Source organism: Zalophus californianus, chromosome 1 (genome assembly GCF_009762305.2).
Source record: "Zalophus californianus isolate mZalCal1 chromosome 1, mZalCal1.pri.v2, whole genome shotgun sequence".
Taxonomy (NCBI): Eukaryota; Metazoa; Chordata; class Mammalia; order Carnivora; family Otariidae; genus Zalophus; species Zalophus californianus.
In genome coordinates, this window is record NC_045595.1 from 93,224,488 (window position 1) to 93,296,576 (window position 72,089).

Below are 72,089 nucleotides of genomic sequence, written 5' to 3' on the forward strand. Positions count from 1 at the left end.
GAAACAAACAAAAAATAAGTATTAGAAAAATTGAACTTTGTTAGGTAATTAGATAGTTTGCATTAATGTTGTAAAGCTATTTTAGAATTACTTTCTTTTCAGACAAATAAAATAGGCAATTGTATTTATTTTGTTAGGATTCTAGATTTTTTTGGCATAGAAGAAAAGGAAGTACCATTGTAGAATCAAGGATTTGAGTAGGAATACTGTATTGTTAGAACTGAACTGGGAACATCGATATGAACTCATACTTTTAAAAGAACAAGAATAGCAAACTGAAAACCTCTGTTTTGTCTCTTCGTCTGTTGAAGTGGCCAGGGAGACGTGTCACCCGACAGCGCATCTCAGCACGCTCATTCTGGCCTGTAGTTCTCTTTTCCCACTGAAAGCACTTGGGAGAAATGGCAGATTCCGAAAGTTCAAGATGAAACTGAACAGCTAAACAACAAGAACAGGAAGCAGGAGGAGCCGCTGCCCGGCGCGCAGCTCCCCAGCCCCCTCCTCCTCGGATGTGGCTGGAGCTTGAGGCGCGCAGGGCCGGAGACGCCGCAGACCCCGGACCCAGAGCAGCTCGGAGGCGGTGAATAATAGCTCTTCAAGTCTGCAATAAAAAATGGTCTCCAATAAAACTACATTGCAAAAAATGGGAAAGAAACAAAATGCAAAGAGTAAAGTGGTAGAAGAGGCAGAGCCTGAAGAATTTGTGGTGGAAAAAGTACTGGACCAACGTGTAGTGAATGGGAAGGTGGAGTATTTCCTGAAGTGGAAGGGATTTACAGATGCTGACAATACTTGGGAACCTGAAGAAAATTTAGATTGTCCAGAGTTAATTGAAGCATTTCTTTTTTTTTAATTGTTTATTGTTATGTTAATCACCATATATTACATCATTAGTTTTTGATGTAGTGTTCCATGATTCATTGTTTGTGCATAACACCCAGTGCTCCACGCAGAATGTGCCCTCTTTAATCCCCATCACCAGGCTAACCCATCCCCCCACCCTCTTCCCCTCTAGAACCCTCAGTTTGTTTTTCAGAGTCCATCGTCTCTCATGGTTCGTCTCCCTGTCCGACTTACTCCCCTTCATTCTTCCCCTCCTGCTATCTTCTTTTTTTTTTTCTTAACATATGTTGCATTATTTGTTTCAGAGGTACAGATCTGTGATTCAACAGTCTTGTACAATTCACAGCGCTCACCATAGCACATACCCTCCCCACTGTCTATCACCCAGCCACCCCATCCCTCCCACCCACCACCACTCCAGCAACACTCAGTTTGTTTCCTGAGATTAAGAATTCTCGTATCAGTGAGGTCATATGATACATGTCTTTCTCTGATTGACTTATTTCACTCAGCGTAACACCCTCCAGTTCTATCCATGTCGTTGCAATTGGCAAGATCTCATTCCTTTTGATGGCTGCATAATATTCCATTGTGTATATATACATCTTCTTTATCCATTCATCTGTCGATGGACATCTTGGCTCTTTCCACAGTTTGGCTATTGTGGACATTGCTGCTATAAACACTGGGGTGCACGTACCCCTTCGGATCCCTACATTTGTATCTTTGGGGTAAATACCCAGTAGTGCAATTGCTGGATCATATGGTAGCTCTATTTTAAACTGTTTGAGGAACCTCCATACTATTTTCCAGAGTGGTTGCACCAGCTTGCATTCCCACCAACAGTGTAGGAGGGTTCCCCTTTCTCCGCATCCCTGCCAACATCTGTGGTTTCCTGCCTTGTTAATTTTAGCCATTCTGACTGGTGTGAGGTGGTATCTCATTGAGGTTTTGATTTGGATTTCCCTGATGCTGAGTGATGTTGAGCACTTTTTCATATGTCTGTTGGCCATTTGGAAGTCTTCTTTGGGAAAATGTCTGTTCATGTCTTCTGCCCATTTATTGATTGGATTATTTGTTCTTTGGGTGTTGAGTTTGATGAGTTCTTTATAGATTTTGGATACTAGCCCTTTATCTGATATGTCATTTGCAAATATTTTCTCCCATTCTGTCGGTTGTCTTTTGGTTTTGTGGACTGTTTCTTTTGCTGTGCAAAGGCTTTTTATCTTGATGAAATCCCAATAGTTCATTTTTGCCCTTGCTTCCCTTGCCTTTGGCGATGTTTCTAGGAAGAAGTTGCTGCGGCTGAGGTCAAAGAGGTTGCTACCTATATTCTCCTTTAGGATTTTGATGGACTCCTGTCTCACGTTTAGGTCTTTCAACCATTTGGAGTGTATTTTTGTGTGTGGTGTAAGGAAATGGTCCAGTTTCATTCTTCTGCATGTGGCTGTCCAATTTTCCCAACACCATTTGTTGAAGAGACTGTCTTTTTTCCATTGGACATTCTTTCCTGCTTTGTCAAAGATGAGTTGACCATAGAGTTGAGGGTCCATTTCTGGGCTCTCGATTCTGTTCCATCGATCTATGTGTCTGTTTTTGTGCCAGTACCATACTGTCTTGATGATGACAGCTTTGTAATAGAGCTGGAAGTCCGGAATTGTGATGCTGCCAGCTTTGCTTTTCTTTTTCAATATTCCTCTGGCTATTCGGGGTCTCTTCTGGTTCCATACAAATTTTAGGATTATTTGTTCTATTTCTATGAAAAAAGTGGATGGTGTTTTGATGGGGATTGCATTGAATGTGTAGTTTGCTCTAGGTAGCACTGACATCTTCACAATGTTTGTTCTTCCAATCCATGAGCATGGAACGTTTTTCCATTTCTTTGTGTCTTCCTCAATTTCTTTCATGAGTATTTTATAGTTTTCTGAGTACAGATCCTTTGCCTCTTTGGTTAAATTTACTCCTAGGTATGTTATGGTTTTGGGTGCAGTTGTAAATGGGATCGACTCCTTGATTTGTCTCTTTTCTGTCTTGTTGTTGGTGTATAGGAATGCCACTGATTTCTGTGCATTGATTTTATATCCTGCTACTTTACTGAATTCCTGTATGAGTTCTAGCAGTTTTGGGGTGGAGTCTTTTGGGTTTTCCACATACAGTATCCTATCATCTGCAAAGAGTGAGAGTTTGACTTCCTCTTTGCCGATTTGGATGCCTTTGATTTCTTTTTGTTGTCTGATTGCTGTGGCTAGGACTTCTAATACTATGTTGAATAGCAGTGGTGAGAGTGGACATCCCTGCCACGTTCCTGACCTATCCTGAGAATGATATTCGCTGTAGGTTTTTCATAGATGGCTTTTAAGATCTTGAGGTATGTACCCTCTATCCCTATACTCTGAAGAGTTTTGATCAAGAAAGGATGCTGTACTTTGTCAAATGCTTTTTCTGCATCTATTGAGAGGATCATATGATTCTTGTTCTTTCTTTTGTTAATGTATTGTATCACGTTGATTGATTTGAGGATGTTGAACCAACCTTGCAGCCCAGGGATAAATCCCACTTGGTCGTGGTGAATAATCCTTTTAATGGACTGTTGGATCCTATTGGCTCGTATTTTGGTGAGAATTTTTGCATCCATGTTCATCAAGGATATTGGTCTGTAATTCTCCTTTTTGATGGGGTCTTTGTCTGGTTTGGGGATCAAGGTAATGCTGGCCTCATAAAATGAGTTTGGAAGTTTTCCTTCCATTTCTATTTTTTGGAACAGTTTCAGGAGAATAGGTATTAATTCTTCTTTAAATGTCTGATAGAATTCCCCTGGGAAGCCGTCTGGCCCTGGGCTTTTGTTTGTTGGGAGATTTTTGATGACTGCTTCAATTTCCTTAGTGGTTATAGGTCTGTTCAGGTTTTCTATTTCTTCCTGGTTCAGTTTTGGTAGTTGATACATCTCTAGGAATGCACCCATTTCTTCCAGGTTATCTAATTTGCTGGCATAGAGTTGCTCATAATATGTTCTTATAATTGTTTGTATTTCTTTGGTGTTGGTTGTGATCTCTCCTCTTTCATTCATGATTTTGTTGATTTGGGTCATTTCTCTTTTCTTTTTGATAAGTCTGGCCAGGGTTTATCAATCTTGTTAATTCTTTCAAAGAACCAGCTCCTAGTTTCGTTGATCTGTTCTACTGTTCTTTTGGTTTCTAGTTCATTGATTTCTGCTCTGATCTTTATTATTTCTCTTCTCCTGCTAGGTTTAGGCTTTATTTGCTGTTCTTTCTCCAGCTCCTTTAGGTGTAGGGTTAGGTTGTGTATTTGAGACCTTTCTTGTTTCTTGAGAAAGGCTTGTATTGCTATATACTTTCCTCTCAGGACTGCCTTTGCTGCATCCCAAAGATTTTGAACAGTTGTGTTTTCATTTTCATTGGTTTCCATGAATTTTTTTAATTCTTCTTTAATTTCCTGGTTGACCCATTCATTCTTTAGTAGGATGCTCTTTAGCCTCCATATATTTGAGTTCTTTCTGACTTTCCTCTTGTGATTGAGTTCTAGTTTCAAAGCATTGTGGTCTGAAAATATGCAGGGAATGATCCCAGTCTTTTGGCACCGGTTGAGACCTGATTTGTCACCTAGGATGTGATCAATTCTGGAGAATGTTCCATGGGCACTAGAGAAGAATGTGTATGCCATTGCTTTGGGATGGAATGTTCTGAATACGTCTGTGAAGTCCATTTGGTCCAGTGTGTCATTTAAAGTCTTTATTTCCTTGTTGATCTTTGGCTTAGATGATCTGTCCATTTCAGTCAGGGGGGTGTTAAAGTCCCCCACTATTATTGTATCATTGTCAATGTGTTTCTTCGCTTTTGTTATTAATTGCCTTATATAATTGGCTGCTCTCATATTAGGGGCATAGATATTACAATTGTTAGATCTTTTTGTTGGATAGACCCTTTAAGTAGGATATAGTGTCCTTCTTCATCTCTTATTACAGTCTTTGTTTTAAAATCTAATTTGTCTGATATAAGGATTGCCACCCCAGCTTTCTTTTGGTGTCCATTAGCATGGTAAATGGTTTTCCACCCCCTCACTTTCAATCTGGGGGTGTCTTTGGGTCTAAAATGAGTCTCTTGCAGACAGCATATTGATGGGTCTTGTTTTTTAATCCAATCTGATAGCCTGTGTCTTTTGATTGGGGCATTGAGCCTATTTACATTCAGGGTAACTGTTGAAAGGTATGAATTTAGTGCCATTGTATTTTTATTGCCTGTAAGCTGACTGTGACTGTATATTGTCTGTGTTCCTTTCTGATCTATGCTGCTTTTAGGCTCTCTCTTTGCTTAGAGGACCCCTTTCAATATTTCTTGGAGGGCTGGTTTCGTGTTTGCAAATTCCTTTAGTTTTTGTTTGTCCTGGAAGCTTTTTGCCTCTCCTTCTATTTTCAATGACAGCCTAGCTGGATATAGTATTGTTGGCTGCATATTTTTCTCGTTTAGTGCTCTGAAGATATCATGCCAGTCCTTTCTGGCCTGCCAGGTCTCTGAGGATAGGTTTGTTGTCAATCTAATATTCCTACCATTGTAGGTTACATATCTCTTCTCCTGAGCTGCTTTCAGGATTTTCTCTTTGTCTCTGAGACTCGTAAGTTTTACTGTTAGATGTTGGGGTGTTGACCTATTATTATTGATTTTGAGAGGGGTTCTCTGTGCCTCCTGGATTTTGATGCCTGTTTCCTTCCTCACATTAGGGAAGTTCTCTGCTATTATTTGCTCCAATATACCTTCTGCCCCTCTTTCTTCTTCTTCTGGGATCCCAATTATTCTAATGTTGTTTCATCTTATCGTATCACTTATCTCTCAAATTCTGCCCTCGTGATCCTGTACTTGTTTATCTCTCTTTTTCTCAGCCTCTTTATTTTCCATCATTTGGTCTTCTATATCGCTGATTCTCTCTTCTGCCTCATTTATCCTAGCAGTTAGTGCCCCCATTTTTGATTGCACCTCATTAATAGCCTTTTTGATTTCAACTTGGTTAGATTTTAGTTCTTTTATTTCTCCAGAAAGGGTTTCTCTAATAACTTCCACGCTTTTTTCAAGCCCAGCTAGTATCTTTAAAGTCATGATTCTGAACTCTAGGTCCGACATTGTACTAATGTCCATATTAAGTAGGTCCCTGGCTGACGGTACTACCTGTTGTTCTTTTTGCTGAGGTGATTTTTTTCGTCTTGTCATTTTGTCCAGAGGAGAATAGATGAATGAGAGAACAAAATGCTACCAGGTTAACAACGTCCCCAGCAAATATACTCTATAGAAATCAGAAAAGACCTGAAACCAGGGGAAAAGAAAGGGAAAGAAAGAAAAAAGAAAGAGGGAAAAAAAAAAGAAAAAGATAAAAAACAAAAACAGAACAATACAAAAAAAGCAGAATATGATCAAATATGATCAGGCTAGTGCATAGATCAGTGCCACACGCTAGATTTTGGGCGTATTTTGGTCTATTAGAAAAAAGTGCTTCCTAAATTTTTTTTTTTTTTGAGAATTACAGCAAATGATTCTATTTGTAATTTCTAACCCTCCCACTGCCTCCCCACCAAAAAACTGTACATGAGTTTACAAACATATTAACATATAAATAATGAGAAGTGTCCTGGTGGGAGCCTCCCCAGCTGTCTCTGCTTGGAGCGGAACACCACGGGGAGCACTGTGCCCACACAAAGTACCCACGATGAGGGGCCTCCGTGGCGGTGGCCATGGGTGCGTGTCACTGGCTTCTTCACACCTTCAGGTCAACCACCAGTCGTGTCTGCTGTGCCCAAGGAAGCTCGGGAAGCCTGGTCATTGCTCTGGCTCGAGCTCGTGCTGGAAGGGGTGCTTATTCTCCCGACAGTGTTTCTTGTGAGCCGGCCAGTCCTTCTGCTGGCACTGCGAGCCTCAGTACCGGGCCACCTGGCAGCACCCACAGATGTTGAACTCGCGAGCTGCTTCTCGATCATCGTGCAGGGAGGGTAATGGCACTCATAGTAGGTGCAGGAGTTCTCCTCCTCTTCTACCACGTCCCCGTTGGTGTTATAGTACTGGGTCACGTTCAGGACAGGGAACTGCTCCTCTATGGGGTCCGTGGGAAGCTGCTGGATCGCCAGCCAGTATAAGCTTTGCTCCCTTTGTTTGCTGGATGTCTCTTCAGCTTTGGGCCGCCAGCCCCACGGCACCAGCTGTAGGTTGTCCAGGCGGTTGTCCACAGTCACAGCATTGAGGTGCACCACCTGAAACCCAGGAGCAATGCCTCCCCTGTGCCGCTCCCACAGCAGCTCATGAAGGAGCCTTCCTGACCCTCTTCCTCGGTTTTTGTCAAAGGCATATGCAAATATCTTAGCACCATTTCCATCTGCATCTACTTCCATCCGGGCCTTCCCGGCCATGTGGCCGAGCCGCACGATGCCCAATTTGAAGTCGGTCATGGCCCGGCCTGCGCTCGGCTGGTGGCACCGCTCCCTCGGGAGGCGCCAGGCTGGGGCTGTGGCCGGGCCAGGGTGGCGCCGCGGTGTGCCGGGTGGGCTGGCTGGCAGGCTGGGGGTCAAGGCCCGGCGGGACGAGGCTGGGCCAGGCTTGGGCCGCCACCGCCTCACACCCGCTGGACCTGCCACGTGCTGCTGCCGCGGTGCGCGCGCACCACCGCAAGCCTAAAATTTTAAAGGAAGAAAGACATATATGTACAAAATAAGGGTTGATACAATGAAGGGATGGAAGATGACTGTAAAGATGAAAATTATAAAAGATTTTATAAAAGGAATTGATAAGATAAGAAGTTGTTTGAAAAAAGAAATAAGAAGATTTAAAAAAAAAAGAAAAAAAGAGGGAGAGAATGTGATCAGGCAGGAGACTAGAACAAAGCCATACACTAGTGATTTAGGGTATATTTTGATCTGTTAGAAGAAACTGTATCTCAAAATTTTAAAGAGAGAACAACTTATATATATGCCAAAAATAAGGGTAGCTACTATGAAGGGATAAAATATGACTCTAAAAATGAAAAATGAAAAATAAAAAATATTTTTTTAAAAAAGGGATTGATAAGATATTGGTTGAAAACGGGAAAAAGAAAAATTAATAAAAAAACAGTTAAAAAAATTAACTTTGATAAACTAATGAATCATGGTAAAAAAAATGCCATGAATTCTATGTGCAGTATTCCCCTAGTGCTGGAGTTCTCCCGTTCTCCTTGATTGGTAAACTTGGTCTTGGCTTGCTGGCTGTTCATGCTGATCTTCTGGGGGAGGGGCCTATTGCTGTGGTTTCCAGATGTCTTTGCCGGAGGCTGAATTGCCCCACCCTTGTCGGTCCAGGCTAAGCAAGCTGCTGGGGTTTGCCCTCAGGAGCTTTTGTTCCCTGCAAGCTCTCGGTACAGCTTTGGAGGACCGGGGTGAAAATGGTGGCCTCACAATCTCCACCAGGCGGAGCTGAGAACTCGGGGCCCCACTCCTCAGTGCGCCCCCAGAGAAAAGCAGTCACTCCCGTGTCCCCGGTCTCCGGCCGCACTCCGTGCTCACCCGGCCTGTGACCGAGCGTTTCTATCTCTGGCACCCGACCCCGTGTGGAGTCTCCAAACCCAGCAGATCCCTGCGGTGAGCTTCCACGCCACTCCTCCCCGGGGGAGGAGGGGAGTCTCCCCAGCTCTGCCGCTTGTTGGGTCCCTGCTGGAGGAGCAGTGGCCCGACTGGGCTGCGGATCACAGTTTATGGCCACCCCGAGCTGAGAGCCCGCTCCTCGGCTCCGTCTCTGCAGCCGGCTTCCCCGCTCCGATACCTGGGAGCTCTGCCGCACTCAGGCTCCCCCGGTCTTTCTGTGACCCCAAGGGTCCTGAGACCCCACTGTCCCGCGAGGGTTCCACCCCCGCTTAGCCACTGGAGCGACGTCCCTCAGCGGATTCGACTTCTAAAAGGTCCGATTTTGTGCTCCGCGGCTCTAGCACTTGCCCGAAGCGGCCGGCGGAGGCCCCTCCCCCGCCGTCTATCCTCCCGAATATCGCCTCGGATTCACTTCTCCGCACGTCCTACCTTCCAGTAAGTGGTCGCTTCTCTGTTCAGAGAGTTGTTGCTACTCTCCTCTTCGATCTCCTGTTGAGTTCGTAGGTGTTCAGAATGGTTTGATTCCCTATCCAGCTGAATTCCTGAGACCAGAGGAAATCCAGGTCTCCTACTCCTCCGCCATCTTGCTCCGCCCCCCTAATTGAAGCATTTCTTAATTCTCAAAAAGCTGGTAAAGAAAAAGATGGTACAAAAAGAAAATCTTTATCTGACAGTGAATCTGATGATAGCAAATCAAAGAAGAAAAGAGATGCTGCTGATAAACCAAGAGGCTTTGCCAGAGGTCTTGATCCTGAACGAATAATTGGTGCCACGGACAGCAGTAGAGAATTAATGTTTCTCATGAAGTGGAAAGATTCAGATGAGGCAGACTTGGTGCTGGCAAAAGAGGCAAATATGAAGTGTCCTCAGATTGTAATTGCTTTTTATGAAGAGAGACTAACTTGGCATTCTTGTCCAGAAGATGAAGCTCAATAACTGTTTGTATTGCTTTATATATATATATAAAATCCGGGTCTTTGTTTTTTGATTTATTAGTGTGAAGAAATAACATTCTAATGGAAATCAAGTTCGATATGTTTGTTTTGAAGTAGTATTGGGGGAGTTGTTGGGGTTTTTTTGCATCTATAGCACTGGTTACTTTGAACAAATAAAAGCTTTCTGTAGTTGCTTCCTTTAACAGAAAAAAAAACATTTGAGACCATGGTATATTATCCCCCCGCATTAGAGAACACCTTTTCTAAATGTTGGGGGAAATCTTCATGGTCGTTACTCAGTCAGAATTTGTGTTTAACTCCTATATGCCTAAGGACCATTCTGGATTTTTTGTTTATTTAGGGGGTTTTTGTGTGTATACTTAAAATACATACATAAATGGTTTTTGTTTTTTAACATTCACCAAAACAAAAACAGCACTTATAACCATGGATAAGCCCGTGTTTCCAGGATGCTATCATTTTCAGCAACTTAAGAAATAAATCACTTAAAGTTAAAAAAAAAAAAGAAAGAAAAGCACAGGAAGCAGGAGAGTTTAAATGGATTAATGGAATCAAAGGGACACAAGAACCAACCTAGAAGGGGCTCCCACCGGCAAAGCTGGGACAACTTGAACATCAGAAATAAGAGTATTGGCTGAGGTCTGTTGACATATAGTAAACCTGAAGGCAGGGGCATTAAATGGAATGCAGAGCGCATCTAAATCATGTAGACTAAGAGAAGGTTAAAAAAAAAAAGTGTTTTGTTGGATTACTGTCTTCTCGATTGCATAGACATAGAAAACAGAAACTAGTAAACACGAATGTCTCAGGAGGAATTTTTCTGTTTCAAGGGAACAGAAGTGGATTGACCCTGTAAGTTATAACCCTGAGGCAGACAGGGCCACATAAAAATATCAAAATCCAGTGGAATTATCTTTGATGATACTCATGTATTAAGAAGACCCATAAAGTTGATGTTTAGTACTTAAGTTTTAATGGATTCCGGCCTTCCAAACTTCCTGAGTCTGGCTTGTGTTTGTCTCTTCTGGCCAGCTTGTGGCACCCTCTGGGGACAAGGCAGGAAATAGGAATTATGTAATTTTGGTGACTCCATGCAACAGCTAAATGCTCTGATATTTGCAATGTAAAAATGAGAAGTAAAATTTGCACTAATTAAAATTAAAAAAAAATTTTTTTTTTACTTAGAACACATTAAACAGCAAATAAAAACCACCATGACAGGCATAGAAAAAGATCACATAAGGGAAAAGCTTTTTATACGCCTTTAATGACGTTTTTTCTGCTTCATGCACAGGGGGCCCCACAAATTACGCGGTTGACCCCGTTTGTAGTCAATGTGCATCACCAATGAAGGAGACAGAGGAGGTAGGAATTACTCCTGAGTCCAGGGCCTGAGAAACTGGGAGAATGACAGACTGGGAAGGCGGAGTGGCCTGTGATTGGGGCAAGGATAATGAGTGTGTTTTGGAATATAGGGGGTTTGGGGTGCCACGTGTCCAGAAAGCAGTGGGAGCAGCAGTCCCAGAGCATGAGCGGCTGGCTGTGTGGAGGGAGGTCGGGAGGTGTGAGCAGAGGATTGAGGGTCTGTCAGTTTGTTCTGTCTCTTCATCTTTGCGGTTTCCTGGAACTCGAGGGAGCTGAACTGCAAGCGGTGGGGTTGATTGTCAGCCTCCTGTGCCGTACGGGGAAGAGGCCATTGGGTTTGGCAGGATGGCTGTGTTAAATGTGGGGGCTGAGGGTTCCACTGCCCAGAGCTTCGAAAGGAATGAGAAGAAGTGGAAGGGGCAGCCTACTCCTTCCAAAAGCATGGGTCCAGGAGGAAAGAATTAAGGAGAGGAAGTCAGGAGTGGCTGGGGTAGCAGATGCCAGCATGCCAGACTGACTCAGGGAATGTTAACAAGGACGCATGCGGGGTCCTCAGATGACTTGAAGAAGGATCTCCTGGGGCAGGTTGGGGGGCGGTAGTAATCTGCTGTTCAGAAAACAAACGAACAAACAACAAAAGAATGAAGGGGGCGGAAATCGGAGGGGGAGATGAACCATGAGAGACGATGGCCTCTGAAAAACAAACAGGGTTCTAGAGGGGAGGCGGGGGATGGGTTAGCCTGCTGATGGGTATTAAAGAGGGCACACTCTGCATGGAGCACTGGGTGTTATATACAAACAATGAATCATGGAACACTACATCAAAAACTAATGATGTAATGTATGGTGATTAACATAACAATAAAAAATTTAAAAAAAAAGGAGAACAAAACCCTGCAATTATTCAGAAGGTGGCTAGGATTCAGAACACTGAGCTGGAGCCTGATCCTGTTTAGAGATACATTTTTGTCCTAATGTAGCTGGTTCCTTGCTATGACCATAGGCACAGGGGGTTGAGGATCGGCCCAAGTGCCACAGGCCTCAAGTGTCCAGGCTCCCCGAGGCTGATGGGGTCGGAATGAGTGTGCGAGGCCTTGCAGGTCAGGGAGCCAAGCTTCTGGAACAGGGCAGCTGTAGGGAGAAGCTGGATCACAGGAGCAGGTACTTGGGGTCACACGACATCTGCCTCATTCCAAGCCTTAACCTACATAAATGTGCATGCACCCCTGAACACAGAGCTGGAGGCACCTGGGCTGCCTTGCTGGGGGGAGCTGTGCTGGACGGTTGAGGTGCCCTCCAACAAGAGATACCTGGAAGCCTTGAATGTGGGCAAACCCCTGGGCCCCATCAGGCAGCCCAAATGGGGTCTGACTGTTGCAAGTTAAAGGCTACTACCTCTGAAAGATGTTCGGGGGGTGGGATCCCTCCACACAGGAGGGTGTGCGGGTGGTTTGGGACCCGGCTGCGCTCCACAGGCCTGGAGGGCCCCAGCTGCACTGGGTGGGCCGATGGGGTGTGTACTGCGCAGGCGGGAGCCGTGCAGGTCCGGGGAGCCAGCACTGGAAACACGGCAGCTGTAGGAAGAGGCTGAGTTCCCTGAGGGAGCTACTGGGGTTATCTGGCAATGCCTAATTCCAAACCCTAGCTACAGAAACACACATAATCCCCCTGAAAGAGAAGCTGGATGAGTCTGGACTGCCTAGTCAGGACGAGGCCCGGTGGGCTGCCCAGGTACCATTCTCTAGAGACATCTGGGAGACTTGATGACTGGTAAGCCGGGGACCCTAGCAGGCAGCCCGTCCAAATGGGGACTGACTGTTGCCCCTTTAGAGCAGCCGCCTCAGATAAATTTTGGGGAGTTGGGCTCCCTTCACTCAGGAGGCTGTGCAGGTGGTTTGGGACCGACCTGAGCCCACAGGCCTGGAGGGCCTGGGCTGACCTGGGCAGGCCGACAGCGTGTGTGCTGGGCATGCATGAACCAGGTATGTCAGGGGAGCCAGGGACCTGGTACAGGGCAAGTGTCTGGAGATGCCCTACAAAGTGGCTGCAAGCTGTGGGGGCTCAAGGCTCCAAGCTCTCACCTACACAAATGTGCATATTCCCCTGGGGGCAGAGCTGGAGGAATATGGGCTCCCTTGCCAGGGTGGGGCTGCGTGGGAAGGTCAGAGCATCCTCCAATAAGAGACACCTGGGAGCCTTGCTTTCTGCAGGAGCCCTAACCATATCCAGGTAGCCATTCTGAGTGGGGACTGATTGGTGCTGGTATAAAGCTACTACTAGAAAAGATTTTCAGGGAGTGGGCACTCTCTATACCCAGGGATATGCAGGCAACATGGATGACTCAGGAACTACATAGAAGTAGCCCATCAGCCCCGCCCCTCAGGCCTCAGCAGCCATACATCATCTTCCTTTTTGGGACTGGTCTGAACCCAAAAGGCCCGGAGGTCCCAGCAGCCAAAGGTTGCCTGGCCCAGGGCAGGCTGTGCAGGTGCCACAGTGCAGGTCAGAGGAGCGAGGGACCTGCACCAGGCAACTGTAAGGAGAGCCTGGGTCATAGAAGCAGGCTACTGGGGTTACTTGGTGTCTGCCTAATGCCAAGGCCTAAACGACACAAATGCCCATAATCTCCCTCAAGGCAGAGCTGGAGGCATCTGGACTGCCTTTCCAGGGTGGGGCTGTACTGGACTGTGGGGCTACCCTCCAGTAAGAGACACCTGGGAGCTTTGATTGCAGGTGAACCCTGGGACCCTATTAGACAGCAAGTCCAAATGGGGTCCTTTTTTTTTTTCCCCAAAGATTTTATTTATTTATTTGACAGAGAGAGACACAGCGAGAGAGGGAACACAAGCAGGGGGAGTGGAGAGGGAGAAGCAGGCTTCCCGCTGAGCAGGGAGCCCGATGCGGGGCTCGATCCCAGGACCCCGGGACCATGACCTGAGCCGAAGGCAGACGCCTAACGCTTGAGCCACCCAGGCGCCCCTCAAATGGGGTCCTTGAGGGTCCTCTTGTTCTGCCTCTGTGGGGTTGGGGGATGCTCTCTCCTTCCATGATACAGCCTTCCTTCACTCCCCACTGCCTAGACTGAGGTCCATGTTCTTTTTGTCCCTCCCAGGAAGGTGGACACCACTCTGTGGGAGCTGACGTGGGGTGGACTAGCTTAACATCCTGGAGAACCCCACTACCAGAGGCAGTGGGAGCAGAGGGACCAATAATGCAGCTTCAGTCTTCAGACCCCCTAGGTTTGAATTATGGCTCTATCACTTAATAGCTGTGTGATCTTCAGCGAATTACTTAGCTTCTCTGAGCTTCAGTTACTCATCTGAAAAATGGGACTGACATTACTTTCCATCAGGATGGGTAGATGAGTAAATGAGAAAATGTATGTAAAGTTTTTTAGTGCAGTGTCTGGTGTGCAGTTGGTATGCAGTGGTTCTAGTCAACTGAACTTCTTGCTGATTGGCCAGTTGCTCAGCTCTCGTATGGCTGCTGAGGTGTGAGGGCTGTGGCTGTGTGGGCTGCTTCTATCCTAAGCAAATGTAGTTCCTGCGCCATCCATGTTGCCTCTCGGGGTCTGGACTCTCCACCTGCCCCAATGGGAGTGCTCAGGCCCCTCTTCTTGTTTTTCTTACGTTAATTGGTTGTTGGAGATTCAAAGTTTGGGCTGATCAGCCAGGCTGGGCTGATGATGCAACCTCAGGAAAGAATAGGAGCCTGGTGAGAGCCGCACATTGGAGGCACAGAGCCTTCTGAGCCTGTTGGAGTAGCAGGCTGACATATGTGGTATCAGCATCTGCACCTGAGATTTTATCTGAAAGTCCTGAACCACCTCTGAAGTGTCCCACTGTGAAAGGGAGGGCTTGAGGAAGCTTCTGGCACTGGGACTCTCCACAATGTGGAATAGTCTGTCCTCCATCAGCTCTCATGGAGAGGAGTCCCCTCTTCTGGGCAGGCAGGACAAGAGAGGGAGGGATTTCTGCCAAAGCCAATAATAAGCAAGTAAGCAAGTTCTTCCCATCACTAGGGGAAAATGTAGTTATTTGTAGAGATGGGCTTGTTCACTCTGTTGCAAAACTGAGGTGACTTGGGGCTGGGGCATATATCCTGCTTGTCTAGCTCAGTAGTGTCTGAGGCATGACTGGAAGACATCTGATCAAGATGATGGAGTGAGCACACATCAAACCCTCTCTGTAACCTCCTCCAAACAGAAGAATGACAGATGATACACACATACACACACACTCACAATCTTTGTGGACCAATAGTGAAGAATAAACCTATAGAGTAAGCTGATGAAGGATAGCCCAAGGGTAGAAGGAACTGGGTGTATATATAGGTTGGGCTTCAAAGCTCATGTGGGAATGGAAATAACTATACCCCAAGCTTGGCAGGAGAATGGATCCATGCTCACTGCCTGAAGCTGAGGTTGGGGCTGGTTGTCTTGTCTGTTTAGTGAACGGGGACTGAAAACACTCCAGAAGTGTGCTGCTTGCCCATGGTGCCGGAAGAAAAAGGGGCATCTTTGTCTGGCCTGGTCCTGCACAGGGGAAAAGCATCAGGAATTTTATTGGCTTAGAGAAAATACTTGAAACTCCATAAGACCTAGTCCTGAGTGTGTAAACTAGGAGGAATAGGCTAAGATAGCTGCAGAAGTATCTACCATAGAAGGCCTTGTTCATGGAAAACACTGCTATGCAGAATGAGCTATAAAATAAAAATGACAAAGGACATGATGAAATTCATTATGAGGCATATTTCAGACTCAGCAACCAGAAAAATTCATAACACAAGAGATGGAAATAATGGATACTTTGAAAATCTACTGACTCATGGGGTATCTCCATCCTCCCTTAAAATTTACCTGGGTATGGGGCGCCTGGGTGGCTCAGTTGGTTAAGCGACTGCCTTCAGCTCGGGTCATGATCCTGGAGTCCCGGGATCGAGTCCCATGTCAGGCTCCCTGCTCGAAGCAGGGAGAAGCAGGGGGTCTGCTTCTCCCTCCGACTCTCTTCCCTCTCGTGCTCTCTATCTCTCATTCTCTCTCAAATAAATAAATAAAATCTTTTTTTTAAAGATTTATTTATTTATTTATTTGAGAGAGAGAATGAGAGAGAGAGAGAGCACATGAGAGGAGGGAGGGTTAGAGGGAGAAGCAGACCCCCCGCTGAGCAGGGAGCCTGATGCGGGACTTGATCCTGGAACTCCAGGATCATGACCTGAGCCGAAGGCAGTTGCTTAACCAACTGAGCCACCCAGGTGCCCAATAAATAAAATCTTTAAAAAAAATGTTAAAAAAAATTTACCTGGGTGGGCAGTTCTTTTTCCTTGTCAGTTGATGACTTTTGGGGTCACTTTTAGGTGATAGAAAGCTCTATAGTCACTTTAACACAGTCACTTTAATTCAAGTCATAATTAAAACTGCCTATTCCCAGTAATAAAAACATTGAACTCTTATGAGAGAGAAAGCTTCTTTTGTCTTTAGCAGGTTGGGTTCCTTACTTCAGGGAAGTGTGTGGTCTGTTTCCATTTCCTTTTTACCTCCTCTTCCTGCACCTGCTGCCATTATGGGCCCATCTGAGACTGGATTTCAAGAAGGATAGAGTGGAAAGGGGATTCAGGAAGGGACTTACTTGTTTGGAACAGTTGAAAGCTCAGTTTGGGTTCCCTGGGACTGGTTGAGGTTTAAAGCTGATTTCCTTCTCCTATGGACACTTTCATGAGCTCTTTGTAAGCTTTTCTGTTGAAATTCTCAGACTGTAAGTCCATGATGTAGGCAATGAATTTAATTTTTCCAGCTTTTGATGGTTACTTTTATGTGTCAACTTGACTGGGACATGGGAATGCCCAGATATTTGGATAAACATTATTCTGGTTGTGTCAGTGAGGGTTTTTCTGAATGAGGTTAACATTTGAATTGGTAGACTGAGTAAAGCAGATTGCCCTCTCCAATGTGGGTGAGGTTCATCCAATCCAGTGAAGTCCTGAATGGAATAAGAAGGCTGAGTGAGAAAGAATTCTTTCTCTACTTTACTGTTTTCAAGCTGGGTTATCAGTCTCCTCCTGCCTTCAGACTCAGACTGGAAATTATACCATTGCTCTCCTGGGTCTCTAGTTTGCCAAGTAAAGATCCTGGGACTTCTTAGTCTCCATAATCCCACGAGCCAATTCCTTGTTATCTATCTATTGATCCATCTCTAACTCCCAGACTAATACAGATTTTGGTACTGAGAGTGGTTCTAGAGGAACAGAATTTTAAGGATGAATTTTCTGAACTGGTTTGGGGGTTTCTGGAATTGGTTCTCTAATCTAATTAGGTTTAAACATGCTAATGACTCTATTTCCTATAGTAAAGAGGACACTGATAATCCATGGCATAATTTGCCAATAAAGATGTGCAAAATATCATTATTGGACATTCCTAATCAACCACTAATAAACAAGGAGTTGGTTAACTGTATATTTAGTATTTTCTAACATTTTTTGAAAAATAACAAATCTAATGAGGTTGGCTGGTTGCTTCTAATGTTGCTGGACAAAGTGTCAAAAGAAAAGGATGAGCTCAGGGATTTGAATTCCCAGCTCAAATGCCACATAAATCACCTGAAAGCTTCTATGTGTACCCTGAAAGAGACTCTTATCTACTATAGCTGAAGAGTTGAAATTGCTGAAAATCAAATGCAGAATCTTACCCTGCAATAGGCTGAATTATAATGTAAATTGAACACCCAGCCTTGCAGGGTATTAAAGTGAGGGCATAGATTGGGAAAGAATGGGATCCTGTAGATTGAATTGGAGGTGTGTAGGAAGTTCCTGATGAAGCTGGGGACCTTGAGCCCCCAAATGTTGATGAATCTTTTTTGCCTGTGGAAGAGGACTCCCTACCCACAGTAGAAGCAGGCTTCCCACCCCTAGTGATAGTGATACCCTACTGAGAGAATTAACTCTGCATTGGCTGAGGAAGCTATAATGGCCACCCCTGAGGCAGTCGCCATGCAAGACAATGGTGAGTTTCTCAGGCCCCACAGCCACCTCCCATTTTGGCTTCTAGACCTATAACTAGACTCAAATCCCAGCAGTCCCTAAAGGTGAGGTACCAAGTGTGACCCATGAGGTGATGCACTACACTCCAAAAGACTACTTGAGTTTTCTAATTTGTGTAGACAGAAATCTGGGGAACATGTGGGAATGGATATTGAGGGTGTGTGGTAATAGTGGGAGGAACATTAATTTGGATCATGTCGAATTTATTGATATAGGTTCACTAAGCAGAGATTCTGCATTTATGCTGCAAGCTCAAGGAGTTAGGAAGGGCTCTAACAATTCGTTTGGTTAACATAAACATGGACCAAAAGGTGGCTCACAGTGAGCAAAAGTGGTGGCACTCAGCTGCCAAAGGCAAGGTGAGTGTAGTTACTGCAGTGGACAGCAGAGTCAAAGCAGCAATCAAGAATAGTCCAACTCAGACTGACCTATGGTGTTGGCTAGTTGCTCATGGTGTTCCTAGAGGTGAAAGTAGACAGGAAGCCTACGAAATTTTTACTTGGTCTGCATAAGAAAAGTTCTAAGTCAAGTGAACAAGTTTAACCTGAATCATAAAAACAGAGTCCTAGCTCCTCAATCAATTCCCGAACTTGAGCCAGTTTATGAACCCAGACCCCCCTGAATGAAGGGGAGGCTAGTTCTCCTTTAGGAGGACCCTGGTACACACCCAAAAATGTACACTGTGAATCTTCCTCCCAGTCTTCCCCAAAGGGATTTATGGCCTTTAGAAGGGCAACTGTGCACTGGGGAAAAGGAAATAATCAGAGCTGTTGGGGACCACTGGACATGACTCTGAATTGACATTAACTCCAGGAGACCCAAAACATCACTGTGGTCCACCAGTCAAAGATAGGGAGTTATGGAGGTCAGGTGATTTTTTTTTTTTAAAGATTTTATTTATTTATTTGTCAGAGAGAGAGAGAGAGAGAGAGAGTGCAAGCACAAGCAGGGGGAGCGGCAGGCAGAGGGAGAAGCAGGCTTCCTGCTGAGCAGGGAGCCCGATATGGGACTTGACCCCAGGACCCTGGGATCATGACCTGAGCCAAAGGCAGCTGCTTAACCGACTGAGCCACCCAGGCATCCCTGGAGGTCAGGTGATTTGATGGAGTTTTAATTTAGGTTTGATTCATAGTGGACCCACTGGGACCTTGACCACATCTTGTGTTTATTTCCCTTGTTTTAGAATGAATAGTAGGAAAATAGTAAATCAAAACAATACCAAGCTCCTGGAGGGATTGCAGAGGTTAGTGCTACCATAAAGGACTTGAAAGAAGCACAGGTGGTGATTCCCACTATATCCCCATTTTACTCACCTATTTGACCTATTTGGAAGACAGACGGATCTTGGAGAATGACAGTGGATTATGGATTATCGTAAACTTAACTAGGTTGTGACTCCAGGTGCACCTGCTGTACCAGACAGGGTTTCATTGCTTGAGCAAACCAGCCCATCCCTGGGTACCTAGTGTGCAGCTATTGATTTTCCCATTGCTTTTTTCTCAAAACCTGCCAGTAAAGATCACCAAAGCAGTTTGCTTTTGCCTGGGAAGGCCAGCAGTACACCTTCACTGTCCTACCTCAAGGGTATATCAACTCTCTAGCCCTGTGTCATAATTTAATTCACAGGAATCTTGATCACCTTTCTCTTCTCTAAGGTATCATACTGATCCATTACACTGATGACATTATGCTAATTGGATCTAGTGAACAAGAAGTAGCAACTACTCTAGACTTATTGGTCAAATATATGTGTGTCAGAGGGTGGGAAATAAATCTGATTAAAATTCAGGGGCCTTCTTTTTTATTGTTATGTTAATCACCATATATTACATCATAAGTTTTTGATGTAGTGTTCCATGATTCATTGTTTGTGCATAACACCCAGTGCTCCACGCAGAACGTGCCCTCTTTAATACCCATCACCAGGCTAGCCCATCCCCCCACCCCCCTCCCCTCTGGAACCCTCAGTTTGTTTTTCAGAGTCCATCGTCTCTCATGGTTTGTCTCCCCCTCCGAAAATTCAGGGGCCTTTTATCTCAGTGAAATTTCTAGGGGTCCAGTAGTGTAGGACATGTTGAGACATCTTTTCCAAGGCATCTGGCCTTTCCTACAACCAAAAATGTGGCATAATACCTAGTGGGCCTCTTTGGATTTTAGAGGCAACATATTCCTCATTTGGGTGTGTTACTCTAGCCCATTTACAGGGGCCCAAAAAGCTGCTAGTTATGAGTGGGGCCCAGACAAGAGAAAGCTCTACAACAGGGCCAGGCTGCTGTGCAAACTGCTCTGCTGCTTGGGCCATATGCTTCTGCAGATCCAGTGGGGCTTAAAACCATCAGCGGCAGATAGAGATGCTTTTTGGAACTTTTTACATGCCCTTGCAGGTGAATCATAGCACAGGCCCTTAGGATTTTGGAGTAAAGTTCTGGCATCTTCAGCAGATAACTACATTCCTTTTGAGAAGCAGCTCTTGGCCTGCTCCTGGGCCTTAGTAGAGATAAAATGCTTAACTATGGGCAACAAACTTACCACGTGGCTGAGCTGCCAATCATGAACTGGGTGTTATCTGACACACCAAGCCATAAAGTTGGACACAACATACTCCATCATCAAATGGAAGTGGCATATATATATTTGTGATTGGGCCTCAGCCGGCCCAGAAGATACAAGTAAGTTATATGAGGAAGTAGCCCAAACGTCCATGATCCCTACTCTTGCTACATTGACTTTTCCCTTTCAGCCTGCACCTTTGGCCTCATGGAGAGTTCCCTATGATCAGAAGAAGAGAGGATTTGGGCCTGGCTTATAATTATACAGGCACTATCCAAAAGTGGACTGCTGTAGCACTGTAGCTCCTCTCTGGGATATCCCTGATGGACAGTGGTGAAGGGAAATCCTCCCAGTGGGCAGAATTTGAGCAGTGTGCCTGGTGGTTCACTTTGCTTGGAAAGGAGAAATGGCCAGATGTGTGAATATATGCTGATTCATGGCTGTGGCCACTGGTTTGGCTGGATGGTTAGGGACTTGGAAGGAACATGATTGAAAAATTGGTAACAAAAACTTTGGGGAAGAGATATGTGGATATGTGTTTCTTGCCTCTGAAAGGGCAAGAAACATGAAGATATTTGTGTCCCATTGAATGCTCACTAAATGGTGACTTTAGAAGAGGAGGATTGTAATAATCAGGTTGATAGGATGATCCATTAGGTGGATTCCATTCAGCCTCTTTCCCCAGTCATTCCTGTCATCATTCAATGGACTCATGTATGAGGTGGCCATGGTGGCAGGGATAGAGGTTATGCATAGACTCAGTAACATGGATTTCTCTCATCAAGGCCAACCTTGCTGTGGCCACTGATAGTGCTCAGTCTTCTAGCAGAGACCAACATTGAATGCCATATAGCACTGTTCCCTGGGGTGATTAGCTTGTGACCTGGTGGCAGGTTGATTACATTGGATCACTTCCATCATGGAAGGGGTAGAACTTTTTTCTTACTGGAATAGACACTTATTCTGCTTATGGATTTGCCTTCCCTGCATACTGCCAAAACCACCACCCATGGACTTACAGAATGCCTTATCCACTGTCATGGTATCCCACACAGTATTACTTCTTCTTCTTCTTTTTCTTTTTTAAAGATTTTATTTACTCATTTATTTGAGCGAGAGAGAGAGGGAGAGAGAGAGGGAGAGAACATAAGCAAGGGGAGGGGTAGAGGCAGAGGGAGAGAGAGAATCTCAAGCAGACTCTGTGCTGAGTATGGTGCCTGACTCAGGGATCCATCTCACTTTCCTGAGATCATGACCTGAGCTGAAATCAAGAGTCAGACACTTAACTGAGTCACCCAGGTGCCCTCAGAATTGCTTCTGATCAAGGAACTTCACAGCAAAAGAAGTGCTGCAATGAACCCATGCATATGTGGAATTCATTGATCTTACCATGTTCTACACCATCCCGAAGCACGTGGCTTGATGGAACTATGGAATGGCCTTTTGAAGACTCACTTACCAACTAGATGGCAATACCTTTGCAGGACTAGGGCAAGGCTCTTCACAAGACTATTTATTCTCTGAATCAGTGTCCTATATAAAGTAGTACCCTTTTTCCCAAGCCAACATTCATGCACCCAAGAATCAAGAGGTGGAAATGGGAGTGGCACCACTCATTATTATCTCTAGTGACCCAAAAGCAAAATTTTTGGGTTTCCTGTTCTCATGACCTTATGCTCTGTTGGCCTAGAGCTCTTAGTTACAGAGGGAGGAAAGCCTCCACCATTGAACTAGAAGTTAAGACCACTGTGTGGCTACTTTACAGTCCTCATGTCTCTGAATTAGGAGGCAAAGGAAGGAGTTACAGTGCGGGCTAATGGGGAAACTGGACTCCTACTCTACGGTGGAGGTAACAAAGTGTATGGAATACAGGAGTTCCCTTAGGGTATCTCCTACTATTACCATGTGTTGTGATTAAGCTCAATGGAAAACCATAACAGTCCAACCCAGGCAGGACCACTAATGGCCCAGATCTTTCAGGAATGAGGGTTTGAGTCACCTCAGCAGGTAAAGAGCCAGCTGAGGTGCTTGTTGAAGACAAAGGAAACAGGTAGCAGAAGAAGATGGTTATAAATACCACATGACCAGATACAGAAATGAGGAGTCTGTCACAAGTATTCCTCCTCACTGTATTATGGATATGTTTATAGGTGTGTGTGAGTGTATAAAGCAAATATCTTTGTTTTCTTCCCTCTCTTATTCCTTTATCAGGCAACATAAGATATACTGACTTTATATCATAGTATTTAAGTTATGGGATATCAGAGAGAAGTAAACAGTACACAAGGACTTTATCTCCTTGAGAGTTAGTGTGGTTTTAATTGTATGTGGGATAGTTATATCATGTTGGGTGGCATTATGACCTTGTTATTATCCTTATTTAGAGATAAAGCATGTTTTAAGGCGAGGCATATGAATGCCAATTTCACAAGGAGTGCGCTTGTGATGGTTAATTTTGTTTCAACTTGACTGGGCCATGGGGTACCCGGATATTTGGATAAACATTCTGGGTGTGTTTGTGAAGGTGTTTCTGGGTGAGATTAACATTTGAATTGGTAGACTGAGTAAAGCAGATTGCCCTCTCCAGAGTATGTGAGCCTCATCTAATCCACTGAAGGCCTGAAGAGAGTAAGAAGGCTGAGTAAGAAAGAATTCTCTCTTTGCTGGTCCTCAAGCGGGGATGTCAGTCTCCTCCTGCCTTCAGACTGGGACTCCGACTGCAACTTACACCATTGCTCTCCTTGCCAACACAGATCTTGGGACTTTTCATCCTCCATAATCATGTGAACTGATTTCCTTATTATCTCTCTATGTATCTAGTTCTGTTTCTGTGGAGAACCCAAACTAGTACACAGCTGCACTTTCCTCCTTGGCATCTGGTTTTCCCAGATGTTGCCATCTACTCTGCATTCACAGGCCCTTTGGCCTCCTCAGAGTGAGCCAGGCACCCACCCTCTTCATTCCCCAATGGCAGTGAGCACATTTTAGGCTCTCTGCATGGAATCCTAAAGTTGGGCTTTAGAGATAAATTGCCCCCACTTCACCTTTCCCCAGCAGTGAAACTCAGAGCACTCTAGCAGCTCTCCAGAGACATCCTCCTCACAAATCCTTTGAAATTTCCAACAACTCAACCCTTTTTATAGCCTCTCAATGGGTGACAGTTATAATATTTGGATATTACTTTTAAGTTTAATATCATGTTACATATTGAAGAGGTAAAGAGGGAGTAGCATTTTTGCAATGAGACCAAGAGATTATTAAATATGAACAGGGGGTTAGATATCACATACAATGTGTTCTAGAACTCTCGAGATAAAGTTTGGGGACTCGGGAACGGAGGGGTCAGTGATAAACCTTCATTTGGAGATTTGGGGAGCAGACACCTTCCCCTTAAAATGTGATATGAGATAGGCCCCTAAATCTAAGGGCCGAGGTAAGGAAAGAAAACTTATGCATTGACTAAGTTTAAATATAAAATGCCTGATTTCATCCTGGACAGACCACGATTCTACTTTCTGCCATTGGGAGGAAAGGAAACTCCAAATAAAGGTAAAACTGAGTTATGTAACAATAACAAAAAAGTCGTATCATGTATACTGTATGTATATACACACACATATACACACATATGTGTATTTATGTATGACTTGTCATCTAGATTGTTACACACATATTGTTACATATGTGTATATGGCCTTATTAGGTTCTGTTCTTTATTTTTTAAAGATTTTATTTATTTATTTGACACAGAGAGAGAAAGAGAACAAGCTGGGGGAGCAGCAGGGGGAGCTGCAGAGAGAGAGAGAGGGAGAAGCAGACTCCCCGAAGAGCCGAGAGTCCCGACGGTGGGGGCGGGGGCTCCATCCCAGGACCTTGGACTTAGGACCTAAGCCAAAGGCAGACGCTTAACCAACTGAGCCACCCAGGCGCCCCTCTTTTCTTTTTTAAATTCCAAACACTGCTGCAATGACTATCTTTGCACATTTGTGTGAGTATAGGTAGGACAGATTCCCACGTCAGAGGAATATGCAATGTAAAGTTGGATTCCACTTACGTGTTCGATTCAATTCCTCCATTTCTCTTTCTCAATGACCTGCCTTTATCCTGAGATGGGATGAGAGAGTCATGGCTTCAATTTCTCCCTCTCCTTGCCAAGGTAAGATATTTGAACATGACGTGTGGGTTTATCTGTCACCACAGCGGTGTTGAAAGTGAATATTTGTTTCCCATTCAGTCCTCTTTCTGGATATTAGTATCTAGACCAGTGGCATTGTTCAGGTTTCCGAGCCCCTTCCCGAGCAACCCGCCAGAGCGCCTGTAGTTCCCAGAGAGGCCACTAGGTGTCAATGTAGGTCTTGGTTGCCGCCAATTCGTGGCTGCCGTTAATTTGATTCGGTCTCGGTGGAGCCTCAGCGTCCTCACCCGCAAAATAACAAATGTCCGTAGAGCAGGGCACTTTCCTCGGGAAGGACTCCAGGGAGCTCAGGAGTTTGCATACGAAGCCGAGGGAGCGAGGGGCTCTGATAATGATATGCAGTGTCTAACGGAGTCGCTCACAGGCAGAGCCGGGGTCTCTCCCAGCTTTGATATATGAGATTATTATGGAGAGGTAATGCAGACCGAGTGATGCTGTGCGCTGGATTGCGAGGTGGATTCCTGTGTGAATTGTGAGGCCTGGCGCAGCAGACATGGTCGCTTCACACGCAGACGAGGGGGCGGGGTGGGGAGAGAGGGGTGCCATGGGGGCCACCAGGGACCCAGGACTGCCATGGAGGCCCAGGCATTCTCTCAGTTCGTTCTCAGCAGCCGGGGACTGGGCCTCTCCCCAAGCTGCAGGGCGAGGCCGGACCTGGAGGGACATTTCTCCTCAGTCCGGAGGCAAGTCAGTGGGGCGGAGGGGCTGCCAAGTGGTTGCTACTCTGGACTCCAGAATCTTGACTGTATCAGTATTAAACTTACGTAGGGTAGCTCTTCAATCCAGGACTTTATGCCGTGATAAGAGTAAATGGAGGCGTAAGCTGGCCCTCTGGAATGTGGTCTCAGTAGAGGTTCTCTGCAGTTGACCTCTAAGGACAGTGGGTGCAGGGCTGGTAGGAAGCTCTTGAGGGAACTGGTAGATCCCCTCCCCCCCACCTCGCCAAGGGTTGCCAATAAAATAGCCTTACTTCTCCCTTCCAGTGTGTGCCAAGCCTCTTTCATGGTCCACTCTATTTAGCCTGAAATGTTGACTTCTTGTTTTAAGATTCTTACGTTGGAGTCCAATTACCCTCTTGAAATAAAAATTCTATCCTCTTGCTTAATGTTTCTACCCGCCCTGTGAGTCCATCTTCCTCTGGAGCTCTGCAGATCTAGGGGTCTCTAGCAGAGGCGTGCCTTCACAGGGCATCAGAACCCTGTTAACCCCCTCCAGGGCATCAGGTACTATACACCTTGTATCCTTATGGGGCCTCAGCATCCTCTTTCCAAATATAAAATATTATATAAGGTCTTAATTTGCATAACTCAGTAGGGTCCCCTCAAGGGCCCCAAGCTGGCTTGCTATCCTTATCCAAGAGACTAAGAGACCACTGGTATAATGTGTTCCATTTTGAACTCACTTTGGACCTAGTTACTTTTATTGTTGACAGAAAGCTCCTCTCTATCTGTAGATACTCAAAGTAAATCTGTAAATATTAACTCTTTATTTGTTGATTTCTATTGATAGGCACATAGGCAATTACTCTATTTTCAAATAAGTGAATGCAGGGTTCTTGCTTCGGGACAGTGTGGAATGAATGGTTGTCAGCCCGACAGGAAGGGTGAGTGGAGGGGCTGTGTGGGCCTTGCTCACTCCCATTCTCTCATTCTTTTGCTCTCTCTCATTCCTTGGCATCTCTCTCTGAATGAGCACTCAGCCTGTTTCTGGCGTCTGGAAGTTGGGTACCTTGCCCTGCTTAGTGTTCTCTCTGCTACAATCTACAATGGGAGGAGCATTTTAAATCATATTGGGTAGAGTCTTTCTCTTGGGTCTGGGACAAAACACAGGTACCGTGGCACTTTCTATGTGGCAGACACCATTAAATACGCCTCCAGGTGCTAGCAGTTGAGGGTAAGGAAGAGGGGGTATATGTGTGTGGGGGTTGGGGTGGGGATATTGGGGTTTCTGATTTAACCATTTTATGCTCAGTGTTATGTAGAAGGCAACATAAATATGGTTCACTGATTGGCAGGCAGGCCGTTGGGTCATGGTATCGCTAAAGAGGTGAGGGGGTTAGAGAGTGCTGGCAATACAGGGGTTGGAGGCTAGAGAGAATTCTGGTGGTCTGGCGCAAGCTCTGGAAAATATCTAAGACTCTCTCCTAGCATTCAGTCCTGTCTAGGACTTGTAAACTGATGTCCGTTTGGAGGGTCTGAGTTCCAGAAGGGCAATGCGGGCCATTAGGGCAAAAGCGTAGTGCAGCCAGGAGCGAGGTGCACAGGAATGGTGAAAGAGATCCTAGAGGATCTGTGTGGAGCATTGAGAGTGTCCCCTCCACAGGTCCTCCCTCAGCCCTTGTGCGTGTTGTTTGAAACTGGAGCCATCTGTGCCCACCCTCTTGGGCAAGTGATGAACAAAACTCTCAGCCAGGCTACAATGAGGATTCATCTTCTTTTCAGAGGCCCGACTCTCCAGTCTCTACCCATGTCCTCAGACCCAACTCTCCGGAGCTTCTGTGCCTCATGGAAGATCCCTTCCTCTTAGAATCAACTCCAGTCTGGGATCTGGGCTTTGCCTGGGGATGAGGGCTCAGCCAGAGCTTCAGTGGGATCCCCAGCTAGTACCTCAGCTGCTCCCTGCTGAGGAAGGAAGCCCAGAAATGTATAGAGAGGACACACTATAGCGATTGTGAAACCTGGCCCTTAGGCATTGGGCACGTATAGTCGGCATGGAGGATGTCACCGCGCATTAAGTCCACTCTGGGCCTCTCATAGATAGGGATACGGAGGCCCAGAGACATGGTTACTCTTAACTCACTGGGGCTTCTTCAGCTCCAGGGGCTCCTGGCCCTGGTTGCCTTGGGTGGTTTCATCACTAGTTATCCTTCAAGTGTCTGCCTTCCTGGGTCCAGGAAAATGGGGAAATGTGTTATTGCCTGAACACCCTCAGTTTCCCACAATTCTGAACAGCCCCCCATTCCAGGCAGGTCAGGATCTTCAGAGGAGGGTGGTCAAAAGTTCCCTAACAATGCAGCTGGGGCCCACTCTGCTGCACGATCGGCTTCTATTGGAACAAACATCAGGTTGAACTGCTTCAGTTTCCCTAGACTGATCAGTTCTTGGATATTAAAGAAGAAATGGTCCAGATTCACACTGGGCCTCCACGTCTCCTCCATTCTCTCAACTAAGAGTGCATTACCAGGAGTGCCTGGGTGGCTCAGTTGGTTAAGCAGCCAACTCTTGATTTTGGCTCAGGTCATGAACCTGGGGTCCTGGGATTGAGCCCCACATCGGGCTCTGTGCTCAATGGGGAGCCTGCTTGAGGATTCCCTCCCGCTGCTCCTCCCCCCACTCGCTCACACGCACGTGTACACTCTCTTTCTCTCTCTCTCTCAAATAAATAAATAAATCTTAAAAAAAAAGAAAAAAGAGTGCATTACCAAATCCTCCTTTTTTTTTCCTTTGGCAGTGGGGGAGGAAATTACTCTGTACATTTTAAAACAGTAATGAAGGGGTAGAATCGTAACACATAGCATTTAATAAGTTCATTCAACTTGGCCATAATGCCCTGCAAATACCTCCTGAATCATGCTAAACTATGGAAAAGTCCATTTTGAAAAACCCACAAATTTGATTAATTCATGTTTGATGTTCTAGTTTTATTCATTAGGGATAATATGTGGTATGGGTTGAATCTGTAGCAAAATTTTTTTTCTTTTTTTAAAAATAACAAATGACATCCTGTGGTCTCTTTTCCTTTTTTATCTATTTATTTATTTATTTTTTTTACCACACGTACAATGCACACTGATAAAAAAATGTACGTCGCATGTATCCATGATAATAGCCATGGCAAAGGCAGTCTGAGGCATATTAACAACAGACTTATCTATGGAGCAGCACCTTATGTAAGATGCATTTTCCTCTAGAGCCAAGCAGCAAAGAATCCACCTACATGAGCAGATAAGTGGCCCCTGGGCCCATGTGCAGTCCAGCTCCAGGCCCACGGCGGGGGTAGTTTTCTCACCTACATAATTGACACAACAAGGGTACGATTTCTTTCATTTAGCACAACAGAAGCTAACATGTAAACTGGCACTTGATGCTCTGCAGTCTGGCTATACCAATGTCACCTATGGAGTCCAAGATAATTTTAGTGACATCTTTCTTTTTTCTGGGGAAGAAGTGTGCTTTCTGCCAACATCCATCTGACAAGCATGGATAAACAGTTGCATGGCAAGTGGAGACAGTGTATTTCAGGTTTTCTTGAACTGAGTCACTCTTTTTTATAATCACCCCCCACCCACCAAAGAAAGATATAGGGCTACATAATGATTGAAGTTGATGGGATAACCTTGAGTCCTTTCTTTCCTGGTGGCAGGAGGCTAATTAAACCGTGGTAAGCAAATGGATCATCCAGGAAAGCCAGTAACTTTCATCCAGGCAACTCTGTGCGCCTTAGGGGTGTGGCATGGTTAGTGATGTGACACTGTTCATCTCCAGCCTCCCCCATCTAATCACAGCCACCTGTTCAGCCCCACGTCCTATACCACACTCAGCAGACCAGCAGCACCATGCCTATGGTGCTCTTCATTCTTTCATGCATTCCATCCCTCACTGAGTGTTGATGGAACCCTTACATAGGCTGCTGTCTCCCCCTCCCACTTCAGTTCTCCACTCCCCGGCCTTCCTTGGCTTCTCTGTCTTTTTCTACCCTTGCTGTCTCTAGCAGCCCTGCATTGATCACTTTCCAGATCCCCCATGAAACCATCCTGCTGAGCTGCCAAATCACCATCTCCACTGTTTGCTTTCTTGTTCCTTATCCAGACCTCCAGCCCTTTACATGAGAGTCAAGGAGGTTGAGTCAACATCTCACCTCAGCTGGATATGCTGAGTCATGTTGAACTTTTCCTCTTGGGGCCCCTCTATAGCATTTCCGTGGAGGTGCTTTGAGCCTGGACACACCAAGGCTTGGTCTGTTTCTATCTCCCCATGACTCAGAGGGGTCTTTGCCTTCACCTTTCATACTTCAGTGACTCTGTTATTCCTTATCTCCCTTTGGCCTGATTCTCCCTCAGACTATAGTCCTCTCTTCATCTTCCCTTGCTGGACTTTTCTGAGTGAGCAGCATTTCTGCCTCCTTTTCTCTACCACCTGCATACCTCTAATCTCTTCACATTTAATTTCCTCTCCCTCCATTTTGTGAAAACCAGTATTTTGAAGGATACAGATGAGGCTATGTCTAGACTCGGGGGCTTTTCCTCAGACTAGTGACAGGGTTGGTCCTCTGTGACCATCATATCCTTCATCTGGTAGACAGAATAATGTCCTTCCTAATCCCTGGAACCTGTAAATCTGTTACCTTACATGACAAAAAGGACTGTGCGGATGTAATTAAATTAAGGATCTTGAGATGGGGAGATAATCCTGGGTTATCTGGGTGGTCCCAATGTAATCACAAGGCTTCTTATAAGGAAAAGAGGGAGACAGAAGAGTCCAATTCAGGGAAGGAGCCAAAATGATGGAAAAAGAGGCCAGAGTAATGCCAGGTCATGAGCCAAGGAATGCTGGCAGCCTCCAGAAGCTAGAAAAGGCAAGGGATGGAGTTGTTTGTAGAGCCTTCAAAAGAAACACAGCTCTACCAATATCTTAATTTTAGCCCCATAAGACCCACTTCAGACTTCTGACCTCTAGGACTGTGAGAGAATAAATTTGCATTGTTTCCATTGTGAGTTTGTGGTAATTTGTTACAGCAGTAATAAAAAACCAATACACTTCTCAAAACTCTCTTCTCCCTATATTGAAACTTCTGCTTCTTCGGCTGGTCGTTTTGAGTCTATCCCCTCCAAAATGGTAGAGCCATAAGCCTCAGCTGTCTTCTCTTGCTGTGCATTTAGCATTTTCACAATGAATATTTGTAGAATTAATCTCTCTGTTTAATGATATCACTGTATTTGGCACATTTGGGTATAACTGTCTCACTAACACTCTCTTCTTAGAGAATCTTCCTCCCCCCATAGTCCCTGCTACATAGGCAGCAGGCCATCTGGCCCTGCCCCAGTCATAGCTGATTGGCACAGGGATGTGCACCTTGTCTAAGGGGAGTTCATTGCTAAGCTTGCCTGGAACACAAAATGTGAGTTGGGCTGGTCAGATGCCACTCAGGGGAATCTAAGTGATACCAAGGAAGTTTTCAGTTCATGGTAGGCACTGGAGCAGAAAGACTGCGGGAGAGCTGTGTCTGAGGTGGCAATGAAGGGCTAGATGAAGTTTGGGAAAAGGGGTAACTTAGAGGTAGCTAATTAGAGGACAGGAAAGGAAGGGAAGTAGTCAGAGAAGTTGAGGAGCCACTAATGGGAGAGGAGGTGAGAGTGTGTCTTGGAGTGGCCTTGGTTTCACCTTCCCTTTTCTACATTTCTCTGAGATGTTTGTGTCCTCATAAAAATCCTTTTCTTAAGCTAGTTTAAATGGATTTCTGTTCCTTGCAACCAAGGCTGCCTAACTAGAATGATTTGTATTTGTTCAGTTGCTCAAGCCAGAAACCTGGGGGTCGCTTTGACTCTCCTTGCCTTTCTTTCTTTCTTTCTTTCTTTCTTTCTTTCTTTCTTTCTTTCTTTCTTTCTTTCTTTCTTTCTTTCTTTCTTTCTTTCTTTCTTTCTTTCTTTCTTTCTTTCTTTTTTCTTTCTTTCTTTTTCTTTCTTTCTTTCTTTCTTTTTTCTTCTTTTTTTTTTCTTTCTTTCTTTCTTTCTTTCTTTCTTTTTTCTTTCTTTCTTTCTTCTTTCTTTCTTTCTTTCCTTCTTTCTTCTTTCTCTTTCTTTCTTTCTTCTTCCTTCTTCTCTTTCTTTCATTTATTTATTGGAGAGAAAGAGAAAGAGAGAGTGTGAGTGAGTGTGGGGAGGGGCAGATGGAGAGAGAATCCTGAAGCAAGCTCCCTGCTGAGCAGAGAGCCCCAACACCAATACCAAAACCATGGGGCTCAATCCCAGGAAGCTGAGATCATGACCTGAGTGGAAATCAAGAGTTGGCCACTTAACCGACTGAGCCACTCAGGGGCCCCTCTCCTTGCCTCTTCTGTTGTCCTAGAGACTGAAGGAGGAGAACCTGGGACAGACCCAGAGGCATACCAATATTTAAGGAATGGAAGGAGAATTTTCAAAGAAGGATGAGAAGGAGTAGTCAGAGAAGTAGGAGGAAAACTAGAAATGCATCCTGAAGCATCCCTGAAGTGATGTGGTTAGAAGCCTTAAATGTCCTAAACCAAATTGCTCCAAAGGAGCACTCTGGGTGATGAGAAAGTAAATAGCTTTCTGTAAATCCAGTAACTCAAGACTGGGAGCTTAAAGAGCATTTGGGTGCAGGAATACATAAGCCATCCTCTGGTGGAAGCCAAGGAAACTCATTTGTTAACACCAACTACAAAAATACATATAGGGACAGGAAATGAGTGATGAAGGATTTTGACTAGGTCTGATCGTGAGCTCCTCAAGGTCAAAGTATGTATCTTCACCAACCTATTTGTAGTGCCACTTGAGCTCCTGGCATTCATTCCTTCATTGTTTCCGCAAATTGTACATTTAGGTGTGAGGAACGTAGTAGGAATTCAGTTGGACAAATTAAGCTGTTTTTACATCATGTTCTGAAAATTTTATTTTATTTCATGTGCATTTTAAAAAACTCCAGATTTTCCTGGCTGACAACTTTAGCTCTAAGAATGCATGGGAGGAAGAGACAATGTGTTTAGAAGTAAAGACAGTTTCAAATTGCCAATGAAGGAATCCAGATTTTGAGCAAGTATTGAATTGTGTGATAATGAAAATATTTCATGAAACATATTATTGTTGTTGGATGGATCCATACAACTAAACTTTTAATACAAAGATACTCCTCATTAAAATTTTAAGGATAAAGTCCTCTCTGACATTAGGTTGGATGTATCCCTGAATGAAGGGGGTGCCCTGAATTTTCCAGGGTACCACTCTGAGGTCACAGTGATCCAGATGGATTCCATTGTCCCACCAAATGAGATTCAATATGGACCCCTGACCTTCGATGGCAGAAAATAAACTCCCTCCCTCCGTGACTCACTTTGGAAAAAAGAGAAGAGGAACGATAATAAAATGTGCTCTTTTGGAGATTCTGGGAGCATAAAGACAGAAACCTTGTGGGCAACAGGCTTAGGTTGGGTTGAAAACACACGGGAGTGATTCTGTGTCCATAGGAAGCCCTCCAGGTTGGCCGCAGCCTGGCTTTGTGAGAGCTTATTAGGATGCAAGGCAGTCATGCAGGCTTGTTCTTGGGGCTTGTCTCACCTCTGTCCTCTCAACTCTGCCTAGGCCCATTCCTAAGTGTGAAAGTTCCAATTGTTATCTTGGTTACAGAATCCCATTCCTTGTCTGTTTTCTTTTGCCCTTATCCTCACATTTCTTTGAATGTCCTTTCATGGGACGCCTTGATCTGCTCCCAAAGAAATGCAATTATCAGAAATCAACCTCTCTCACCCATTTCTGCCCTAAGCAGCTTTTGCCCACTGGTGAATTTCACATTGTACTGAGAAAGTCAGCAACTAATACTAATAACAATAAAATATGTTTGTATTTTTTAGATGACTTTTTCCACTGAGGACTCCCTGGTGAGAGCCAGGCGCTGAGCAGAGTGAGTGTGTATATGAGCTGGAAATAGAGAGCAAGAAAGAGACCTGGCCGGCTGAAGCCTTTCCTTGACAGCTAATTTCCATTTTTTGGTATCAAGGGGTCTGTGCCAGTAATTGGCATGCAGATTGTGTCTGATGGGCCTGTTATACAGAATAAAGGAATCTGCTAGTTAGAATAAGCCAACCCCAGGCTGATGGATGGGGCATAAGGAGGTCATTGCAAAAGAGAAATGTACGTGTGTGTGTGTGTGTGTGTGTGTGTGTGTATGTGTGTGTGTCCCTGTGCATGCGTGTGTTTCACAAGAATTCTTACCCCCTCCCTTTTCCCTCTTTATCCAGCAAACTCTAATCTTTCATATTGCATCGAGACAAATGTTGCTCCATTTCTCTGCCTCTCTGTTTTTCCCTTGAAGGGATATTTGATGGAACCAACTCCAGGTTTTAATAAATTGTGGGGGCAAAGGAGAAATTAAAGCAGTGTCATGGTTTGTTAGCAGCCCAGGATCTTCCAGGATGGGACCAGGCTACAAATTATACTCTGGAATTAATTGGCAGAAGGTAGTTCTCCTGTCCATCATTCTTAATCCAAAGGCGTGGTAGAAGCAGCTATTGGCTATCAACAGGAAAACGGGCTGCTCTCCATTTCCCCTTTGCTTTGTCCAAGTCTTTAGTCCGATTAGGCAGCCGTTTTCTTGACCCCTGCCCCCCATGCCTCCGTTAGGTAGGAGTCGTGCTATTTGCTGTTAACTTTTAGGTTAGCCAGACAATTCTAGGCATCCTCCTAAGCTGGGTGCTTCCAGTTCAGGTGCCCACTGAGAATTGCAGGGGTCCACACCTGGGCTTGCCATAGCCTTGGGAAGCGGAGAGAGAATTTAGCTTCCTTTTCCAAAGTTTTCGTGTTTTCCAAACACTACAGAGTCAAGTCTTATAAATATGATATATGTATGTTAGATACACTACCATGTTTAGGGTAAGATTTAAAGAAACACAAAAAATATAGGAAGAACCAATTTGCTTCTGTTTATGCATCCCTGGTTCTTCGCCCCCAGATAGGAATAGATGGTATTGATTCTTGCTTGCTTTGTCTGGGATGTGCCAGAACCTTGGTCTATCACATTTAGACAGCTTGGGAAGTTTCGTGCTGTCCTCCAGGGCTTAGCTTTCCCTGAGAGCCCAGATCCCTGCCTCTTCATATAAGGGAGAAAATAACTCTATGCTCCACAAGCCTGAGTCCATCTTCCCGGGCACAAAAGAGAAGCGCTCCTCTATGTTGACCTCAGAAATCCTGGGGATGGACCTTTCCCAATTAGAAAGGAGTAACTTTCTAATGTCTAGCTCCCTTCTGTCTGACTATAAAACTTAAATTGATCACATTTGTTGAATGAATTTTTAAACTCCTATTTATAGTGTTTGTGGTCTTCCTTATAGTCTTTGGGCCTTGTCTCTGATAGTGCTTTTGACAATAAGGTGTGTGAGGCTCTTAAAAATATTTTTCTTTAAAAAAGTAAATAAAAAGACTTTTCTTTAAAAACATATTCAAGCAGGACCCTGTAATATTTTAACCAACTGAGCCACCCAGGCGCCCCAGGACCCTGTAATATTTTAAAAAAGAAACAGATGAGTCCCTTATAGAAAATTCTTTGCTCTCTTATTTTTTATTAGATAAATTCAGTTGTATCACTGAGCAGACAACCTCAAGTGTTCTAAAATTCTTCCTTTGTCTGCGGAACTGATCCAGAAGGGTCCCGTGGGGCTATCTCTTTGGGCCATGTCTTCCCGCAAGGCTGTCTTAACAGGTGGATGCCGAAGAAACAGTTCAGAGGGTCAAAGGCATATCTGACCCGGTCCTACCCTTCTGCTTGGCTCTGCAAGCAGATTTTTTTCCCCCTTTGGTAATCTCATAACCCCTAGGGTGGGGCCAGTGTTACTTAATTCTTTTTCACTTCCGACAGCATATAGAAAAGTGCTCTGTCCAACAGAGGGGCTGGAGAGAAAGTAGAATGAGGAGGGAAGTAGAGGAAGAGCAATGGTTAGAAGCTAAGGAGCGGGAAGGAGAAGCAGGTAAAAATGAAGGCAAAGGAAAGGAGAAGAGAGAAAGAGACTTGGAGAGACAGGAGCAGAGAGGGGAAGGTGCCGGATAGCCACCTCCCAGACCCCATTCTCCCCGTGGAGGCTGTCTGCCTCTCTACCCCCTGCCAGAGTACCCGCTGCTCCAGGACATTGCTGGGCCACCAACAGGTCTGCAGGTCAAACAGGAGGCAGTAAATGCCAGGATTTCTTTGAACTCTGCATAGCCCCTGCTTAATGCCCTCCCCTGCTGGAGAGACCTCCCTGGCCCACTTCTGCCAAGTGTACCAGAGTGTCTTCTGTCGACTGCTGATGTAGATAGCATTCTCTGTCTCTCTCTCTCAGACACATCAGTATCTGGGAATTCTTGCTTTGTAACTGGAAGAGCATAGAGGTGTTTTTGGGGGCAGAAGATGTAAAAAGGAATAGGAGGAGACTGGGTGGGTGGCCTGGTGTCTGCTTAAAGTTCAGTTCAGTGGATTGGGCATGAGGCCCGTGGGCTGAGAGTGGGGACCCCTGGAAGACACAGAGGTCCCTGCTGGTGCCCGGTTCCTCCAGGTTGCCCAGGCCTGGGGGTGGGGGTGGAGGTGTTTTAGGAGTTGATGGGGCTTATCTGGTGAGACCCTGGATGCTGAAAAAGCTGCTTTGGGACCCAGGTGATAAGGAGAAGCACAGAGCTGGGAAGAGACCATTTCCCCACTTCTGCATGGGGCTCAGCACATGAGGGCACCTCTGGAGGGTGGCTTTGGAATCACCTGTCAGACCATCTGTGGCCTGGATGGAGGCATCCCTCCATGGGCTAGCAGAGATGAGGCTCCTTGTGGGCAGGGCAATAGGGACAAATTAGATGTGGGGTCCAGACGAAGGGAGGGCTGATGCTTGGTGGCAACTGCATAGACCAACTTACAAATACCTGGCAGGCTCCCCTTGAGGATGCCCACAAATAACTGGGTGTACTTTAGATCTGTCTCAGTCTCTGGAGTCCTGCTCTTTTATAGGGGGAATTATTAGGGCCATCAGAGGTCAAAGCTGATTTTCTAATTTCTGAGGCCACCCTCTTGAATGACAGAGATAAGAAAAGAAGGCTGCAGCTACGGGGAATAGGCCACTTGTCAAAAGTGTGGGTCTCCTTCTAACAAGGTGCCTTCCAGCAGGGGCCGGCTGCAGTCACTGCCTGTCTCTGCCCCTCCAGAGGATGGACTTTACATATTTTACTACCCCAGCCTTGCCTCTGGACAAGGAGCCTCCTTCTTAAAAGTCCTTTCCCCTTGTGTTCTTGGAGTATTAAAAACTTTAAACAGGGGTGCCTGGGTGGCTCAGATGGTTAAGCGTCTGCCTTCGGCTCAGGTCATGATCCCAGGGTGCTGGGATCGAGCCCCACATTGGGCTCCCTGTTCAGCGGGGGGCCTGCTTCTTCCCCTTCCTCTGCTTCTCCCCCTGCTCTCTCTCTCTGTATCTCTGTGTCTCAAATGAATAAATAAAAAAAGTCTTAAAAAAAAAACTTTAAACAAAGATCTTTAGAGGCGCCTGGATAGCTCAGTCAGTTAAGTGTCTGCCTTTGGCTCAGGTCATGATCCCAGGGTCCTGGGATCAAGGCCTGCATCAGGAGACTCCCTGCTCAGTGGGGAGCCTGCTTCTCCCTCTCCCTCTGCTCCTCCTCCTGCTCATGCGCTCTTTCTCTCTCTCAAATAAATAAATAAAAATTTCACCCAAAGAACAAATAATCCAATCAAGAAATGGGCAGAAGACATGAGCAGACATTTCTCCAAAGAGAATGGCCAACAGACAGATGAAAAAATGCTCAACATTAATTGGCATCAGGGAAATACAGAGCAAAACCACAATAAGATACCACTTCACACCAGTCAGAATGGCCAAAATTAACAAGTCAGGAAACGACAGATGTTGGTGGGGATGCGGAGAAAGGGGAACCCTCCTACACTGTTGGTGGGAATGCAAGCTGGTGCAGCCACTCTGGGAAACAGTATGGAGGTTCCTCAAACAGTTGAAATAGAACTACCCTACGACCCAGCAATTGCACTACTGGGTATTTACCCCAAAGATACAAATGTAGTGATCCGAAGAAACACCTGCACCCCAATGTTTATAATAGCAATGTTCCCAAGAGCCCAAATGTCCATCAACAGATGAATGGATAAAGAAGATGTGGTATATATACATATATACACACGCAATGGAATACTATGCAGGCATCAAAAAATTGAAATTTTACCATTTGTAATGACATGGATGGAACTAGAGGGTATTATGGTAAGTGAAATAAGTCAGTCAGAGAAAGACAATTATCATATGATCTCACTAATATATAGAATTTAAGAAACAAAACAGAGGATCATAGGGGAAGAGAGGAAAAAATAAAACAAGATGAAACCAGGGAGGGAGACAGACCATAAGAGAGTCTTAATTGTAGGAAACAAACTGAGGCTTGCCTGAAGGGAGGGGGAGGGAGGGATGGGGTAACTGGGTGAGGGACATTAAAGAGGGCACGCAATATAATGAGCACTGGGTATTATGTAAGACTGACGAATCACAAACCTGTACCCGTGAAACCAAAAATACATTATATGTTAAGTAATTGAATTAAAAAAATGAAAAATAAAACTCTGTAGGGTTCAGGTGGGCCTTGTTTTATGCTCTGTTGATTTTTGTGTGTGTGTGTTCTTCTTCATTGTCCTGCCTGCCATAACTTTTGGCAACTCTAGAGAGCACCAAGGCTAGCCAATGAAAATTAGGGAAACCCTTGTGCAAGTTATAAAAAAGTGCCCTTTCCTTGGCAGAAGAGCCCCATGTGGGGTACATAATGCAGTGAGTGAAGTACAGGCTGAATTTGAGCTGCAGTCTTTCCTTGTCCCAGTGCCCTGTATGGAATGAGCTAGAAGGGGTGCTGGCCTCTTCCACCTTCTCACTTGTTGAGGGTACTATCATCGTCATATGATCACATGCCTCATTTTCAATATTATTTCCTTATTGCCTACTTTGAGTTTTGTTAACTTTTACTAAAAATTATCTTCCTTTTTCTCCATAAGTATGTGCTTTTAAAGTGTTGCTCTTTAGGGATATGAGTTTGTTACTGTGTTAACTACATGGCCAGTCAGGTTTTAATTGAGAAAACAAAATCACTTTGGTTGTTGCAACAGAAAGAATTTAATTCAGGAAATTGTTTCAGCAGGAGGTAGAGTTGTTGAGAAGACAAGCAGTGGATGGATGAGCAATAGCAGGAAGCTGCTCCCACTCCTTGGTTGGAGAAACAGAGGGAGGATGTGGTCTTATTAGGGACAGCCTTCTTGCAACTGTCAGGCTGCAAGGAATAAAGCCAACAGCCAACAAGCCAAAGATGGGAACATGGAAAGACAGACATTCTTGGTTCTTTGATGGCATCACTAGGTTGCCAAACCAACTCTATGATCACCTTTTCCCCATTTTCTTGTTAGCAAAAAAAATAAATGCCTGTATTTGTTTGAATCAGTTAGCTAGATTTTCTTTTACTTATAACTGAATACATCTGATGCAATATTTATCCAAGTCTTAAATAACCTGTTTACATTAATAACTGCATTAGATTATTCTTTTTTTTAGATTTTATTTACTTATTTTTGAGAGAGAGACAGCAACATGAATGGGTGGGGCAGAGGGAGAGGAAGAGAATCTCAAGCAGACTCCATGCTGGGCATAGGGCCTGACGTGGGGCTCAAACCCAGGACCTTGAGATCATGACCTGAGCCAAAACCAAGAGTCAGATGCTCAACCCATTGTGCCACCTAGATGCCCCTCACCCAGCCCTTTGAAGCATTAGCTGGCTGGCTGAGGCAGCAATGATGGCCACACCTGGCCTGTGGGTGCAGATGCCACCCCAGGCCACAGGGGCAAATTGCAGGTGCTGGTCAGTGATTGGAAGTGGAGCTGGGGATGATGCACACTGGAATTCAGCTCAGGGGTCTTCCACGGAACACTACCACTGTGTGGTTCATTCAGCAAGCCCAGCCACTGTGTTCCTACCAGGGGTCCTGGAGGAAGTAATTTCCATTTCCTTCTGGCCAGCAGTGGATGCAGGGCTTTCAGTGGCCTGCACAATATAAACACACCATTATAGTATTTATCCCAGAAGCTCCCCTGAGCCTGAAACTCGACAATGCACTCAAAGATCTCTTCTCTTTTTGCTTGGGTTCTGTAATCTCAGGGCTGAAAAAAAAAGAAAAATTTTTAATGAAAAAAAGAGATGTCTTGAGGCAAGGACCCATTTTCTGTCTCTTTACTGATGATTTTCAGTCTGGGTTGGTTTTGCTTGTTTATCTTGAGCAGCAGTGGGAAAATGTACCTTGTAGAGGTGATTGGACAAACATTTAAGAGTTCTTGAACAGGGGGAGCCTACTTCTCCCTCTGCCCCTCCCCTTGCTTATGCCCACTTTCTCTCTCTTTCTCTCTCAAGTAAATAAATAAAATCTTAAAAAAAAGTTCTTGAACAGTGGGTCCATTTTGCCCACCTGGAATGTTCAGTTTTGTGGCACATAAACTAGGCTCAAATACTCCACAAACTGTTGGAAATTGGTCTCATAATAACCAGAGTAAACTCTTTTTGATGGATTTTGTTTTTTCTTTCACCTTTTGTATTATAAAGCTTTTTATATTTTGTCTTACAACTATTATGCAACCACTTTTACATCTTATTATTACAGGGCAGAAAAAATCTGAAGTTGATATAATTCATCATCATTATCATAGCAAGATGTATCATAGGACTTACTATATGCCAGGCCCCGAGCTAAGCCCTTTCCAAAAACTAACTCATTTTAACCTCATAAGGTAAATGTTAGGGATTGGATTGTGTCCCCAGTTCTAATCCTAGTACTTCAGAATTTGATCTTATTTGGAGATAGGGTCTTTCCAGAGATAATCAAGTTAAAGTGAAGTCACTAGGATGAGCCCTAATCCAATATGACTGGTGTCCTGATGAAAAGGGAAAATTTGGACACATAGATATGCTTTCAGGGAAGGTGAGGTGAAGACAGAGGGAGAAAATGGCCATCTACTAGCCAAGGAGAGAGGCCTCAGAAAGAACCAACCCTGCCGACACCGTGATTTCAGACTTCCAGCCACGGGAAGTAGGAGACAGTAAGTTTCTGTTGTTTGAGCTACTCAGTTTGTGGTATATTGTTCTGGCAACCCTAATAAATGAGTACAGTAAATATACTATTATTACCTAATGATGCTACCATTATCCTCATTTTCAGATGAGGGAGCTGAGGCACAGAGAGGATAAAAAGCTTGCCTAAGTTTACAAAACTAAGTCGGAGATTGTCTGCCAAGCACGTTGGGAGGATGTGGGGGTGGGCCTAGCTCCCCAAGCACCCAATTATACTGAAAATAGTCAAATGGAGTGGGTATCTTCAGTCTTAGGGGTCCGGGTTTCATTTACCACAGGATTCCCCTCTTTCCCAAGTCTTTCATTGCTGCGTCAGTGGACTTTGTGTGGAAGTGGATCCTATGTTTGCTTAACTGAAAACTGAGACTGCGTTTCTGGACATTTGAAAGGGCCCAAGACCCAGCTGTTTGCTGGCCTGTTCGAAGGATGTGGGCTCTGTCGGCTGTGGAGATGTTCAGGTGCTGCATGTTACTTTTGCTTGTAACCCCCTGGTAGGGGAGCTAGACACGCGCACACAGTGTGTATATACCCTTACACTTCCGGTATGCACCCATATTGGTACACACACATTCCTCAGTTACATCCACATTTGCAAAAAGGAACACACACAGATCTGGACACGCATACAAATACAGGCAAACACCCTTGTCCCCCAGAATATGCCTATACTCACTCAAGCAGCACACCTATCTGCTTACATACTTCCACACCATCATGGCTGTTCTCACTCCCACGTGAATATGCACATGCATGGGCCTATACACGCAAACCTGAGAACACACAGTTGAGTGGGCTCGCATTGTTGGACTTGCATCTCATCAGAGTGTGTGACAAGCTAGTGTTGTGTCTTAGGTTGCCCAGAAGCAGATCCTGAGATGAAAGTGAGTGTGCCAGTGATTTATTAAGGAAGTGCTCCCAGGGGAGATGTGTAAGGGAGTAGGTTGAGCAGGATGGGGAAGAAGAGGAAGCTACACAATGTGATTTGGGTGAGACTGTAGCCTTGGCAGGATCCTTTGTGCTGCTCTGGAGTGCAAATCACCCCTCATTTTGTCTCTCATTGAGGCGAGGGAAGTGGCTCTCATACTGCAGCAGTCATGCACTGGTACCCCAAGGGCATAAACTCCCAGGCACTCTGTCTATCCTTGTGCCTGGGGAAAGGTTTTAGTAGCCCGGGGCTCATTCCCTGAAGACTGCAGGGTGAGAGCTTTCTGAAGCAAAGCACACAGGGAAGGAATCTTGGTAATGGCACACAGTACTGGTAGAGGGGATCTGGGCAGAGTATTCCTGTGTGTGTGTGTGTGTGTGTGTGTGTGTGTGTGTGTGTGTGTATGGTGAGGGGACTTCAGGGAGCTATGGGTGTGGGGAGATTTCTTTCAAGGAGCAGAAGGATGATCCAGCAAGATAGGGAGGTGCGGAGCCTGTGGGTATGAGTCCTGGCCCAAGAAGGCCACCTGAGCACGGGCTGGAACAAATAGCTCAGAGAGGGCAATCTACTAAGCAGAAGCTATTTGCACCCCAGGGATCTTCATGCCTCCTTGGCCAGGACGTGAGGAAGACTAAGGGTCAGCCTTGGAGTCAGCTGTAATTCCATGCACCTAGGGGGAGAGGCGGATCACAAGGAAGGAAGACAAGCTGAGGCTCCAGGAACAGGGCAATAACCCTCTGCTGCAGGTAGTCCTAGGCTCTCCCCATACTTAGCAGGTTCTAGGTGGCTGGCCGCAGAGAACTGGTTCTGCTGGTGCATCGGGGTGTTGGGGGGGTGGTTAGGAGGGATCATTTCTCTTGTTTATCCCCTTTGGCCAACTGGATTTCAGCTCCTATGTACAGAATGGCAGAGCCATAGACCGATCCAAGGTCGGGGACAGGGGGAGGAAACTAACTAGTAGGTATTACTTTCTCCATTTTGAAAATGAAGAAACTGAGTCAGGAGAGGTAAAATGAGTTGCCTAAAGTCACACGGGGGTACAGTGGTGGCATTGGGGGATTCAAACCCAGACCTGTGCTCCTAATGGCTGGATTGGCTCAGGGCCAGGGGCCTCTGGGATAGAGGCAGCAACGGCAGCAGAGGCAGCCCCAGGTGTGGGGTCCCAACTGGCTAGTCTGGGAGTGGTTGCCAGGCTCAGCCCAGGTCTGCTTTCCTCACTGTGAGAAGACTATCAGGCCCCATGTTTCTCCTGGCAGGAGCTGGTCTGCAATCTACTGGGAAGAAAACCACTGGAGATAGATAAGAAAGGAAATATCGCTCATGAACAAGCAATAATTTTAAGGGACTGGACAGTTTAAATTCATATTTTAAAATAATTTATTTGCAACGGCACAGTCCTGCTTAAATATAAACCAAATTTTCATTAGCGAACAGAATGCTTAACATCTGAAGCCCTGACTAGTTCAGGGCTGTTTGCAGGAAAAGGGGTAAGAAATTGCTTTATCTCTGTCTGCATGACTAAAAAGGTCACCATAGAAAGAAGAAAGGGAAGACCTGCCCAAGGACAAATTCCAGCCTAAACTTTAGGATGCAAAAGCCATTTGGTTACCACAATGACAGTTTCCCAGCCTCACCTGTAGCAGGGGGAAGAAACTGTTGGCAGCTTTAAAATATTAATTTTTTCTGCTACAAGTTGTTTACTTGAAAGCTGGTGCCCAACTTTCAAGCAAGATTGCTGTGGTCCTTAATAAATATTTGGCAATTTGGTTAACACCCAACACTTTTAAACCTACCTTTGGCCTTAATCTTGTAGTGTTTGAGAGCTGATTCTTAAAATAATGGGAGGTTGAGGATAAAGACCCCACCACCTGGCGGCTCTCGCCCAGAGTATAGAAACTGATAAAGAATAGCCATACTCCAAGCTTCTGGACTTTTGTTGAGAGGGTGTGAATCTGGAAATTTATTTACTTAAAAGAAAATATCTTACTAAGTTTGCATGAATTTTAAGTTTTTTTTTCAATTAAACTTTTTGCTTTGAGATCATTGTAGATTCACATGCAGTTGTAAGAAAATGCAGAAAGACATGCATTAAAACGTGTGTGTGCGTGCGCATTTTTTTCATCTCAAGATACTTATGAACACCATTTTACTTATTCTGTCTGCTTTGTAAGGAATCCTGTAAAAGGGTGAAGCATATGGTACTGTAGCATCCTGAACTCTGGGTTGCTCTCTACCAAGCCACCACGCACAGAACTAAATGTCTGGGTGTTCTTATCCTCAGTTAATGTTGTAAGGGAAGAATTTGGCAGTGTAAGAAGTCCAGGCAGTAATGAAATTTACCTCAGGTTTGCACCTTACAAATGACCGTGAAACAAGCCATAAAAAAATCAAGAGAGGATGAAATAGCATATTTATTTCTACAATGGAGGAGAAATATATTTGGATATTAAAGCAATGGAAGATATCATCAGGAACAAGGCAAATCAAATCAACTACAAAAGAATTTTGACTTTTGGTAGCAAAAGAAGATCTAAATGAAAAACTTAGAAAATTATTTTAATCATTATGAATAAAGCTTATGGTCCAAAATAGAAACAGAATTATGCAAATTTATGGTTAATACCCGGACTCTACTTGAAAATGTATCAAAAAATATGCAGATATTGTTTACATACAAAGAATGACAGGTAACATCTTTCATTAGTATTGCCTTTACAATTTATAATGTCACCTTATCATCGTAGTGGATAGATTTGCTCTATCAAAATGTCTTTTTGTTTGTTTGATTGTCTACAAATAGGAAGCTAACATGAAAAACGTTCAGCCTGAATCATAACTGAAGAAATGCAGATTTGAACAGCTATTGAATGCCAATATTAAATTAACAACAAAAAATAAGATAGATAAAACCTGTTATATTAGATTCTCAATTGAAAACTCACACACATTACTGGCCAATCTGTAATTTGTTCCTATTTTTCTGAAGTGTAAGTTGGCAATTTGTAATAGAAACTATGAAAGCATTCATATCCTTTGAGTTGGTAATCCCACTTTTGAGAATATACCCAAAGGTAGTAATCCAAATGAAAAGAAAAGTTGTTTATACAAAGATATTTATGGCATCAAGTTCATAATATGGAAAGACGGAAAGTGACCAAAATGCCTAGTAAGTGGGAATGTTTAAGAGAATCACAGTATATCAGAATTCCCCATGACCACTAAAACTGAGACACATGTGAACTGAGTCATATGTAAAAATGTGTATACATCACAATGCTACCTGCAAGCAAAACAGAATGCAGAATAGAATAGCCACTCTTACAAACTTCATATACACAGTGTCTGTGCTTTGATGAGTCTGGAAAAACAGATAGATGTAAATATCTGGGTATTTTAAATTCATGGGATATTTTTTCCTATAAAATTATTTATTTAAACAATTGTCAAAACAAACATCTATTCAACAAAACAAAAAAATGGTGGTTAAAACTTCATTACATGCGTAGCCCAGTAGTAAATTCTTTTCTAACACATAGGGTGCTTCTACCTTTCCTTGGAGAGCTGACCTCAGTATTTCTGTACTGCTCCTATTACTGTGGTTGGGTTATCACCTGTGGTAGGGCCTGCTGCCTGCACAGAAAGCCAATGTAAGGATGTTGCAAATATCTGTGAATGGCCTGGAAGAAGGGGAGTTTCCCACTCTCTTCCAGATACAGACTTCTTGCTTTTCCCTGAAGTTAATATATCCTGTGAACCTTGAGGAAGATCAAGTGATCCTCTGCTCCAGGGTTCGGAGAATGAACCTAAAACAATATAGAATGAGGGCAGGTTTGGGTGAAGATCTGACTTTATGCCCCTGGTCTAGGAATCTTTTTGCCATGTATGTATCTTATAAGGTATTACTCTTAGGTAACTTGACTGCAAATTCCAGAAAGTCTTGCCTCAGTTTACTCAGAAAACAGAAAAAAGTGATTATTCCTTATAAGAAAAAGCCCACGGGCAGGGCAGCTCTAGACTGGTTAATTTCATGGCTGAAGGTTCTTTCCATTTTTCCATTCTGCCAATCTCAGAGTGTAAGCTTTAATGGTGGTTCCAAAACAGCTGCTGCGGCTCTAGTCCTTGGACATGACACCTAGGATCAGGAATTTTCCTCTCTCCTTTGAAGAGAAACCGTCACCAAAAGCTGCCTCTGCCCTCACGATGAGTAGTCTTCCTTTCATTTCTCATTGGTCAGAAGTGCATTCCGTGTCATTCCTAAACCAATCACTGTCAAGGGGAATGAGACCACTGGCTTGCTGAAGTTAGGCCTATCAGGACTTGTCCCTGTGGCTGGGGGTTGGGTCTCTCTAGACACTTGTTGGCTCCTAAGGTCCTCCACTCCTGGTTCTCTGGCTGGCGAGGTGGGCCACTCTGCCATGCACTTCCTGTGACTGTGTCTGCCCAGAACCATGAAATGAGGGAATAGGTAGAGAGAGAGAGAAAGCAGTGGGGATTCTGCCCTTACTGTGGTCATAGAGTAGGGCTCTATTTCAGAATTTTATGTGCCTACCTGGCTACTGCTTCCATCTACAGTATTGCCATGAAATTACCTAGGGGGCTAGGGAGTGAGAGAGTGGAAAAAACAAAGCCCACTGACCCAAGGGATTTCTCCCACTCTATCAGATCTGTAGGGATTTGCTTTCTCATGCCCTAGAACAGAAATATAGATGGTTTCTTTTTGGAGTTCTTTCTGTCCTCATCTGGTGCACAGTTCCAGGCTTTTGACTGCCTTTGAATCTAGACTCAGAGATACTGAAGGGTAAAACCAGAAAACTCACCATTCTTTTTGGTGGTTCTTTGAGTTCTGCTTTCCTTCCCCAGTCTACCTGCCACCATTTACTTTCCAGAGTTCTCAGACGATAGCTGCTCCATGCATTCTGGCCAGGATTTTTGATTGCATTTAGTGGGAGGGAGAGGCTGGAATATGTTTACTCTATCTTGACTGAAACTGAAAACATATCCTTTTTTAACTTCCAATATTTGGAAGACAGATGGTGGGTATCAGTCTATGAGAAGGAATAGTCTTTCAAAACTTGTAGAATCTGAAAGTGATGATTTTTTTGGATGTGATGTCAAAGAGGAGGAAAGAGACAGTATCTCTCTAAGGTTTGAACTGGTGGTGCAGGAGACTGAAGGAGGGATTAATGGAAAGGAAGGACAGTCTGAAGTTGGAAACATGGACACTTAGAGGAGGGCTTTTGCTATGTTTAATTTCCTGAGAGTCCCTAGTAACAAACACAGGTAAGTAGCATCTTCTTCCCAGACCCGCTTTAATGACTGAGCAAGATTGAAGATATCTGCACATGTATAAGTGTTTCTAAGTATATGAACAGTACAGGCTTTTATCACAGTCTTTCTTCATATATGTCTTGTTAACTAGGACCATTTTGGTTACAAGTGATGGGGACTCATCTTGAGCAGACTTAGGCAAACAGAGAGACTTATTGGCTCTTGCACATCAATTAAGATTGGACTATTATACTGTTGAAAGGGAAGGAGAACAGTGGGGTTTCAGGAACAATTGAATCTGTGGTCTTGGACATGGTCAGTGTTCCTTCCCTGGTTCTTTCTGTGAATGAGCTTTCTCCACATGGTGAGAAAAAGCTTCTGAGAGCACCTGAGTTTTGTTTCTTTAAGTATGCACTGATGAATAACATTCTGAGGAAGGGCTGTCATTGGCTTAGACCATGGGTGCCTACTACTAACTCAGTCAACTGTGGCAGAGATAAGAAGGTAAATTCATGGAAGGAAACGGCAGCAATTGAGGAAATCACATGGGTGGAATGTGGGGCAGGACCAATTAACTGAAAAGGAGAATTTTGGGCAAAACCAATATGACAGCATAAAGTCGAAGCTCGCTTTCAGCCAGCTTAGATATTACAGCCTTGTAATCATATAGTTCTGTTTTTCTTTCCCGGAATCCAAATTTACCTGTATCCTCTGTCCTTCTTTTCTCCCAATCCTCCTTCATTTTTTTTTTTTTTTTTAAATCATGGTTTGGACATGTGCTAAATTTTGTCTTTTCTTAAGTTTTTTCCAGTTGGTTGCTTCTTCCTCGCAGTCTATCACCTCCTCTCTATTTTTCTCTTGATTTTCTTCCTGTGCTCAGTATTCTTTACCTAGAAGCAAACTGAAAAATCAAATCTTCCAAAGAGATTCTGGTTCCTAGTTTATAGAGGGAAATAAAAGGGAAGACAATGAACATTGATCCAACAGCCATTGAGTTCAAGGTCTTGGGCTGCCTATGTAGCCCAGTGATAAATGACCCAAGCCCTGTCATTCACAAGTATATGGTCAGCATAGGGTGAGAGGCAAGTAAGCAGACAATCATGGTATGGATTGGGCTAATGGCAGAGGATGTCTAGGGTCCTGGGGGACAATTGGATTGACCCCCAACCTGGATTTCCAAAGGAAAAATTGATTCTTGGAGACACTAAGTAATTTGTCTTGGCTCACATGTCTGGGAAGTGGCTAAAATAGGAATTATGTTTGGTCTGTGGAGACAAAGCCCATATTTCCCCCCACTACACCATGATGTTGCTAGAGGGGGAGCATGCATGAACTGGAGTTCAAATGAGGATTGGTTTCTAATCCAAGCTGCCTTGAAGGCTCTATTTTTCCTTTCTCTAGGCTCATTTTGTCATGCGGTATGACTCTACAGAGACGAGATGTATCTCTTACATCCCTTATCACCTTTTTGGGATTTGTCATTGATTGGATAACACATTCTATGGATACATAGGAGGGAGAGAACATCACAGGTCATTAATCTCAGCCCTCTGCATTCGGTCAGGGCTATTTTAGATAGGGTATCTATAAAATAGCCTGTGTTAGGGATATACAAAATTTCAGAATGTAAGCTTGGCAGATAAATGGAAAGACTTAAAGACACTGAAACCAGGGTCCTCTGACAAACAGCCCAGCCAGATCACCCTACTATGAAGATGATGGTTCATGAACTCTGCCACATACTTGGGACTTCCACTCACCTTTTTAGGGTCACCCTCTTAAGCAGATAGTCTAGGATAGCCACACTATGAAGAAATCTTACATGTAAGAGACTAAAATATACAATTATTTTTGAGGAAATAGTCTGTAGTAGGCAAAAGTGTGAAAAACAACTACCTCTAATATCTTCAGAGAGCCAAAAGCTTGTTTCATTCATGAAACAAAATATAACTATTAAACAACTATTAGAAGTTAAAAATATGAGATGAAATTATAAACTCAATAGAAGGATTAGAAGAAAACTATGGTGAAATCTCTCAAAGATAGGAGAAAAATTCTGGTGATAGAAAATAGGAGGGACAATATGAGAAAGTTAGAGGAGTATAGGAGGTCCAACATCCAAATAATAGAAGTCCCTGAAAAAAGAGAATGGAGACAACAAAGAAGACTGCATCATTAAAGAAACAAGAGAATTTTGAAGAATTAAAAATTCAAGTATCTAAATTGAGAGGTCCTGGTGTGTGTCAAACACAATGAAAGAAAATCAACTGACTCTAAGACACATCATGCGATTTCAGAACAATAAGGATGAAGAAAGATTCAGAGAGAAAAATCGGGTTCAATAGTGAGGATCAGGAATTGAATAATACTGGACTTCTCAACAGCAGCACTGGGAGGTAGCATAGGATGCTGAAATAATCCCATCAAAACATTAGAATGAGAGGACTCTGCTGTCCAGCGGTATCAGAGTTCTCCAGAGAAATAGAGCCAATGGGCACTATATATCCTATTGGGTATATAAGTATATAATTGTACATATTTATGAAAATATATAAATGGATTTTTCTTTTAAGGAATTGGCTATTGTGACTGTGGGAGAGCTGGTAAGTCTGAACTCTGTAGGGCAGGCTAGAGATGCAGGCAAGAATTAATGTTGCAGTCTTGAGGCAGAATTTCTTCCTCAGGAAACCTGTTTTTACACTTAAGGCCATTCTACTGATTGGATGGGGCTCACCCACAATACTGAGGGCAGTCTCTTTTATTTAAAGTCAAAGGATTATAGAGGTTAACTGCATCTATAAAATTTTTTCACAACATCTAGATTAGCATTTGATTAAGTAACTGAGTACCACAGCCTAGCCAAGTTGACACATAAAACTAACACACCAGCCAAACCATCAGTTAAGTGTGCCGGTAGAATAAGACATTTTCAAACAGAGGTCGTAAAAAAAAAATGTTTATTTACCATATGCTCTTTCTCAGGAAGCTACAGGAAGTTGTACTCCAACAAACAAAGAGATTAAACCAAGCAAAAAGAGGACGTGTATTTCAGATTGGGCTGCCTTAAAGACTCAGAGGTGTGGATTCTCGTGCAAGTGATTTATTAAGGAGATTTAGAAGGGAGTGGAGAAAGCAGGACAAGGAAATAGAGGAAGCCAGGCAAGGTGTGATTCCAGGCAGAAATCAGTCTGATCCTGCTGGAGAATGCTGGAGTATAAGTTACTTTAGAGTTGTCCCAACCTGAACGAAGGAGCTGGCTTGCATGCTCTCATACTTGTCCATCAATAGATAAGAGCTGCTCTGGGGGGACACCTGGGTGGCTCAGTTGGTTAAGTGACTGCCTTAGGCTCAGGTCATGATCCTGGAGTCCTGGGATCGAGTCCCACATTGGGCTCCCTGCTCGGCGGGGAGTCTGCTTCTCCCTCTGACCCTCCCCTCTCTCATGTGCGCTCTCTCTCACTCATTCTCTCTCTCTCAAATAAATAAAATCTAAAAAAAAAAAATTAAAAAAAAAAAGAGCTGCTCTGGGGAATGTTGGGTGAGGGATGAAAATTTCAAGACACTTGGTTTTCTGGAGCTGCACGTGTTGGTTGTTAGAAGCAAAAGCACATTGAAGCCAGAAAGCATGTATGTGTGTGTGTGTGTGTGTGTGTGCGTGTGTGTGTGTGTACAAAAGATGGTGAAATGGGATATGGCATTACAAACTGGGATACAGGAAACAGAGATTCCAACACGGGAGAGAAACAATGGAATCCCCAGGTTGATGGTGAAGGAAAATCCCTAGATGATGGTCATGCAAACCGGTCAGATTGCTGGAGTGGGTCAGGAGACTGGCAGAGAATTATTCAAGAAGATTAAAAATGATAAAATGCCTAGTCAGCTTGAATATATTGAGAAGAGATTTACATATATGAAGGAGAGTTTACAGCTAAATTAATGCTAAGGGTATAGAAAACTTAGCAAGTGAAAGACCAAGACGATCATAAACTCCAGGGAAAACAAAATGTATTAGAAAGTAAAGTAACCACAGAGAATAAATCATCCAACCAAGAAAGGGGCAGAAGACATGAACAGACATTTTTCCAAAAAAGACATCCAAATGGCCAACAGACACATGAAAAAGTGCTCCACATCGCTCGGCATCAGGGAAATCCAAATCAAAACCTCAATGAGATACCACCTCACACCAGTCAGAATGGCTAAAATTAACAAGTCAGGAAACGACAGATGTTGGCGGGGATGCGGAGAAAGGGGAACCCTCCTACACTGTTGGTGGGAATGCAAGCTGGTGCAACCCCTCTGGAAAACAGTATGGAGGTTCCTCAAAAAGTTGAAATAGAACTACCCTACGACCCAGCAATTGCACTACTGGGTATTTACCCCAAAAATACAAATGTAGGGATCTGAAGGGGTACGTGCACCCTGATGTTTATAGCAGCAATGTCCACAATAGCCAAACTGTGGAAACAGCCAAGATGTCCATCGACAGATGAATGGATAAAAAAGATGTGGTTTATATATACAATGGAATATTATGCAGCCATCAAAAGGAATGAAATCTTGCCATTTGCAACGACGTGGATGGAACTGGAGGGTGTTATGCTGAGTGAAATAAGTCAATCAGAGAAAGACATGTATCATATGACCCCACTGATATGAGGAATTCTTAATCTCAGGAAACAAACTGAGTGTTGCTGAGTGGTGGGGCGTGGGAGGGATGGGGTGGTTGGGTGATAGACATTTGGGAGGGTATGTGCTATGGTGAATGCTGTGAACTGTGTAAGACTGTTGAATCACAGATCTGTACCTCTGAAATACATAATGCATTATAAAAAAAAAGAAGATAGCAGGAGGGGAAGAATGAAGGGGGGGAATCGGAGGGGAGACGAACTATGAGACACTATGGACTCTGAGAAACAAACTGAGGGTTCTAGAGGGGAGGGGGTGGGGGGATGGGTTAGCCTGATGATGAGTATTAAAGAGGGCCTGTTCTGCATGGAGCACTGGGTGATATATGCAAACAATGAATCATGGAACACTACATCAAAAACTAATGATGTAATGTATGGTGATTAACATAACATAATAATAATAAAAAAAAGAAAGTAAAGTAACCATATTTCATAAGCCCCATGACTCAGTTGTGGATAGTGTTACATGATCATAATAACATAAACACTGAATATATCGAATTTACAATTATATATCAACACTATTGGGTAAATGGAACTAGAAAGTAGGTGTGTGTAGTGGGGTTGGAGAGAGTGACAGAAAAAGTCTGTTTCCATGTTAGGAAATAGTGGATGGTGCATCTGAAAAATCAAGAAGTAGCAACATCAGCATGTTACTTACAGATGGAGAGGAAAAAAGTCCAAAATAATCTTCTAAAAGTTGAAAGCGGGTTCCCCTGGGTGGTGAGAAAGAGGGGTGGAATGGCGCAGTGTGTGCAACTGCTATTTTTCATACAAGTTTTACAAAAATGATTTGACTCTTGAAATTGTGTGCATGTGAAACTTTTGTTAAAATAAAAGAGTAAATTAAAAAAGGAGGAAAGTCCTCCAGGCAGAGATGACGGAGATGTGGGAAATTAGGAGGACTATGAGTCTGATTCAGCTATATTTCAGATATATTAGTTTGTGTTTCCTCCACTCCCAAGCGGGGCCCATGAGATAACAGCGCCGGCAGGGAGCCTTTGATCTTCAGACTTCAGCAAAAAAGAACCGTAGAACTTTGAAAACTTAAATTCATAGAGCCATAAAAGTTTGGAATCTTATATTCATAGAACCTCGCTTTAATTTGTCCTCTAAATCTCAACTCAGGTGTCACTTCCTCCAGGAAGCCTTTACTGACCTGTCCCCATCCCCAAGACTGCTGCCTTTCCTGCTATTCCAGCACTCCTCGGTCTGCGGTAGCAGGTTGTTTACCGGTCCTCCTTCTCCCCCGAGGGCAGAACATGCATTCTAGTCATTTCCAGGTAACTGCAGCCATTCCCAGTTTGAACAGAACTGTTCAGCATTCTTGCCCCACCTCCCACCCAAGTGGCACCAAGTCCAGGGAGTTGGGCATGTCTCAGCTTGAAGGAGAGCTCTTGGTCTCTGGTCACAGCACCAAGTCCAGGGAGTTGGACATGTCTCAGCTTGAAGGAGAGCTCTTGGTCTCTGGTCACAGCAAGAGTCCATGCTGCATCTGGAGTATGTAACTCTAACCCCTCTGGTGTGGTTTTTGGCGCCTGCAGAGATGTCTGTGTCATTGGCCCGTGCCTCCTTTGTTCTGACAGCAAAGCTCCTCCTTGTCTGCTGTGCCTCTTCAGTTATATCCTTGAGCCTCTTACATGAACTCTGGAACTTCTGCAGGGCTGAGGAGGACTCTGGGGTAGCTCTGCCAGGCCCTGTTTGCTGAGACGTGCCCTCCATCATTGCCTTCTGCTGGGTCTGTACCACACTGGGGTTGTGAAGCTCTCAAGGACCTCCTTTAGCCCTGTTGGGCCTTAGTTGGGAGTGACATGCATCCCTTCTCCCACAGACCCCTGAGCTAATCTGTGTTAGTTTTTGGTTGCTGCACAACAAACATTACCACAAATCTAGAGGCTTAAAACAAGACACAGATATTAGCTCCTGATTTCTGTGGGTCAGGAGTCTGGCTATGGCTTAGCTGAGTCCTTTGTAAGGCTGCCGTCGAGGCACTGCAAGGGCTGGGCTCTCACTCACTGGAGGCTCAGTCAGGGGAACATTTATTCCAAACTCACAGGGTCTCTGGAAGAACTCAGTTCCTTGAAGGCTGCCAGACTGAGGGCTTTAGTTTTTTAGCTGGCTGTTGGTTGAAGGGCGTGCTCAGTTCCTTGTCATGCGGTCCTTCCCACAGGGACACTCACGGCATGGCAGTTGGCTTTTCAGTTAGCAGGGGAGACTGTCTCCTTAAGAGATCGGCACTAAAATGGTAGGCCGTGCAATCACATCCACATGATCATGTGCATTCGGTCACCTTTGCCATATTCTATTAGTTGGAAGCAAGTCACAGGTCCAGGTCACGCTCAAGGGGAGGGGGTTATGCAGAGGCATGAGTGCCAGGAGGTGGAGACCTCAGAGTCTATCCACAGCAAGGTCTAGCTCCTGGACCTAGAACACCCACCTGGAGCGCTGGGCCCCCACTTCTGCATTTATCTGTGACTCTCCCTCCGTCTCTCTGCCTCCTTCTGGCCTGTGGGGTTTTGGGTAGGGAATTGACTTGCTCTTCCTCAGGCATGTTTCTTTAATTCTACTGTTTATAGAATGCTGCCTTTTTTTTACTCAAAAGCCAGGATTTTGAGATTGTCTGATATTTTTGCTGCCAAAATTCCAAAATTCTATTTTCAACTCAAAAGCTGGAAACTCACTTCTTTGTTCTTTCCTTTTATGCCTGTCCTTTCCAATGCAGTAGGCCCAGACTGCCCTAACTACTGCCTGAAAGGTGGGGAAGGTCATGGGCAAAAGCGAATGGCTGGGAATGACATGACTATGCCCTGCTGCAATCCACAAGGGTCTGCTGGAACAAGTGTAGATACAGCATCAGGGACGTGGGTACAAATTCTGGCTCTACCACTTACTAACTCTGTAAACTTGGGCAAATCACTTATTTTCTATGAGCCCCAGTTTCCTATAAAATAGGGATAATGATACCTATTTTTATAATGTGAGGATTAATTGGAATAAAGTTGGGCAAAGTGCCTTTGTAAATTATGATGTACCGTATATGTGAGCATTATTATTCTAGTTGACAAATGCACCAGAGAGCACTTTAACTGATTGTAGACAGTCCATGTTGACATGGCTTCTTTGTGGTTCTGGATCAGGGACCAAAGCCTTTGATGTATTACATAGGTAATAGCAGGCACTGACCAAAGACTTGTAGCTGTGTCTTGGGCTAGGGCTGGTTTGACTTGAGATTTTACCAAATCGTTGGCACAATAACCAGATGGTAACATTATGTGTGTGGATGCTTCTGGTAAATCACAGAGGTGGAATGTATGAACCGTCAGATCCTAAAACTGGGAGTGTTAGTCCAAAAGGCCATTTGGACAGAGTTCATTCATGCCTGGCACAATGGTCTTTCCATCACAACAGCGTTACAACCCATCGTGCGATGCTATCGTGTATGGTCCCAGGCTCTGTGCAGGGGAGAGTTATGTTATGCATAGGCTTGCAGAAATGTTTTCTTCTCTTTTGACTTGCTCAAACAATATTAATTTTAATAAGTATTTATGGAGGCCAGCTATCATCGGGTGGTATGGATGACAAAAGCAGGCTATAAAATTCCTTTAACTTTCTCCCGAAAATCTCATCTTCTGCTGCCTAGTAGCTCATCATTTCTTAGAAGAAAGAAATTGATACATCAGATTGCAGACCTGGCTGAAGGCCTATAAAATGAGGGAAGCAACCTGTTACGTGGGTATAAAATTAGGGCCCTCCTGATGGTAGAAGGAACTTCTCAACAGGACCGGCTCATTCTGGCCACAGATGTTTTGAATTTGTCCTTCTGCAGTTGCGGTCTTTCCACATCATCTCTTTAAAGCAAGCTGAATTGAACATACAGCGTCTGGGTAAATTGCATTATTTATCTAACATTCTTAGCACAGTGACTGTGGGTGTACCGTAGGCTTCATATTGAAGTGGGAAAAAAGAGAATGATTCGGTAAACCTCTAAATGGTGGTGTTCTGGGCAAAGTGAGAACTCAGAGTGTGGTTGGCAGAGGGAAAGCATTAGGCCATAGGGGTCAGAGCCAGAAGCCCAGCTTGGCCTGCTCTGCAGAAAAAAATATGGGGGTAGGGTTATCAGTGTCTGGGAAGTCTCCCCTTCCTGAAGGATACAGGCAAGCAGGGTTGAACACCGCTCCCAGGCTGAGAGTGTTTGCTCCCTGCATTATTTTTTCTAGGCGCACTATTCTTAGCTCTGGAAGAGGCAGACAAAGGCTAATGGATGTTACCAACATTTTTGATTTCTTTTTATGTGCCAGCCCCAGTGTTAGGGACTTCATGGACAGAACCCATTTAATCATAGTTAGAACCTACAGGAAGCAAATACAATGGCCATGACTTTTATAGTCACAATAGCTTCTAAGACTCAGATGAGAAGAAATTAAACTTTAAAGATTTCTCTAACATTGAACTCAGTTTGCAAATCCTTATTCCTGCTGCTAGAAAATAAAGTAATGTAGTATAGTTTCAAGCCTTTTCAAGCCAACATATTAATTTTTTTCCACTTCTGGTTTAAAATGTAAACATTTCAAGATCTGCTGCTCCCCCTGTGCCCATACTCATGCATTTTGTTCAAGGGAGCCTTTAGGACCTGGTGGCATTGAGTTGGTGGGCATCTGGCCTGCAGTTGCCTCACCGATGAAGTATCTCCTACAGACGCTCCTTTTGGTCTCTCTTCCCATCTGAGTTTGTACTTAGTCTGGGAGTAGGGTTATCTTCTTCTTTTGACTTGGCCCTACTTCTTGCCTTGTCACCCTGAGCTTAGTTGTAGAGAATTTCCTCTGATCTGTCCTCCCCAGCCTCAGCCATGGGGCCCACTTGCCTGTGCTATATGGTTACTCCCAGGCTAGCTCACAGGTGCTCATTCTTTCCATCAAACTTCTGCTTTCCATTCATGCCCATGGAAACTCCTGGGACTTCTACAGCCACACCTATAACCCCTCACTGTCATCTCCACAAGGCTGCTGGCCACCTTTCAGAGCTCTAGGATGAGCAGGGCGCAGCCCCCTCCACTCTCAGAGCCTCTCTGCCCAGCCTGGGCCTGCCCCAGGGATGAGAGGCAGGGAGTTAGGTTCCTAGAGGGCGTCTCCTTCTTTCTTCCCAAACTCTTTTCCTTCTCCTCCATCTTGGAACTCTTTCATTTGCTATGAAGTACAAGGCCAAATCTGCTTTCTCTATTGCATCTCCATTTACAAGTTTTCTTGTCTTATACCCAGGAAGTGTCCTTTGACCTTAAAAGATAAAGAATGCAGCACATGTGTTCTCAAAGGTAACTGTTGCTACATCAGTGGATGTCCTTCCCTTTAGTTGCAAAACATGGGTGGGAGAGGAGTCACTGTATCCTATATAGCCAGCCACATATCAACTAATGCTTTGAAATATTATTTCAATATTACTGATATTATCTCCATTTCACACATGAAGAAATTAAGTCTCAGAGAGCTTGAATATTTGATCAAGCTGGGGCAAAACCCAGAGTTGTTTTAAAGCAGATGCTTCTCATCCCCCTCCCCCTATCACCCCCCAATCACCATACTTTCCACAGGAAGCCTATACTCCTAACCTGGGTCTGGGTGGCAGCAAAGAAGGGCCCCATAAGGTGTGACAGGCCCAGAGTGACACTGGATTGGTGACTAGGTGGGGCTGTGAGAACCAGGTTAACTATACAGGCAATAAATAAATGCATTCTGGCAAGCAGATCCCTGCTGCTTCAGCTAAAGCAGGAAGGAGGAAGAGGTGGTGAGTCAGTTCCCCAAAATGCTGACTGTTTTCTGCATTCAAGGAGTTAGAAAAACCAGTGAGAATCCATAAGTGGGTTCTACCCAGTGAGATGGCTGCAGAGACACAGGAGGAAAAGCTAAGGGGACATCCTCAACTTCTGAGGGCTGATTCACCAGCAGGCAGAAACATGGTATTGGAGACACACAGGAGGCATGTGAACTCTTATTTCCTAGAAAGAAACATTAATAGTTGGAAGTGTAATACAGTACCATCAAGGTGATGGGTCTGTATGCTTACTTCTTTTTCTTACTCAAATCTCACTGAAATGCCAGAAGGAATTAAAAAGGTACAAACCCACAAGGACAAAGAATACAAGAGAGAACAGATCTCCAGACAATTGGTATTTGGAATCCCCCACACAAAGTGCCTGGGTCATCACCTGATGCCCTGCTGTAAAGCCCAGAAGTCAACAAGCTGCTCCTAAACACACAGAGCTGCCAGTCAGCTTTGTAGGACTTCACTTTTAGATGGACAACTAAAGATCATCAGACATTTGTAAAAAATCTCTCATAGAAAAGATAGTGACCCAAACAAGCAAATAGGAAAAGGTAACTCTGAAGAAACACAACTGAGAAAGAATGAAGAAAGCTTAAAAAAAAAAAAAAAACCAACATACTCCCTATAATTTAATTAAATATCCTTAGAAAGATAAGAGGTAATGTTATGTGAGGTATCCTTAGAAAGACAAGAGGGGATATGATGTGGATGTGCTCCTGGGATTTAAACTATGATAAAAATGATATATTCAATTAGTGAGTTGGACAACAATACTGAGGAAGGTAACATGGAAGATAGTCTCTCAGAAATAGAATAAAAAAAATAAAAGAGATAGAAAATGGAAAAGAAAAGATGGAACTGGAGAACCAGTGGAAGACGTCAATATTTGACTAGATCGAGCCCCAAGGAGAGAAGAAAGAAACTGGAGGAGAGGAAACTATTAAAGAAATAATACAAGAGAAATTTGCCAGAATAATACAAGATAACTTCCAGGACAGGAACTTCTGGATTTAAAGGCTCAGCAAAATGAAGGAACAGAGTTGAGAAGGGTTTAAAATCATCTTAGGAGAATAAGTAGGTTACGTACAACAGGAATCAGAATGGCATGGAACTTATCAGTAGAAACCCTGGAAGAAGGAAGATAGTGCTTTCAGAGTTCTAGGATAGATACATTTCAATCTAGAGTTCCATATTCTGCCAAACCATCAATCAAGATTGAAGGTAGAAGGACATTTGCAGATATGCAAGTTCTTACAAATGAATCTCCTTTGCAGGATGTTCAGAGTGCTGCTGGGTGTGTGCTCCACAGAGCGAGACTGCAAACCAAGAAAGAGGAGAACATCAAGTCAATGTGGGGAGAGGCAGCACAGGAGAGAGGCAAGGGGGAGTTCCCAGATGATGGGGAAGAGAAGTTCCAGCATTGCAGCTGGTTTGTAGGTCTAGAGAGCACCAGGTGAAATTTGAGCAGAAGGTTGGAAGTCTCCAGTAGGAATGTCTCCAAGAAAACTACTGGAACTGGTACGTTATCTGATATGTTTGGTGGTATTGAGATGGTTCACAACATCCACAGGAGGAAGCTGACATATAAAGTATAAAAAAAAATACCAAGAAGAATCAAGAGCCCAGAAATGGACCCTCAACTGTACGGTCAACTTATCTTTGACAAAGCAGGAAAGAATGTCCAGTGGAAAAAAGATAGTCTCTTCAACAAATGGTGTTGGGAAAATTGGACAGCCACATGCAGAAGAATGAAACTGGACCACTTCCTTACACCACACACAAAAATAGACTCCAAATGGTTGAAAGACCTAAACGTGAGACAGGAGTCCTTCAAAATCCTAAAGGAGAACACAGGTAGCAACCTCTTCGACCTCAGCCGCAGCAACTTCTTCCTAGAAACATCACCAAAGGCACAGGAAGCCAGGGCAAAAATGAACTATTGGGATTTCATCAAGATAAAAAGCTTTTGCACAGCAAAAGAAACAGTCCACAAGACCAAAAGACAACCGACAGAATGGGAGAAAATATTTGCAAATGACATATCAGATAAAGGGCTAGTATCCAAAATCTATAAAGAACTTATCAAACTCAACACCCAAAGAACAAATAATCCAATCAAGAAATGGGCAGAAGACATGAACAGACATTTTTCCAAAAAAGACATCCAAATGGCCAACAGGCACATGAAAAATTGCTCAACATCCCTCGGCATCAGGGAAATCCAAATCAAAACCTCAATGAGATACCACCTCACACCAGTCAGAATGGCTAAAATTAACAAGTCAGGGAATGACAGATGTTGGCGGGGATGTGGAGAAAGGGGAACCCTCCTACACTGTTGGTGGGAATGCAAGCTGGTGCAACCCCTCTGGAAAACAGTATGGAGTTTCCTCAAACAGTTGAAATTAGAGCTACCATTCGATCCAGCAATTGCACTACTGGGTATTTACCCCAAAGATACAAATTCAGGGATCCGAAGGGGTACGTGCACCCCAATGTTTATAGCAGCAATGTCCACAATAGCCAAACTGTGGAAAGAGCCAAGATGTCCATCGACAGATGAATGGATAAAGAAGATGTGGTATATATACACAATGGAATATTATGCAGCCATCAAAAGGAATGAGATCTTGCCATTTGCAACGACGTGGATGGAACTGGAGGGTGTTATGCTGAGTGAAATAAGTCAATCAGAGAAAGACATGTATCATATGACCTCACTGATATGAGGAATTCTTAATCTCAGGAACAAACTGAGGGTTGCTGGAGTGGTCGGGGGTGGGATGGATGGGGTGGCTGGGTGATAGACATTGGGGAAGATATGTGCTACGGTGAGCGCTGTGAATTGTGTAAGACTGTTGAATCACAGATCTGTACTTCTGAAACAAATAACGCAACATATTTTAAGAAAAAAGAAAAAGAAGAAGATAGCAGGAGAGGAAGAATGAAGGGGAGTAAGTCAGAGGGGGAGACGAACCAGGAGAGATGATGGACTCTGAAAAACAAACTGAGGTTTCTGGAGGGGAGGAGGGTGGGGGGATGGGTTAGCCTGGTGATGGGTATTGAGGAGGGCACATTCTGCATGGAGCACTGGGTGTTATGAACAAACAATGAATCATGGAACACTACACCAAAACAAATTATGTAATATATGGTGATTAACATAATAAAAAAATTAAAAAAAAACCAAGAAATAAGAATATATTAATATTATTTAGAAATAAGCAATCAGAAGAAACAGTTGAAAGAGCTGAAAATGGTTGTCTCCAGGAAGCCGGGATCATGGGTGTAGTGGTAATACTCCCGAAGACTGATAAGTCTGTAGTTCTGTTTAAAAGGATGTGTCTGTATTATTTTGAAAAATGTTATTTTGCAATTGCTGATACTTGTCAGTTTTGGCTTATGAAAATGGCAATTATACACGGTTCAAATTAATTAAAATAGAAATGTGAAATAATCCTTAACAGTAATGCTATGCATATCAGGATTTATTAGTTCTATAGTATTAAGAAAATCCAGAATTTTTCATCAAGATAGAAAAAGGAAAAACAAAATTATAAGCACTTTTGTATAACTCAGTGGATGAAAACACTTCAGTTATACCATCTCTGCCCTTCTAGTGCTCTGCATGTCAGTGTGTGAATTGTTTCTTGACGACAGTGCCGCATCTCCCTTTAGCTGTCTAAAATTTCAGCCATGATTGTGGTTTCTTTCTTGATATGAATCAAGGCTTTGAAAACCATGCCAAAACACTTGTCTTGCTTTTTCATTCCTTGGCATCTCTTGATGCCTATACTTTATCTATATGTATCTATCTCTTGAATCCTTTTTCCAAGCACCTTCTCTTTCCTCACTTGGTTCAGATTTCCGGGCAGAGACTGGACAGGATTAGCGCCATGTTAGAATTAGGTGAGACACAGTGGTCCACACTGTACAGTGCTGGTTCTGGACCTTAACACACAAACACCTCTGCCCTGGGAACTGCTTCCAGATGCTCTGGGTGAGCCCAAGGCAACTGTATGCAGTGCAACTGTAGCCACTGTTGCCTGGGACAGAGATGGTACCTAACTCAAGCTAGGCCATAGTAGGTTCCCTTTTCCAGGAATTTGGAATTGAACCGGGGAGGGGGGAGCAGCCAGTTATTTTGTTAAGGAGCTGCAACATGATTCCTTAGGAGCTGTGGGTTACACAGTCTGCCTGTGGGCTGAGGATCAGGAAATGCCAGTCTGCAGAAACAGGACAGTGAAGCAGATTTGCAGAGAGAATCAGAGATGAGAGATGGAATTGAAATCATGATGACTTCCAGTTCCACCTTCCAGTTCTTTCCTGAGAAAGGCTACATTTTCCCTCTTGGGTTCTGTAAGACAGCTTAGTGGATTTAAAGTGAATAAAATCTCCCTCTCGCTTTTCTTTGCTTAAACTAGTTTGAGTAGGCTACAGTTACTTGCGACCAAGAGAATACTAATGGGGACATGTTCATCTCTAGAATTTTATAATTCTGTGACACATAAGACTGCTAATGATTTCAGGGGTGGGGAACGTGGGAACCAGAGTCCTAGGCAATGAGGAAGGCAGGGGAGGGACTTGGAGGGGTTCTGGGTGAGTGAATTATACTGTGCTTAGTGAATATGATAAGGAACCCCCCTACTTCACAAGCACACCTGCGGGGTGGGGGAAGATTGACTAGATAAACATTCTTTTCCTTCAAGTTCTGATGTTAGTATTTGAGGATTTGGAGCAAATAGTTAAAAACCCTAAGTAAATCCAGCTCGTATTTAACTGTGGTAAGGGGAGATTCCCTTACTGATGAAGATTTTTCTTTCTGGTCTTTTGTGTGTGCAGTGTGGAATCCATTCTAGAAAGCTCCTGTCTATATTAAATCCTTCTCATGCTCAGTATTTTTCTTCCTTCCTTCTGCTCTGTCTGACCTGATATGATGTCATTTGGGCTGTATTAAACATTTTTTTTTTGAAAAAGAGTGAACATTATACATTTCATCCAAAAAATGCTATTTCTGGGTCTACAATTCATCTCTGCCACGGCATTTTCCTGGTTCCTAAAGGACTCCAGTACAGACGTACCTTCTCCCCCTCCTCCCTTTCACCTTGGACTCAGCACTAAAAAATGTAAAAGATGTTAATAAGGCAGGAGGTGCTTTATGCCACAGGGTATAGATGATACTATTGGAAATGAGGAATCTTCTTCCTGAATGTTGTCAATTTGTTACTTTTCTGAGTCTGCTGGTGGCAGCTCAGCATGGGGCCCCGTTATCTCCCGGCCCAAGCAGCTGGCTTTGGGCACAAGTCTGGACTAGGAGAGATTGCTTCTTGGCCCCAGTGGGACATTTCACAATTTTCTTTTCCTTGAGAAACTTTAAAAAGCCATCTAGGCTACACTACCTGTGTACTTCATTTAGAGCAGCTATCAAGTGACTCGATTCAGGAAAGGCAGCAGCCAGACACCCTGCTGTGGAGAGGGTGAAACATGTCACCTGGCTGTGGGCTGGTGCCTGGGACACGGGGTGCGCTGGGTCTGGGAATCGGGCCAGCCTGGCTCAACCAACACTTATTCGACACCCACTGTATGGGAGCAATTATGTTAGGCTTGGGGGTATAGCGGTCAATAAGAGGTGGTCTGTGCCCTCAAAGAGCTCACAATTTAGTGACAAAGATGAAAAAAATAAATACCTAATGTATAACAGGTCAAGTCTGAGAGAGAAGGGAATACAGGAGCAGATGAGGAGACACCGAGAACTGGCATAGGAGGGTGAGGGATGGAATATGGAGGAGGGTAGTCATCTGCTCTGAGTTTCAAGGAACAAACTGGAGAAGCCAGGAGTAAAAGTAGAGGAAAAGCATTCGAGGCAGAGAGGACAGCATGAACCAACCATGGAAGTATGAAACTGAGTGGCCTATTTGGGAGACAAGTAGAGTGCTAGAATGTTGAAGAGAGGAGGGGGGTACAAAAGACAGGGCTGGTGAAGTGAGCAGGGCCCAGCTGGTTGTGCACCGTGTCACAGGGAGGGCATTGGCCTTTCTTTTATAGGTGCTGGGGAACCATCAACATAAGGGCGTGCCTAGCATCGGTGGAGGGGCTGAGCCTGAGGAGTATCCTGAGGGGTGAGGCTCAGGCCCAGAAGCTCTGGGAAGGAGCTGGTGGTAGAGGCAGAACCGAAGGCCGGCAGCAGGGTGCTGGACACTGTCAAGTGCTGAGGGTCTCGGAAGAACCAATGGGTACACAGGCCTTGAGGGCCCTGGATCTGAAGTCTGCCCTGTGAGGTCAAGCCCAAAGAATGAGGCAGGTAATGAGGGTCAGAATAAGCCTAAATAGGTCAGAATTGGCCAAAAGCCAGAGGCCCACTCAGCAGCTGGCACAGGACCTGTCAAAAGTTGTGACCCCTGCCTCTTTACCATCTGCCCCTAACCACCCCTCTCCTGTTTAGCTAGCTTTAGGCAATTTCAAGTTTCCACTCAAAGGTACATTCCTATTCTGCTAGGGGTGACTGACAAGAACCATGCTGAGTCATCAGGCTGCTGATACAGTTCCTGTCAACAGATACGGCGGCTTGGGCCAGGTGGTAGCAATGGAGAACAGTAGACAGACTGAGATGTATTTTGTAGGTTGACACAACAGGGCTCGGTTATAGGTTGGATTTTGGGGGTGAGCAAGAAGGCATTTCAGGACTGTCAGATTCCTGGCTTTCAGCTACTGGAGGTTGGTGGTACCAACTGCTTATAAGGTGTATTAGTTGGCTAGGGCTGCTGTAACAAAGTTCCAAAGACTGGATGGTTTAAACAACAGAAATTTATTGTCTTACAGTTCTAGAGGCTGGATATCCAACATCAAGGTGTTGGCAGGGTTGGTTTCTTCTAAGGGAAGAATCTGTTCCAGGCCTCTCCTTGCTTTGTAGATGGCCATATACTCCTGTGTCTTCCCATCTTTTCTTTGTAAGTGTTGGTGACCACATTTTCTCTTCTTATGAAGACACCAGTCATATTGGATTAGGGCCCACCTTATTAATCTCACTTTAACTTAATTATCTCTTTAAAAATCTTATCTCCAGGGATGCCTGGGTGGCTCAGCCAGTTAAGCATCTGCCTTCGGCTCAGGTCATGATCCCAGGGTCCTGGGATTGAGCTCCGCATCGGGCTCCCTGCTCTGCGGGAAGCCTGATTCTCCCTCTCCCTCTGCTGCTCCCCCTGCTGTGCTCTCTCTGTCAAATAAATAAAATCTTAAAAAGAAAGAAAGAAAGAAAATGTCAGGCAGGCAGTTGTATATACAGAATCTGCAGCTCTGAGATGAGGTCTGGGTTGCAGAGACAAATTTAGGAATTGTTGGCAAATTTAAAATTTATTTAAAGCCATGAAAATTGGCCCCGTGTGTGTGTGTGTGTGTGTGTGTGTGTGTGTGTGTGTGTGTGTGTATATGGAAGGGCACTTGTATACAAGGAACAAAGAATCTGAGTTGAATCCCATGGAAGTCCACAGAAATTGTCCCCTCTACAAGGCTATGGCCCATGTCTTCAGACCTGCCACATAGTTGGTCCTCAAGGTCAGTTATAATGTAGAAATTAGCTCAAAAAGAATTGTAGAGTACCTGGCAAGGGACTCCTTCATTGCAAATAGAGATTTATTTTAAAAAAAATCCTCACTATATGTTATCATTATAAATATAACACATGCTTATTATTAAAAAAAATCCCTGCAAATTAAATGGTATGATAAAGGAAAGTGAAAAAAATCTATCTCATTTGGACACTTCATATTCTCTTACTTTCATTCCTTATTATAGGATCAACTACAACAAATGGCTTCACACAGGTTTGACTTCCTTCCTTTGACAGCACCTTGGCTCAAGCAGCACGCTGAGTATCTTTTGCTGCTTACCTTGGGGCTTCTATATACATACAGAAGACTGATGAAAAGTAAAAATAAGTTTATAAGAATGAGATAATTTTTTCTCTCTTTATTGAGGTATAGTTGATACACAACATTGTGTAAGTTTAAAGTATACAACATGGTGATTTGATCAACTTCTATATTGTGAAATGATTACCACATTAGGATTAGTTAACACCTCCATCACCTTACATGATTACCATTTCTTTTTTTGTGGTGAGAACATTTAAGCTTACTCTTTTTTTTTTAAGATTTTATTTATTTATTTGACAGAGAGAGACACAGCGAGAGAGGGAACACAAGCAGGGGGAGTGGGAGAGGGAGAAGCAGGCTTCCCTCTGAGCAAGGAGCCTGACGCGGGGCTCGATCCCAGGACCCTGGGACCATGACCTGAGCCGAAGGCAGACGCTTAATGACTGAGCCACCCAGGCGCCCCCTAAGCTTACTCTCTTAGCAACGTTCAGTATAGAATGTGTACTGCTAACTATAGCCACCATGCTGTACACTAGATCCCCAGAACTTATTAATCTTATTACTGGAAGTTTATGCCCTTTGACCAACATCTCTTCATCCCCCCGCCCCATCCCAGCCCCTGGCAATCACCATTCTAAGCTCTGTTTCTATGCGTTTGGCTTTTTTGGATTCTACCTCTAAGTGAGAACATATAGTATTTGTCATTCTGTCTCTGATTTATTTCACTTAGCATAATGCCGTCAAGGTCCATCCATGTGGCAAATGGCAGGATTTCCTCCTTTCTCATGGCTGAATTTTATATCTCTACTATCTCTGTCTGTGTAATTCTCTCTCTCTAGATCTAGATAGAGATCCATCTAGATAGAGAGATAGATAGAGATAGATCTAGTTAGATAGATAGATAGATAGATAGATAGATAGATAGATAGGAATAGAGACAAAATCTTTATCCATTCACCTGTACAGGAACACTTAGGTTGTTTCCATATCTTGGCTATTGTGATAATGCTGCAATGAATACGGGAGTGCAGGTATCCCTTGGGATATTGATTTCATTTCCTTTGGATATATACCCAGAAGTGGTATTTCTGGATCATATGGTAGTTCTATTTTTAATTTTTTAGGGAATCTTCCTGCGCTTTCCTTATTGGCTGTACCAATTTACCTTCCACCATCAATGCACAAAAGCTCCCTTTTTCTCCACATCCTTGCCAACACTTATCTCTTGTGTATCTCTTGTCTTTTTGATGACAGCCATTGAAACAGGTGTGAGTTGATATTTCATTATGGTTTTGATTTCTATTAACTGATTAGTGATGTTGAATATCCTTTTAAGTACCTGTTGGTCATTTGTATGTCTTCTTGGGAAAATGTCTCTTCTGATCCTCTGCTCATTTTAAGTTGGATTATTTTAAATTTTAAATTATTACTGCTATTGAGTTCTATGAGTTCCTTATGTATTTTTGGTATCAACTCCTTATCAGATACGTGATTTGTGAATATATTTTAGGTTGCCTTTTCATTTTGTTGTTGTTTCTTTTGCTGTGCAGAAGTTTTCAGTTTGATGTAGTCCCACTTACTTACTTTTGCTTTTGTTGCTTGTGCTTTTTGTGTCATATCCAAAAAAATTGTTGCCAAGACCAATGTGAAGATTTTTCCTTATGTTTTCTTCTAGGAGTTTTGTGGTTTCTGATATTATGTTTAAATCTTTAATCCATCTTGAGTTAATTTTTGTGAGAGGTGTAAGATAGGGGTTCAGTTTTATTCTCCTGCATTCCAGTTTCCCCAACTCCATTTATGGGAGAGACTATTCTTTCCTTATCGAGAATTTTTTTCCTCGTTTCATTGAATTGTCTTTCTGTGTTTTCCAGTAGCTTACTGAGCTTCCTTAAAATAGTTATTTTGAATTCTTTATTGGACAAATTTCAGATGTCTGTATCTTTGGGGTTAATTACTAGGAGATTATTGTGACTCTTTGGTGGTGTCATGTTTCATTGATTTTTCATGTTCCTTGAATTCTTGAATTGCTGTCTTTGTATTTGAAGTCACAGTCACCTCCTCCTGTCTTTACTAACTGACTTCAAAAGAGGATTACCTTTCATTTGTCCTGCTAGGGATTCTGAGGCTTTCTTAGACCTTCTAGGGATACACCTATTCCACGCTTCTTGCTCCCTCTTGTGGCAGAATTCTTTCTTTTTTTATATGTTATGTTAATCCCCATACATTACCTCATTAGTTTTTGATGTAGTGTTCCATGATTCATTGTTTGCATATAACACCCAGTGCTCCACGCAGAACGTGCCCTCTTTAATACCCATCACCAGGCTAACCCATCCCCCCACCCCACTCCCCTCTAGAACCCTCAGTTTGTTTTTCCAGAGTCCATCGTCTCTCATGGTTCGTCTCCCCCTCCGATTTCCCCCCCTTCATTCTTCCCCTCCTGCTATCTTCTTCTTCTTCCTTTTTTAAACATATAACGTATTACTTGCTTCAGAGGTACAGATCTGTGATTCAACAGTCTTGCACACTTCACAGCGCTCACCATAGCACATACCCTCCCCAATGTCTATCACCCAGTCACAACATCCCTCCCACCCCCCAACACTCCAGCAACCCTCAGTTTGTTTCCTGAGATTATGAATTCCTCATATCAGTGAGGTCATATGATACATGTCTTTCTCTGACTGACTTATTTCGCTCAGCATGATACCCTCCAGTTCCATCCATGTTGTTGCAAATGGCAAGATTTCATTCCTTTTGATGGCTGCATAATATTCCATTGTATATATAAACCACATCTTCTTTATCCATTCATCTGTCGATGGACATCTTGGCTGTTTCCACAGTTTGGCTATTGTGGACATTGCTGCTCTAAACATCGGGTGCACGTACCCCTTTGGATCCCGACATTTGTATCTTTGGGGTAAATACCCAGTGGTACAATTGCTGGATCGTAGGGTAGCTCTATTTTCAACTTTTTGAAGAACCTCCATACTGTTTTCCAGAGTGGCTGCACCAGCTTGCATTCCCACCAACAGTGTAGGTCTTGTGGCAGAATTCTTAACCTTGTATGCCTTTTCTCTGCAACAGATAGGATCAAGTGCTAACAGCTTCCCTTTTGTTTTACTGAAGGTGGCATGAAATCTCAAGTTTATGGACCCTCCCAGGCCTGTAGGTTTGGGCTGCCTTTCTATGCCTACTCACTAGACATCTGCCAAAGCTTGCTCTTACTGCCATTGGTAGCATGCCTTGAGAACTGGCCACTGGGTCGGGGTATGTGTGGGTGAGGCTCACAGAACATTGAGGATGCCCATGTGCCAGTTGTGGGGATGTGTGGACCAGGTGTTCCAACACTTGTGGGTGGGTTTGATGGAGTCCTTGACACTGTTAATAGGATCACATCCCTTTAATGTTCTCCAGGATTCCTATCTGCTGCTTTCCTACTGTCTTCCTGCCCCTTACTCATGAAGCTCATGACTCAAGGCTCTGGATGAAGTGAGAGGAATGGGCCTACTTGGCAGCATCCTGCACAGCTAGGGAGGCCAGGTGTTCACTCACATGCTCTCATTTCTCCCCACAGGAGAAATCATAGGCTGAGATGTCGCTTGGCCCTGAACTGTGCTGTCTTGGGTAAAGGATGATGAGGGAAAGCAAACTGTTCCTCTTATCCTTTCCAGTGCATTCAAACTAGTATTTTTTTTTCCTCCGATGGCATGCTGGAATGCCTTCGCAGGAAACCTGGACTTCCACAAGGCTCTTTCATCCCTGGGTAATTGTCAAAGACTGTTTTCCAGCGGTTCCCAGACCACAGCTGAGAGTGACTGGAGCTGGTTTATGGGTCACTACAGGGTATGCAGTCAGGAAAGAGGTCTCTATGCCTATTATCTGATGCATGGGTGGGTGTGCTCCTCCCAGGTCCCTTGGCAAATGCGTGCTGGATCTGACAGCTCCCACAAAGACACTTTCATCTGTGGATGAATGCCAAATTGCTGTTGTTGAGGTGGGGGGGACACAAATGAGGGATGTCTTAGTCATGTGGATGATGTCACTCCAGAAATGAGATAACTGTATATATCTTCAAATAGTATTTTTAAAAGATATTGAAAAGGAGATCCTTAAGAGAATCTAGGGCCAGGACCAGGGTGAGGTGACTGAGCCTTCTATGGTGCAAAATTTAAGGAGGCACTTACTCACAGGGTCATGCACATGCAGACTCATTTCACCCTAGTCCCAGGCCTAGGCCTAGGCAGATCAGTGGGGTCTCTTGATGAGTATAGTCCTGAAAGCTTCTTCAGGGACAGTGCATAATGCCTGCAGAGTATGGGAGGTCTTTGGGGGTAGGACATTCCCCTCTGTGTACCATCTCATGTAGATAAATGAAGGCAGCACAGTCTATAAGTCTTGAAGAGAACAGGCTATGGGACCAGATGAGCCAGGCCCAACCCTGGTTCTGCCGTATACTAGTTGAGTGGCCTTGGGCACCTACATGAAAATCCCTCTGTTGGAGAGTAGTGAGCTATGCATGTCACTTTGTTGGGAGGGAAGTCTGCTCCACTAAAGGTCTAGTTATGGCCTTTGCTCATGAGATGGGTGCCCTGAGAGTTCTAGGATGGTGTGAATCACTTCTGTCCTGGGGAATTGGAAGAAAATACAGTAAAGGAGAGGACCACCAGGTAATTTCAATTTAATAAATAATTATCAAGGACTCATGTATAAGACATTGTGCTGAGCTGTAGGGGACATAAGTATAGAGGTGTAGTTAGGGTAATATATACCCTTAAGCTCTCTCATCCCCTTTCCTGATGGGAGCTGTGCCTGGTCTGGCGGTGGTGTGCTCTGGTGGTGTCGGGGTAACAGGCCAGGAGTTTATCCTTTACCTGGAGTTGGTTTGGTTGCCAAACTTAAGAATGTTTTAAAAACTAGGGGTACACTAAAGGTAGGAGTGGGGAGATGAAAAATGGGGTCAACAAAAGTGGGTCAACAAAATGAGGAAGGTGAGAGACATTTATTGGAGCCAGGGAGAAAGATTGCTGGTGGATGAGAGTGGGAGATAGAGCAAAAGAATAGATGTGAAGAGGTCATGAGTGAATATTTGGCAGAGAAGCTGCTCTCCAGAGCTGGCTTTTACTCTCATGGCATGGCTTGTGGCAAAGCAATGGGGCAGATGCCTGTCACCTAATGTGGGAGTCATCTTCCTGCTTCCTTCTCCAGGCTCGAACATTAGTATTCTTAAGGAGGCATGGGTACATTTTCTAGACACAAGCTGTGGAAACCCTGAGTTTAGAGGCAGTAGCCTGAAAATCAACAGTATTTTTGTTTTCTTACAAGTCAGCATAGTTTGGGCATCAAGTCAAAGCTCAGTTCTCCATTGCTCCAAATCATCTTATTATTCTTGACTTTGCTGTGACTAATGTCTGTCAGTCACAAAGGTTCAGCCATAAACACATATATGAACTCCCAAGAAGTATTGGCCACGGCTGTTGGTTTCCACTTCACAGTAAATTGAGCTCATTTTTCTCTGATATTAAAAAATTATTTCTGGGGCCCCTGGGTGACTCAGTTGGTTAAGCGTCTGACTCTTGATTTCGGCTCAAGTCATGATCTCAGGGTGATGAGATCAAGCCCTATGTCTGGCTCCACGCTCAGCATGGAGTCTGCTTGAGATTCTCTCTCTCCCTCTCCTCTGCCCCTCCCCCTGCTCATGGGTGCTCTCTAAATAAATAAATAAACAAAATCTTTTTTTGTTGTTTAAAATCAATTAACATATAGTATATTATTAATTTCAGAGGTAGAGTTTAGTGATTCATCACTTGCATATAACACCCAGGGCTCATTACATCAAGTGCCCTCCTTAATTGCCCATCACCCGGTTACCTGACCCACTTCCCCTCTAGCAATCCTCATTTTGTTTCCTAGCAAAGGGTCTCTTACTGTTTGTCTCCCTCTCTGATTTCATCTTATTTTATTTTTCCCTCCCTTCCCCTATGTTCATCTGTTTTGTTTCTTAAATTCCACATGAGTGTAATCATATGATATTTGTCTTTCTCTGACTGACTTATTTCACTTAGCATAATACCCTCTAGTTCCACCCACATCATTGCAAATGGTAAGATTTCATTCTTTCTGATGGCTGAGTAACATATATATATATGTGTATATCTATATAATATACATACATGAATGTATAGATATATATATAATGTATAGATACATAGTATAGTGTATAGTGTATATATAATGTATGTGTGTGTATATATATACATACATATATATATCTTCTTTATCCATTCATCTGTCGATGGGCATCTGGGTGCTCTCTCTAAATAAATAAAGAAAGAAAATCTTAAAAAATTTCTTCCTTGACCTATTTTGTCTCTCCATTCCTTCCAAGCTCTTTGAAGTTAGTATACTCTGTCTCAAGTTTCTCATTCCCTCTTTTTTTCACATGAGCTCAACTCCCTAGTTTTTACATTTACTCCACAAACACTTGCTCACCAAGATCCACTCTGGATTGCCACATCCAATGGGCCTCTTTTAGTATTTACCTGAAGTTCTCACTGTGGTAACAGACACTGTTGACCACATGGCTCTTCTTGGTTTTCTTCTTTGGCTTCTGTGTTACTGTTTTCTTCTGTGTCTTCCATCTGTTCGGCTGTCCTTGGTGGATTCCTTTTGGTTCCTCTGCCCTTCCGATGTTGCTGTTCCTCAAAGCTGTGTCCTGGTCCCCTTCTTTCCTCTCTCACCCTGAGTAGTTTTTTTTTTTTCATTCCTATAATTATGGAATTATTATCCTGTATTTAGAATTCTATATTCTATATTATAGGAATCTATATTAGCTATAATATATAAATCCTTAACTCCCACGCCTATAGTTCATATTGTACTATAGATGTACTGAGATTTCATACCTATGTGTTCAACTGCCTATGGGATGTTCTAGAAGTGTTTCAACTTAACATGTCCCAAATTGGATTGATTATTTCCTAGAAAACCTGATACTCTTTAAGTATTACATTTATCAGTAAATGTCAACCCTTTGTTCAGCCGCCAGGGCCTTGGACATCATCTTAGACACCCCCTTTCCTTTAACTTTCATATG

General features: G+C 43.9%; 1 protein-coding gene and 1 pseudogene across 1 annotated transcript; one reads left to right on the forward strand and one right to left on the reverse strand.

Annotated features, from left to right (window-relative positions):
- Nucleotides 1-480: 480 nt before the first annotated feature.
- Nucleotides 481-9,391, forward strand: LOC113916891 (chromobox protein homolog 3-like). The gene is made up of 2 exons (XM_027584046.2): nt 481-839; nt 9,066-9,391. The coding sequence occupies exons 1-2, from the start codon at nt 614-616 to the stop codon at nt 9,389-9,391; spliced, it is 552 nt and encodes a 183-aa protein (XP_027439847.1). The 5' UTR covers nt 481-613.
- On the reverse strand, nt 6,666-7,288 carry LOC113916890 (annotated as a pseudogene).
- Nucleotides 9,392-72,089: the final 62,698 nt, after the last annotated feature.

Excerpts from the sequence above, each read along its gene's own strand:
- LOC113916891 (XM_027584046.2), top strand. The coding sequence starts at position 614 with ATGGTCTCCAATAAAACTACATTGCAAAAAATGGGAAAGAAACAAAAT. Across the intron at positions 840-9,065 it reads TCCAGAGTTAATTGAAGCAT|TTCTTAATTCTCAAAAAGCT; the intron begins TTCTTTTTTTTT and ends TAATTGAAGCAT.